Source organism: Tauraco erythrolophus, chromosome 11 (assembly GCF_009769465.1).
Source record: "Tauraco erythrolophus isolate bTauEry1 chromosome 11, bTauEry1.pri, whole genome shotgun sequence".
Classification (NCBI taxonomy): Eukaryota; Metazoa; Chordata; class Aves; order Musophagiformes; family Musophagidae; genus Tauraco; species Tauraco erythrolophus.
This window is the reverse complement of record NC_141475.1, coordinates 26,299,158-26,371,246: the sequence shown is the minus strand read 5'-3', so window position 1 is coordinate 26,371,246 and position 72,089 is coordinate 26,299,158. Positions and strand designations below refer to the sequence as shown.

General features: G+C 39.1%; 1 protein-coding gene across 3 annotated transcripts; it reads right to left on the bottom strand.

Annotated features, from left to right (window-relative positions):
• Positions 1 to 14,375: 14,375 nt before the first annotated feature.
• On the bottom strand, positions 14,376 to 65,521 carry SI (sucrase-isomaltase). 3 transcript variants are annotated; one of them, XM_086618636.1, is made up of 47 exons: positions 65,398 to 65,521; positions 63,897 to 63,970; positions 59,608 to 59,728; positions 59,410 to 59,519; positions 58,562 to 58,713; positions 55,607 to 55,778; positions 54,202 to 54,301; positions 53,489 to 53,601; positions 52,610 to 52,735; positions 51,878 to 52,009; positions 51,589 to 51,708; positions 50,223 to 50,336; positions 48,607 to 48,691; positions 47,888 to 48,005; positions 47,328 to 47,499; positions 46,666 to 46,782; positions 45,971 to 46,125; positions 45,288 to 45,372; positions 43,958 to 44,014; positions 43,183 to 43,307; positions 42,713 to 42,801; positions 40,774 to 40,823; positions 39,275 to 39,445; positions 38,218 to 38,367; positions 36,380 to 36,589; positions 35,391 to 35,545; positions 33,959 to 34,127; positions 33,087 to 33,183; positions 32,866 to 32,978; positions 32,639 to 32,764; positions 31,697 to 31,825; positions 31,482 to 31,592; positions 31,136 to 31,198; positions 30,738 to 30,872; positions 30,157 to 30,241; positions 28,731 to 28,869; positions 24,744 to 24,877; positions 23,697 to 23,731; positions 23,489 to 23,605; positions 22,079 to 22,227; positions 21,018 to 21,102; positions 20,850 to 20,906; positions 20,074 to 20,198; positions 19,709 to 19,797; positions 18,183 to 18,232; positions 15,616 to 15,786; positions 14,376 to 14,438 (listed from the first exon to the last, which is right to left on the bottom strand). In XM_086618636.1, exons 1-47 carry the CDS (start codon positions 65,519 to 65,521, stop codon positions 14,376 to 14,378), a joined length of 5,439 nt encoding a protein of 1,812 aa, XP_086474762.1. The 3 variants fall into 3 exon arrangements, with proteins under 3 accessions (XP_086474762.1, XP_086474763.1, XP_086474764.1); XM_086618637.1 differs by having other exon boundaries at positions 36,380 to 36,586; XM_086618638.1 differs by lacking the exon at positions 31,136 to 31,198 and having other exon boundaries at positions 36,380 to 36,586.
• Positions 65,522 to 72,089: the final 6,568 nt, after the last annotated feature.

The window sequence follows — 72,089 nt, the reverse complement described above, 5'->3', positions numbered from 1 at the left end:
TGCTCTCTGAGGTGTTGTTTCTGCACAACAACAACAACAACAACGAGAATATTATGATTCATTACCCAATATGTAAAGGAACTTTGACTCAATCTGTGTTGGAAATATATAGACTCAAAGTTTGACATTTTCAATGTGTAGTCATTAAAAAAAAAAAGTTTCTTTTGGTTTTGCTCCCTCTTTATTTAAGGAAAAAATAATTTGCTTTTTGACCCATCTATGTACCTGTATTCTCATAAATATGCTTTATGGTATAGTGGAAAGTATATTCCCTATCTAACCTCTGTTAGTCATAAATAAAAATATCTCATCGGAATTATCTAGCAGTGGGTAGAGAATTCCAGCTTTTGTTCTTCTTTTGCAGGGAAATATTGAGTAGAAGTATGAATTACCTCTCCACAACTGTAATGGAAGACTCGATAAGAAATTCATTAAAATGCATTATGAGAGCCAAAAAGCCTGACCCAAAATTCTTCTCATAAGATATTAATGAATGGTTCTATTTTCTAGGTACTGAGAGAGTATTTAAATAATCGCTCTGGTCATGCATGTGGCGCTGCCAGTGAATGCTGGCGCTGGCTGATGGCAATGTTCATTTTTTTTGAAAGTCATAAAAGCATAACAATGTCTGAAGAAACATCAAACCTGCGAGTTTGTTGGAAGTCAGTACAACAGGGCATAAGATACATCCCATAAGGGGAATGCTGATCTGAGAAATGTTTTCAGTGTACAGATGAGAAACAACAAACTTTGAGAAACAGTCAGAGTAGTCCACTGCTGGAAAAGACACATGCATCTTCTGGGTTTTTTTTGGGGGGTTTTTTTTCAATGTAATTCCAGAGATTTCAGTCAACTCCTACCTGGACCCTATGAGAAAATCCAAGTCCAAAAATTGCTGAGAAACTGCAGTGATATTTTTACTGATCCCAGGAAAGACATGCATTTAACTGGTCTTGTATTCACACCAGGGAAATTTAACTTGCTGAGGCTTTGGGGAATCACTTTTGGTGCATGTTTGCTGGCTTTTCCCACTAACTTTTCTGAACTCTGCAGCGCCGTGCCCGAGCAGTGCCGTGCCCTGGGGCTCTGCCTCCAGCTCTGCCGGTGCAGGGAAGCAAAAGAAAACTATTTCCCCATATTCAGTCATTTACCATGGCAACAGGTATATAATGTCATGTCAGCGTAGTTGTGTGATACTTGTGTGGAGTAATAATGCTGATATATTTGTGTATCGGTGTCAGATATGTGTGTGTCTATGTATTTAGATGCAGAGTATTTTTAAATTATTTGCAAATTATTTTTTTAATGGAACCATCAAAGCAAAATAAAATGCACTGAGACTTAGATTGTCTCATTAGTTTGAACTATGCAAATGTTTGTTTTCTCTCCTGGACATAATATCCAGCGCTATAAATTATTCTAATATGTTGAATGTCTCTGTGCTGTGGTTTATTTTGAGGTGAGTTAGTTATCCGTGGGCAGAGGATCCACACCAGAATCATCTCCATCTTTACTGCTTTGGCTGCCTCCTGCCACAAAGAGCCATACGTGATGCTCCGTGGCCGCCTCCTGATGCTCATCATGGCGAGGGGATGCACCAGTGCCTCCAGCTCCTGGGGGCACCTGTCAAATGCATCTGTAAGAGGTGACTCATCGTGCAGGCAGGTCCCTCACCTCCAGGTACCAGCCCACAGCCCTCCCAGCACGTGGTTGTGATGTAAACATCCAGGAGATCCACCTTATCAACGTGCTTCTCCTATCCTGCTCCTGGGACATTCACATAGTTGGGACCAAAATCATTAAATAGCCTATTTTTGGTCTTGGAGAATAAAGAAAAAAATCTGAGATATTATTCAAACTCCTGGTTAGAAAATAATATACAGGGACTCGCAGCCTGGTTCACCTTAGCACATAAATTTTGTTTAAAATGAGCCTGGCTAAATCATGTTTACAAGCATATCTGCAGGTGTAAAAATCACTGGGTCAGGTAAAATGTTTCAACTATGAATATTTTTATAACTGCAAATCACCATTCCTCACACTCTCGTGCACTTTTTACAGCCTTCAGTTGTACAGGCAGGTTTTTCTGGCTGAAATGTCACCCAGCACTACCACACTTGAGCAATGTTAGTATACCTGATCCATATTTATTTCTCAGCAGCTTTTTCTCACCATGTAGCACAGTTCTCTCCGCTTTTGGGACGCAGCGTGTTTGAAGACAGTGGTGAGTTTGCTGCAGCACAGCTGGGTTTTCCTTTCCAGCAGATACCCCACACCGTCTCCAGTGAGCGCCCAGACTCACTGATTTTCTGAGACCACTCCCAGTATGGAAGGATTCATGAGTAATTTTTTAATCAGCTTTTTATTTATTTCTATACGCGCACTAGGTAAGAAAATATTTACTCTTCATTTGGGATATGATATTGAAAGAAGTGGGGTGGGATGTGTGATGAAAAAAGGTATTTTAAAAGAAAAAAAAACCCACCTTTGTATGTGCACCAAGCCTGCGAGTGCCATGTGAATTACAAATCACTTAGATCCATATAGTTTAAAACTATTTGGGGAAAAGGGGATTGATAGCTGTTTACTAGTCCATGCATTAATAATACAGAAATTCAATTCTCTGTTCTGAATTCGTTTGGAGACAAGTAATAATGGAGATTTTTACCTGCGTCTGTCCTGAAGCAAGAAATCATTTATTGCAAGCACTTAAAACAAGGTAATTAATAGCTTAGAACATTCTAAGTCATCCACTGCTGATACTAATAAAATTCAGAAAAGTTCAGACCATGTTACAATTTTTAGCATGGTAAGTCTTGATTTATTGTAATTTTTTTAAAAATTATTATTATCTATGTAACTGCATGTTCTTTTGAATGATCCTATTAACTCGAGAGGATTTGATGATACATTTGCAAGTATGTATATTTTGAAATGTAATATTTAGAATTTGCTAACAGAAGCTCTCTCTAAGTGCGAGACACGGGTAAGGCAGGGTTGGTACCTACCTCAAAAGTTAGGTGACCAAGTGGCAAAACGAGTTGCATGTTGCCTTGCTCCAACAGTTCTGTTTGAGCAATTCAAGAGCTGGATTTTTCCCCTCTCTGCAACAGCAGTCTGGAATATCAATATTAGATTCAGGGTTTATGTATGTTTTTCTGCAATAATGACTTTAATTGAAAACTGTACAGATGTCCTCCAGTATTACATCCCACATCTCTTTAGTAGTTATATTTAAAAACAAAAGGACAAACGAAGTGTCTGAAACCATCACTGTGGGGGGAAAAAAAAAGTTATTTCACCAAAGAGAATTCCATTTTGATTTATAGGGTGCAGCTACGCAAGAGTGACGGGAGAAATGGGACAAGGATAACAAGAAGGAGGTGGTTATCCAAGAGTTCAAAGGTAGGTAGCTGATCAAAGGTTAAATACAAGAAAAGGAATTATTCTATTCAAGTTAAAGATAGGGACACTGTAACCTAAATAGATGTTTAGCTTCAATTAAAGCTCTTGGAAAAGACTTTTGTGCTGTGGGTAAGTTCTCAAAGTCAGGCAAACTTTTTTCTGTTGCTTGAAACATTATATGGGAAAAGAGTGAGCGATTAGGCTATCAGTGAAAGATGAGATATCTCAATTTTCATTTGAAAATGTTTCTAGTTATAAAAGGTAGAGGGCAGAACCGATTAGATTCATTTAAAATTGCAGTGTGTAGAGGCGGCATGAAATACTCTGTTTCCTAAAGTTGGAGATGGAATAGGTAGAACCCATAAAAGCATTTTCTCAAGACCGATAGCAGCGCAGAGCGAACAGAAGGCAGAGGCTGGCGGTGGAAATGAGAAAAGGAGGAGCTGCAGCAGAGATTAGTTCAATTGTGAGAGGTATTTCATTAAAGGAATCAGATGGAAACTTGTAGAGGAAGCAAGAGCTGCCTGGTATGAAAAATACAGAACACGCTTCCCGAGCATCACTGCCTGCTGCAACGGAAAATGGATCCGGGAATATTGGATAGCAAGAAATTCATCTGAGAGCTTGTATGTGCAGTGCAGAAAATTCTATTTTCTTTTCATTCATTATTTAATACGGGGGAAATGTGTGATTTTGACACATCAGAAAACCCTTTGACTGGCGCTCTGCTCTAAGGAAGCATCCAGCTGCCTCTGGCAGCCCCAGGACGGGGCTGACCGCCGTGTCCAACTGCTGTTTCAGTCTCTCGGTCTCTGCAGAGGTGGGGGGAGCTGGGGGACCCCACGGCTGTGGGGATGAGGGATGGGGAGTGGGGCTGGGAGGGAGCACTGGGAATTGGAAAGAAGAGTTAGCAGGGGTGAGAGGGCACAGGAGGAGGAGAGGGGAAAGCTCATCCATCGCTTGCCAGCGAAGGGTCTCCAGTTAGAGCCACCCGTGGATTGCTTTCCTTTTTTAAGAAAATAAATCATCAGTGGGCGACAGAAAAATACCTAACTCTGCAGCCCCAAGTTGTGGCTTTGAGGAATTCAGAATCTGCTGCTGTCCAGAGCCAACAACCAGCAACCGTTCTTAAGCCAAGAGGCAGAAGAAAACAGGAGAGAGTGTGCAGATGTGCACCCTGTCCTGTACCACAGACACAGGGCACAAGAAATGGCAAAAAAACGTGTGGATCAAAAGCAGTTTCTGAACTTGCTGCAAGTTGCTAGAGAATCATTTTAGTGAGAATTACTGTTTCTCCTAGGATTTGCAAAGTGTCATAACGTTATTACCCAAGGACATATTATTTAGTGGTATTAATACACCTCCTCCTGGAGCATTTTCTTCTGCCTGTTCTAATCCAAACATCCCAGCACAAATGATAAGATACAGGTGTCGGGATGTTGCAAGGAAATGTATAGATCAAATAGGAGACAGCAGAGAGGAGAAAAGAGATGTTGCAGCTGTTGTTTTAAATGAGTGTACTGAGTTGTGCAGTCTTTTTAGAGGAGGCAGAAAGTGTCATTACAGATAACATTAAATATGTATCTGACAGTATAAAAATTGTTGAGAAGTGTTGTTTATTTTCTCATGGATCTATTAAAAATGTGCTGTGAATGGAAGTGATTTAAATCACTTTAAGAATCACCATCAAATCTGTTAGCAAAAGCGATTTCAATGTGATGTAAAAGTGTGACTTAGCAGTTCGGTGGCAAGGTCACGCTGTTACCTATTGCGTGGAAGAAGCATACAAAGGAAAATTAAGTTGCACTCCAGTTAAAATGATTTATGGAAGGCTGGAAACACAAAAGGGTAAGGAAGATGCCCCCATTGGGTCACGAGGTTCAGCCAAGACCCCCTTGCTTTCTAAACTCCATCTCAAAGAGCAGTCTGGGTGCTGCTGGATGCAGACCTGGTCCTGGACTTGGTCAACAGTTTATATCTAATGAAAGACAAGGAATAAGGGGTAGTTTGTTGCAGGTTGAGATTTACACAACTTTGAGGTAATAGCAGTATAGGATTTATTATTATTAGGTAAATCACAAGATTAGATTGTATGGTATTTAATCACACTTGATCAGCAGTTAGTTATTATTATAATAATTTATAATCAAAGAGCAACCTTAGATAAAGATTTGAAAATGACAAGGTTCACACAAAACTTACGATAGAGATTCTATCAGACACACACACGAGTAGAGAGAGGTTCTCAAATCAAATCACAGACACAAACACAGAGGTTTTCAAATCACACACACAAATACAGAGGTTAACCTATGATCTCCACGAAATCTAGTCGTAGTGAGCTACTCACACTTTCCTTCATCGCTATCTACGTGGGGGACAATCTGTGAACTCTTCTTCCTCGTCGGCATCCATCTGGCTGATGGTCTGTCAACCTCACAAAACCTACTTTGTGAAATCTGCCCGGAGAGGTGTCCCAGCTCAGGGGGAGGTGCTGAGTCACAACCCACTGTGGTTCAGGAGAGCTCAAAGGGTCTCACGTAGGATCGCTCTGTATAGGATCACGAGATGATGGCCTTTGGTCTGCACGCTTTCTTTTGGTTTGGCCACAGCTTGTGTTAGGTGATTCTGGTGTCTCAGCGATCATACCATTCCAGTATTTTCCAGACTGTGCAGTTCTGATACCTGCCAGATTGGGCTACGATCCAGGCAGCAGGAGTTTGGGGTACAGTCAGGGTCCCAGCTCACTGCACTTGTAGCCAAAACAAGAAGACAATGTTGGCTTGCTTCAAGATCGCAGAGTGGCCCAGGGGGCTGCACCACCACAAAATAATAGCCAATAGAATTATATATATTAGTGAAAGCAATAACATAATGAATGAAACAAAATGGTTGGGCTTGAGAAAGAGCCCAGCTCTCTCAAATTTCCATTTGCTGGCTGCATGTCAAACATTACTGTCACTAGTCACAGCGTGTTACTCTCCATCACATCCATATTCATGAGAAAATAGCAAGCCAGGAAATTTCTGCAATTTTTAGGTAGCAGCTCTTCTGGATTCAAAATAAGAAGATTGTACTCTTTGGTCAAAGACTTTTATCCAAATATTAAAACCGGATATTAACCGGGAGGTTATTTATTTAAACATCTGTTTTAATGTGAATTGAACAATCCTCGTGACACCTTGTATAGGAACAATCCCCAAATACAGGGAACTGGAAGGATGTTGCATCAACTCCTGTATATGTCTAATTCCAGCTCCTGTGGCTGTGTCCTGACAAGCCCTAGGTTTGGATATTTGGATCTACATAGAAGAGGAACATTTTCTGTGTCACACAGCAGATCCTCCAGCTCAACTCTTCCCATGCCAGCAAAGAAAGCCGCGGACCTGGAGGGACTCATCTCGATGAGATTCTTTGCTCTCCTCCATCCCCATGGTATTTTTAAGAGACAATTTATGGCAAATAATGTTTTTAACAAATACTTCTTGGCCATCCTGCATGAATGTCACTTTTATTTGCCTTTCCTGCACCGAGTGCTCAATGCAAATTGCTTCAATTTTTAAAAATAGCTGGAACATATTAGTATCAGCTGCTTTATGGCCTGACCCTGAATATAGGGTTTATATCAGTGGCAGTAAATGGTGCACTATATCCGCCTGAAAGGTCTCATGAGATTATTAAAAGGGAACCACTGGTCAGAGAACATTTCTAAATTGCTTATTACATAATTATTATAATGTGTGTAATGCCTCATATGCATTAAAAATTTAACTGAAAAGACTCTGAATTTGAGAATAACCATATAATTTAAAAAACTCCTTATTTTACGTAATATAATTTAAACTATTAATAACTTGATGAATATATATAGTGCATGTGTAAGTGTATATACTTACATATGCACTTATGAATTACATACATGTAAGATATACCCAATATGTATTTAAACAGTTAACATTTCCACATATGATAATTTGAAGTGTTATGTCTGATTGGATTCATTTTTATCAACTTCAATTCACCACCATTCAGAACTTCATAACATTTACTATCACAATATATTCATATTCCTAATGGCAGTGAAAACATCATCAAGCTTGACTTAATCCTCAGAACAATATGAGATTAGTATTTTCAGCAAATGTGAAGAGGAAGGAACAAACTCTTCATTACTGGTGTAGCTTCTTACCAAAGTTTCCTGGTTTAGCTAGCGAAAACCCCAAACGTTCATGAGCTGGGAGTACAAAAAACCTTGTATTTTTTTATAAAATAGAATTAAAGTGTTTCTCTTAGTGCCTGTCACTGGAGTTGGGAGAAGCTTTAAAACATATAACCATGCTAATTTGCTCACCACCTCAAGATAAATAAAATGTAAGGAAGGAGGAAAGAACTCCTCATCCCAAAGGGGAGGTAGAGGTGAGCTCCTTGTCCCACAGCAGTGAAGACATTTGAAAGCTTCAGCCCCCTCCACGCTGCCTGGAGTGGTGAAACACCACTCTCTTTTCACCAACCAGACCACGCTCCCGCCGTGTTGCCAGATGTTGCCATCCAGCTGTTACTTCCAGGCTCCAAGGAAAAATCCAATTAACTGTGCATGTGTGGCAGCTTCATTAGAACAAGCACAGCCAAGTGTGACACCGTTTTGTCTTTTACATTAGCGGAATTGTAATTTTGGGGCCATCAATGTCTCTTTAGCACAACGATATCTGTTCCTGTTCAACAGAGATTCTCCACCCCGGACAGCCCATCCACTCACTTGTACCTAAGAGAAGTCCTTCAGAGTAAGTGCATGTGTCATTTGGAAGCTCTTTGGAGTCACACTGAGGGCAAACGTGAGCTGATTCTTTATAATTTCCTTCCCACATCAATTAGTGGCCTTTTTCCTGTAAGTTGGCATAAGTGGGCACTTCTTTTTAGCAGTGAAAGAGCTGTTTTCAGACCGCAGTAGTTTCATGGAGGAAGATCTAAGCTAAGGGAGGAGATCTTGTATCAAAGAGCTCGCTGCTGATATCCTTCAGCCACCACATGAGACAGGAGGAAGGACAATCACACAGCAATGCAAGCATCCTGACTACTTTTTAGTCCATGAGAACCAGAAATATTTATAAAATCCACTATTTAGGTAGCATATGCTGTAACAAAGCTATCACCAAAATCTTTAGCTTCTGTCATCTTCCCAGATAGCAGTAATATCAGGTGTGATACTGCAGGAATTAACCCCGCAGCCTGGAGACCCGGGTTCTGACCCAAAAGCATCCTGGAAACACTGGTGTGTCATCATTTCTGTGGGTTTTTGAGTCAGGATCTGTTTAAGGTAAGTGCCCCACTGGTTATTACCGGGTGTTCTTCTGAAAATGCCCTCCGGTGACTTATCTGGCAAGGATGTAATTTACAGAGCTGTCACCTCGATAGTGCTCATCGCGTTACGGTTGCTGGAAAGCAAGCCCCCAGCTGTTTCCAGGCTCGTGCTTCCTGTGTTCTGTCATTGAAGAATTCTTGGATTCTTCCTCTTCCCAGGCATCAGAAAGATAATTAGAGCTGAATACTACACATTGCTACAGCCACGTAACCATATTTCAAATACAAAGATAAACTCCTTCATCGCGCTGGAGGCTGCAGAGAGGTCTGCTGAATCATAGAACAGCATAGGCTGGAAGGGACCTCAGAGATCATCTAATCCAGCCTCCCTGCCATGGGCAGGGACACCTCTCAACTAGATCAGGCTACTCAAGGCTCAGTCCAACCTGGCCTTGAACACCTCCAGGGAGGGCGTAACTGCTGTACTCACCGTTTGAGAAACAGGAAGGAAAAGGGAGTGCAATGAAGTCCCAGTTTTGCAGTTTCTCTGCTTTCTCTCTCTTTAAGACCAAAAGCTGAACGTTCTTGGCAGGGGGCACAAAGGCCAAGTGGAAATTCACCAAAAAACTCCACCTTGACCTTAAAACCCAAATGTGCTGCGCTTTGCCAAAGCGCGTTCTCCTTCGGGTTGGCTGCTTGGACAAGGGCAAACGCAGCTGATGAGTTGATAATAACTGGCTGTGAAGTGCTTCTGTACTGCGAGGTACTGAAGGTCGTGCCTCCTGTCATTGGGAGTGTAATTTCCTCTGGATTTGCGGTGGCGTTACGGACCCGGCTTCCATCGCTCCCGTTGCTTGCTGGCTGGCTGGTGGCCTCGTGCTCCCGCTGATTTGGGGAGCTGGAGCTCAGCTCAGGCTGTACAGCACCTTCCCTGGTGCAGCGATAAATAACTGCAACATCAAGCCTTCGTTGTGGGGATCAAGAAATATTTGATTTTCTTTACAGCAGTCGGGGTTATCTGCTAGTACCTGAAAAGCAGTCTTCTGGAGAGGGGTTCATGGGGCATTTTCCCTGTATCTGCTGCGCTCTTGCAGCGATGACACTCACCGTTGCCTACGGTGCAGCAGTATGTCAGCCAAAGCTGGAGGGATCTGCACAGATCTGCACAACCACCGTTGGCTTTTACGCGCAGTCGCCGTTTGTTGCTGAGTTTTCCAAGTCCTTTGCATGCCGAGGTTAGAGCAACAGGGATGCCAAAGTTTTTGTTTGATTACAGCTCCTAATTACACAGCTAGGAGAGACAGTTTCATAAAGTTCATTAACCTGTTACTTGACCTTGATTTAATCTCCAGGCTGTGTTCTTGGTCTGCAGTAATGGATTCAAAGGCTGTTTCTGCTCTCATAAATGGAGAGAGCAAAATGCCTATGCCCATGCCAGGGAAAGGAGATAGGTTTAAAAACCCAGACCTATTCTTTGAAGAGTCGATCCAAAGCTCCACAGAAAGAAACTCACTGATTCCCATGAGTTTTGGATCAGTTCTGGGACGAGCTACTTAAACCTTGGACGTTGTTTCAAGTCAAAAAAAGTGCACTCATAAGGTGCTTTTTGCATCTGGCTGCTATCTGGTGGAGTTCCCCTGAAATCTGAACATTATTAGAATTTTTAAAAAGTCTTGGTAAAGAGGAACCCTACTTACTAATGACGAAATAAAACACATTTATATACGTGTGTGTGTGTAGATATATATGCATAGATTATGTTTATGTATGTATATATCATGGATAAATAGATGTGTACTTCTGTACACACATGTATGTGCACATATATAATGATATATATATAATATCTATATAAATTCTCATACATATTTATACATACCTATTTATAATATATACTCTCTCTGTGTCTCTTTCTCTCAGGCAGATTTCAGCTGTACGTATGACCTAAAGAACGCTGCTGAAAATGGTTGGGATTAAACTTCCAGTTTGTTTAGGAATTAAAAATGTAAGACGTCTCCTTAGGAAGTGAGCTTTCCTTTTGTTCATCCATCTGTACAACGATGCAAATGCAAAATGGATACTGGCTCAGTGCAAGGAGCTATGTTATCCAGTATGCTGCCACTGGATCATCGCACCAGGACTTGTGCAGGGCAGTGTTTTCGATACACCCTCCTGATTTCCAGCAGTCTATTGGGTCTTTGGCACTATTTAGCTGCCTGCCAGGGCTAACCCACAACAATATGCTATTTATAATGTAATTAACTCTGTTATTTTGATACTAGGAAAAAAGTTAGCCAGAAAATTTAATATACCCAACAAATTTATGACTTTTTGCAAGTACTTGGTTTTTTTATTTATTTATTTTTTTAAGAATGCTCAGGCCAGGACAGCAGTCAATAAAGTTCAGAAAAAGGATATTGAAAGTAGAACTTTATGGCTTTCAGGGAAGATATTGTGCCTTCAATTTCTGGTGCAACGGGAAGCAGGATGGCGTCAAACCTCTGGGTGCTGTTCTGCTATCTTACAAGTAATTTTTTTAAGGGCTAGGAAGTCAAACTACACAGAGAGTGATAGTCCAAGAACCCCATCCTCAACACAAGCAGTGTATTTGTTGCTGCTGACTTCGTTCTGTTGAAGATTATCCCACTACTCAGCACAGCTCATGGACTTTAATGGGGACTTCCTGCAGTGGGAAATGTTTCACAACACGTCTATGTATCTGACCCAAAGCATTTGCATGAAGAGCTACAATCAACCTGAAAAAAGATGCCTCCCGAGTTCAGCATATGGCTTCTTCAGTCTCTAGCTAAGGACCGTGATGCTGCACAAATATTTCTGAGGTGAGCTGTGGGCTCTGCTGGGCTGCATCTGCTTGTACCAACTGCAGGAGGGGATGTAGGATGGAAGAGACACAGCGGGGAGCACCTCCCTAAAGTGCCCAACACATGTTTGAAGCTGTGATTTCTCAGTCTGTTCGAGTTCCTCATGAATTATTATCTTGGGGACTCAGTGAAGAAAGCCTTCCCCTGTAGCTGAAGCGCAGGTGGTTCAGCTGATGTGCTGAGCCTCTCAACGCTGAGAAAATGGAACAATGTCTTTCCCCAAAGAAAACTTATGAGAAAAATGATGAAAATAAGCTCTTGGAAGCCTTTGGCTGTACCTAGTGTTTCACATGTCAGTCGGGTGGGGGCAAAGTGGTAGGACATAATGTGACAGGGAATGGGTCGAAGGCTCGGTAACCTGCACCTCCCCTCTCCACAGCGGTGGGACATGTCCTTACATCTGCTTACCTACACAGCTGCTCCTCGCCAGCTCTGGGGAAGCAGTGTAGTTTCTTCCTTCAGACAAAAATATTTCTCAGAGTGGTAACTTTAGTCCTACATGATCATCTTCTCTGGATTGACAATGTCCTTATTACTTTACGGGGAAGTTTCAGTAAATTCAGCCCTGTAATTACACTGATCCGCCTATGAGGTGGTGGCTGTTTAGCTGTTTTACTACAAAATTTTAAAGCAGAGAGGAATTAAATGAATCGTGAGCACAGTCACTAGAGATTACTACTGCCTCTGACAGCAGTTTATTCCCTTCAAATTTAATTGTAAACATGCTTTACCAATCTGTTTAGGTCGTATGCTGCACTCCTGGGATACAAAGAGTCTTCAACGTGAGTTACTATTATAGTAAACATACAACAACATTTCCTTCAGTGAAATAAACACTCAGAGACCAACATTAGCTAACCTTGAAACTTCAGGTTTAATTTTACAACTTTAGATCAAAACACCAGGGAACACAAAATACCTGGCTAAAGTCATGCAAAAAAAAAAACCCTTTAAAATTACTTTTGCAAGTACCTTAGTATTTTATAGATCAACAACTTGAAACACCGTTTCATGCTAAATTAGTAATCTGAAAACATGTGTTTTTACTTGTCTGGTCTTAAATAATTCTCCATAGTAGTGACTTACACAGGCATAATTAAATTAAGATGAAAGTTAAATATAGGCAGAATTACAGTCCCAAATCCATGCAGGTAACACCAACTGTATCTTTTTTTACAATATTTGGCATGCATGAAGTCAGCCAGAAATTCTGCTCTGAGAAAACGTGGAATTTCACATTCAGTTCTGGGTTTTGAAAGATGAAATTACACTGAATTTCCGTACTGTTTAAAACACAGATTTTTGCATCCTATGGAGACCTTGTAGTTAGCCTTCAGCAATACTGAAATGTGACTGGTTTATACACATAGTAGCTTAAGATGAACTGACTGTACTAGTATGTTTTTATTGTTAAAATTATTCTAAGATGACGAAGAGGCACTTTGAAAAATGAAAAATGAAAAGATAGTTTTAAAACTTAGTTTGCAGGACAACTGAGTGATCAGGTGCAGTCAGCATGGGTTTATGCAAGGCAGGTCCTGCCTGAACAACCTGATCTCCTTCTATGACAAGGTGACCTGCTTAGTGGATGAGGGAAAGGCAGTGGATGTTGTCTACCTAGACTTTAGTAAAGCCTTGGACACTGTTTCCCAGAACATTCTCCTGGAGAAACTGGCTGCTCATGGCTTGGACAGGCGTACGCTTCGCTGGGTAGAAAACTGGCTGGGTGGCCGGGCCCAAAGAGTGGTGGTGAATGGAGTTCAATCCAGTTGGTGGCCGGTCACAAGTGATGTTCCCCAGGGCTCAGTATCGAGGCCAGTTCTGTTTAATAACTTTATCAATGATCCAGACAAGGGGGTCGAGTGCACCCTCAGTCAGTCTGCAAATGACCCCAAGTTGTGTGGGAGTGCTGATCTGCCTGGGGGTAGGAAGGCTCTACAAAGGGATCTGGACAGGTTGGATCAATGGGCTGAGGCCAATTGTATGAGGTTCAGCAAGGCTGAGTGTCGGGTCACAGCAACCCCATGCAACATTACAGGCTTGGGGAAGAGTGGCTGGAAAGCTGCCCAGTGGAAAAGGACCTGGTAGTGTTTTTTGACAGCCATATGAGCCAGCTGTGTGCCCAGGTGGCCAAGAAGGCCAATAGTGTTCTGGCTTCTATCAGAAACAGTGTGGCCAGCAGGACCAGAGAAGCGATAGTCCTTCTGCACTGAGCACTGGTGAGGTCAAAACCTCAAATAGTGTGTTCAGTTTTGGGCCCCTCACTACAAGACAGACATGGAGGTGATGGAGTGTGTCCAAAGAAGGGCAACAAAGGTGGTGAAGGGTCTAGAGCACAAACGAGAGAACTGGGGTTGTTCAGCCTGGAGGAGACTGAGGGGAGGCCTTATCGCTCTCTACAACTGCCTGAAAGGAGGTTGTAGCGAGGTGAGGGTTGGTCTCTTCTCCCAAGTAACCAGCAACAGGACAAGAAGAAATTGCATCCAGTTGTACCAGGGGAGGTCAAGATTCAGTATTAGAAAAAATTTCTTCACTGAAAGGGTTGTCAAGCTTGGAACATTGGAACAGGCTGCCCAGGGAAGCAGTTGAGTCACCATCCCTGCAGATATTTAAAAGATGTGTAGATGTGGTGCTTAGGGACATGGTTTAGTGGTGCACTTGGCAGTGCTAGGTTAACAGTTGGACTTGATGACCTTAAAGGCCTTTTCCAACCTAAATGATTCTATGATTCTATGATTCCAAAACAATGAGAAAATTCAGCGGTATGGACAATGCTGTTTTCAGGCATTTTTAGCTCCATTGCAAGGTGTAGTCGCTGCCTAGTTCAAGTTCAAGATTGGTGATTGTCAGGGCCTGTGAAAAAAAACAGACAAAATGAACAATTAGAAAATCTGCCCTGAAGATCCACTGCTTTGTCTCTGTTCAATAGAGAATACAGTGGCTTCTCATTCTGTTAGGTTACAAGAATTATTCCTCTTCCTTTTGTGTTTGTATGACTGTAAATATAGTTTAACCAGCATAGATTTGGGATTTCTGATCACGAGACTGTCATCTCGTCCCTTCATTCAGAGGCTCTTTTAGAACTGAGCCATCAAAAAAATCAACAGCAGAATGAAACACTTCATTTTTTTTTACATTTTTAACTCATCTTTTTGGTTATGTGCAAAACTTACATAATTCTGGCTTTCATGAAAGAGAGAAAGATCTAAGACTTTACAGAACACTGAATTTCAAAGGAAGGGTAGTAAGATCCCAGTAACAGAAGAGGTTAGGCAGTCTCCCTCTTCCAGAAAACTGGCAAGGCTGGATGCCTCAGCAGTTCTGTTCATAGTTGAAAGATGCTCCATAGGAGTGCCATCTTGAATGGCAATACAGTTATACACATTTATTTCAGATGCCGTTAGGACTGCTTGACTTGATTGTCCAGGGAACTGGGAGCAGGGAAGTGCCCTGGACAGAACAGTCCATGCAGAGAGAAACCCTGGTGCTCTGAGGTTGGTGGGAGGTATGCCAATGACTTTACAAGAAGGGGGATTTGAGTTGTACGTGTAGGAACCCTGATCTGCAATGCCTACAGCCAAACTCTGACATGACAGAATAAGAAATGGTGGTAGGCAGACAGGGCTGGGAAATGAAAATGTTGTCAGACAAGACTGACAACAATGGGATCATGTGGAGGCTATGAAAATACTTGTAGTTGCTTTTTCTTCCTTCAAACCTTACGGGTTGCAAGCAAGCTATTACAAAGAGTGGAAACCAAGCACAAACCAAAATCCACCACTTTCCCACCATCAAAAGTGGTTGGGGTTCCTCAACAGTAATTTCCATGCTTAAAAGCTCTACCACACTTACTGCACAATATTTACTATAAATTAAACAGTGTATTACATGATCATTGCCTGATGGTAGTTGATGTATCTTGCTGGAATGCATTTTAAATATGGTACTACAGCTGGGAGCTCAATCTCCAAAGGTCTAAGAGCACATACGCAGTTATGAAGGTGGCATTACCCTGCCAATGGCATCTCACCTCCGTGGTGGCGTTGTACACCACTTCGTGTGCTGACGTGATTGTGTTGCCATTCTGCAATACGACCACCTCTGTAACTGTGGTGTTCAGCCCCAGGACTTTAATTTCAGTAAACATTAAGTTGTTCGGATCACTGTAACCGTTATACGAAACCGTGATATCTAGAACATTCTGAAAGGGAAAGGAAAAAAAAAAAAAATCAGAGATCGTCATTAGACTGGTACAAATCCACTTGAGCTTTTTACTTGCTTTCCTCTGTTCCTATTTCTTTTAGTTCATTATTTTTTAAATACTTGTATGTTGTTATTTATTTTCCACATGTTGAAGGCTTCAGTTTCCTTCACGTTGTTAATCTGGCTGGATCCTGGGCTCTGCTGTGTCTTTAGTTGCCACTCAGCTGATAGATGTAAGGAGTGAAGCAACAACATGCTTTTAACCCCTGGCATGGACAGCAAGTGCTGCATGGACAAACATCTCCTTCACTGTCACAGCCTTGGCTACAAGCTTCTATGAGACCTGATTCAGGCTCTGCTCTTCCTGCTTTATGCCCTCCCAGAACAGCTCGTCCACCCTCATCATCTCCCTCAGCACTCACAGGTCCCCCTCTCATTCCAGTTGCTGTGATTTGAAGTAGATTATGGGAACTTGGTTTCTTTAGGATATACCCAGGTCCAGTAGGTCTGCAGAGAGTGAATGCCATGTTAAGCAGCCCAGAGATGGTACCTGCTGGTTCACAGCCCAAGTGTGATCCCATGTAAATGTGCTGTGATATAATTCTGCGTATTTAGTGCTTAGAGGGTATTGCTTTTAGTGTGTTTCATTGTTGGTTGATTCAAGACCTCTTTAATCAGGCTTTTCTTTACCAATTTTTTTGTAAGAGCAGGAAAAGTTGCATTTATTTCATAATCTTCTTGCAACTGCAAATACTGAATATTAGCAAAACAAATTTCTTTTCCTAACCAATAAACATCCAATTATTTGACAAAGATAGAATTAAATGAGAAGAAAGAACAGTGTGGATAAAATTAGAAGACATTCTGGCAGCCTGGAAAACTAATGAAACAACAAAGTACGTTTTCTATTACAATAGAAAAAAAATCTTTTAAACCAAAAGTCCATACAATTATAGTCTAATTTAATTCCAGATATTCAGCTGGTTGCAATAAAAATTCAAACCTGACATCCTAGAAATGCCACTGCTTAAAATAAACACTCCTGTTCGTTGGCTTTGTTACCCAGGAATGCACGCCAGGTTTTCTGTGTTGAAGAATAAAGAGAAAAAGCATTCCTGAGCTGAGGCAGCGCCTCGGCACCAGTTGCTGTGCAAAGCTGGGATTATGCTACTTTCTCTGCTCTCCCATTAGGCTGCCTCTCACAGGCTTTGCGCTGTGGCATGGCCAAGGCAGCAGAACCCACCATCTTCTATGGGATGCTGAAACGTTTCTATAGAATAAGTGGAAGAGAGGTGGTGGATGCTCCATCCCTGGAGACGTTCAAGGCCAGGTTGGATGAGGCCCTGAGCAACCTGATCTAGTTGGAGATATCCCTGTTCCTTGCAGGGGGGTTGGACTAGATGACCATTGAAGGTCCCTTCCAGCCCTAACCATTCTATGATTCTATGATTCTATGAATGGGGTCAATGCACACATCCCAGGATGCCTGGAGAACTGAGACTCGGATTTGTAATGTAACCACAAACAGATCTCTGGTTTGTCATCAATGGGAGGGCATGAGTAGGACTCTTGAATGGGGCAGGTCCTGTCCCCACTCGTTGCAGTTTTAGAAAGTGAAAGTGGTTTCTTCTGTGGTTGCCAATGACGCTGTATTCTGCTTGCTCCCTGTACTAAGATTTGGTTTTTTTTAATAGAAAATAATTGCACACAATAAATAAATTCCACAGTGAATAGGGGCAAATGTACTACGAACACAGATGCCTTTCTTTTGGCCCTATGAACTTTTCTTTCTTTTGTCTTGAAGCAACAACGTAGCTTGAACAGTGAGGTAGAGAACAGCAAGGAGGACCCTGAACTTCCAAAATGGGTTAGGAACAATTTATTTTAGATGCCCATTGTTGAGAAGAAACCCAAAGTCGCTGCTGGGCAGAGGTATTTCTCTGTAGCTGTAAGCCAGGGTCACAGCCTTTTGTTCTTAAAGCCTCCTGCCTGCAGCTTCCAGTTCTCACCAGCAAGGGCTGATTCTCCTGGCGTAGCTGTTCTGAGCCATCTACATGCTCCAGATGTTTTGCATTTATATGTGCTTTCACTTTATATTAGTCACTTATGAAATAAATTTGCACTTTCAGAATTATAGCAGAAATTACAATGCCATAAATGTACACCCTATGTAATGATACACTATAATTGGTAACTTCAGAATCATTCTTAAACTTTTTCTTAACACTATTTAATCATATTTCTTGTAGTCTATTCGATGGTGAGCAAAACTTAATCTTAGGGTAGGATACCCAGACATTATAAAATCCTAAATTAAAATACCTATAGTTAAAAAGATAATAATAATAATCACCTAAAGTGATCATTCAAAAAATGTGAGGTAATGTTAATTACCTGATCAGCAGTAAATGTTGTTAGCAGATATACACCATCTTCATATGCGTCTGTTAAAAAAAAAAAAAAAAAAATATATTCACTATTCACCTTGTCTAACACATATTCAACATTTCAGCTCAAGAATTGTGTCCATATACTATACGCAATGTATATGGTATGTCGGTCTATACATAAGTAAAGTTCTGTAATCCCAGAAGACGTGTTCTTTTAGACTTAAAATACTTTCTTATACGACTGAGTGCTATTTAAATTAGGCCAAAATAAGAACATTTTAGAGGTAAAATACAAAAGGAGGCAATAAAACAGCATTAGAAGATCAAGGGTGTGAAGACCAGCAAGAGAAAAATGTTTTTCAGTTGAAGAAGGCATGGGAGTCATTTCCCACATCCAGCTCTAGTTACTGTCCAATTACACAAACATGATAGACGATGCTTCTTTGAAATCCCCATTGTATGTTTTATCAAGCCCATTATTCAGCACAAAATGAACTCAAACTAGTGCCGATAATCATGGGCATTGCAGGTTCTTGCCTTTCTGCACTACCAACACCAAATCACTGGCATCCTGGTGAGATGCACCTTCTGATCTATGGTAATCTGATTTATCATCAGACTTCTATAAACATAGTCATCATTTCTGAATTCTAGTGCTAACAGGCAGTGGTGTAAGTGAAGCACCTCAGAAAACACTAACAGCATCCTGCAAACTTCCCCACACGTCATTATGCAAAATAACACCATTTTCTGCAGTACTTGCAGTCCTCTCGGGTGATGCCTTAATGTTATTACAAGGGTAGTACATTCTGGATGGAAAGGATAAATGACATTTAAGTGTCTCTTATCTGAAGATGATTTAAATTTAGTAATTTTTAGGAAATTAGTTAAAGCTTCCCACATAATCTATGGTTATGGTTCCCATTGGTTTGAGGACAAATCTTTGTTATCCATGTTGCCTTAGGTCCACAGAACAATTTCCTTTATACAACATATTAATTCTATCAATCATAGCATTATGTGGTTTAAATCAGGAAAAATCATTTTACTATAATGCTAATCTGAAGGTTTCATTTCAGTTTTGTCTCCAAAGGCATGTTCAGATACAGCCTCTAGAGATGTGATTGCTTTGGCCAGAGTCCATCCTTTCCATCTGTTCCTGATGCTCCTCCTCAAAACCCCCACTATACACTGAGGACTTCTAAGGCAGAAGCAACCACCAGCACTTGCTTATCAGCAGTTTCTTACGACTTGGAGTCTCCACCTTGACAACTGTGTTGTTGTTAAAAACTGCAGACAGAAAAGCTCATAAGTCAGCTAGAGAGCATCGTTTGATTTTCAAGGACTGCTGTAGTTTGTTTCACCTCTCCCCAGTTCATCTCCTTGGATTTTGTTTTTTGTGTTTTACTTTGGGCTTTGAGTATCTCCAAGGGTGGAGGGTCTGCAGCCTACCTGGGCAACCTGTTGCAGTTTTCGACCAACCTCACACCAAAAAAGAATTTGATGACAGGCAAGATGAAGCATACATACCAATTCGAACTCCATCATCCCAATAAAGTTGTCCTTCTGCATACAGATCATCATTCAAAGCAACAGTGAGTCCCATCGGGTTTAGTCGGCTATGGAAAACAGAAGAATGTCCTCAATTCCCTCAGTTAATCACACTTCATATTTATCAAATGTTAGAATATTTTATGTAATATTGTATGCCACTTGATCTCCCACAGTCATCTTCCTAAGCTCATACGATCGAATTTAGAGATCATTAGGAGGAAACCCAAAAGAAAAAGCAGCCCTACAGCTCCAGTGCTATCATACACGCAGCTTCTCTGAGGACTGGTAGTATTTAGATGTAACTGTGCAAAACTAAATTTTAAATTTTCAGTTAATCTTACCTGTAATAAGTTGTGTTAGCAGGTTCTTGCCAAGCAAGGATGTATCCACCTCGGATATGAAGGTTGATGTGGTCCAAAGGAGCATCTAAAACTGTGTATTGTCCCCTCACGTTAATATCTTGATCCTATTTACAAAAAAATAAGTCGTCTTCTATTGAATTCTTCTCACTTTACAGGTTTTTTTATAATGAAATGATCATTTTTTGCTGGACAGATTAATTAGGAGTTGTCACTGCAGGAGTATCTACGTAGTGTTTTTAAGAGAAGCCCTGAAATTCTGTATCTATAAAAGGCTGGTTTGGCTGTAGAGGACAGTAGCTGAACTCAAGGGGCCAGTCAGGTCAAGCAGAACCTGTGATTGATGAAGTGATTTTTGATGCCTGCTCTTCCTGTTACCAAATCTTTTCATATTTTCTGTGAAAGATGATGCAGCTAAACCTGTTTTATCTTTCTCCATTCCAGTATTCCTTACAAATACATTAGGTATGTCATTTGAAGGTTCAAAAAGTCCATAGAAGGACTTCAAATTAAAAGTATTATTTCACCTTCTAATTTACTCTAACTGGCGTCATGTTGTTATATATTATTATACAAGAATCAAGGATTTTTTTTTCCCAGCTAAGTAGATACTCTATTGCTAAGAAGTGATATTGCAGCAAGTTTGTGAAAGGGAGAGGATTCACACCTCACCACCACTCCCAGCACACCCTGCTGCCATCTGAACAGCTCAGCACTGTGAAGAAGACATGTGACATATAATTTTTAAAATTACTTACTGTGTAGTAATCATACCAGCGGGCATCTGGTAAGTAAGCAGTCACTGATAGAGCACCCTGGAATTAAACATACATGTGTTAAGTACCTTAAATCAAAAAGTGAATGAATTTCAGCTCAAGTGACTTTAATAAGTGCTTAAAAACTTTCATAAGTGCTTAAAAACGTACTTGTGTCATCACAGGGCTAATGAGCAGCGCAGGTCCCCAGAGGAACTGCTCATATACATCCCAGGTTGTTCTGTCGTCCACAAACCTGCATGTTAATAGAATAATGATTGGACATTGGGTGCTGGACTTTTCCAAAGTGTTCCTTCCTGAAGATATTTTTCTCAGAAATTGAATCGACTGTTCCTAGTGTCTGCTATTTCCTCATCTTTATTCTAGTACTGATAATTCATAGATCAGTTAATGTTTGGCAAGAATGCATAAAGATCCCAATGTGAAACTCATTACAGAAATGCAAGCTTTTACTTACTTTTCTTTTTGCCATTTCTTTGCGCTTACTTTTCAGTATATTTACATCACAAAACTCAGGTCTGCTGCGCTTGGCCAATATTAGCAATAATAAGATTAGGTAGTGGACAGACTGGGAACCACTTTCCAATTTGCATCACTTTTTTCTTAGTTGCTTTGAAAAAAGCAAGTCAGTGCATGCGAACAACTTGGTGTTCCTCAGCCAAGACGTGCACATAGGTACTAGACCACATCTAACTCCACGATGACAAGTTAAAGCTTTTACAGGTACTGTTCCACCTGGCAAGGAACAAAGACGTCTTTGTGTGTCTAACATTTTAAAGAAAAATCTGCCATATCAGTTTGGACACACACATAAAAAAAAAAAACATTCTCCCCTGTAAAAATCTCATGATTTGTGCCAGAATTTCCTCTTTTTTGCTTAAAGTTGTTGTTCAGCTCTTTTTGCAACACTTGCTTTGTTGATTCTACATATGCCCAGCGTTTTGTTGCTTGCCCCTCAAGAGGCTAAAGGTGAGGTTTAAAATTCAAATATTACTCCTAGAGAAGCGAATGTTCAATTTTGCACAGTGAAAAATGGAGAACTAGTGCTGTTCAAGTGAGACTTGATATTGAAGGCTCATATTCTCAATCTCATGCTTTATTTTTTTAAATACCCATTGCTGTAACTAAGAAAACTTTATTGTTAGGAGGGTCATAGCTACAGAAGTTTTAGTGAAAATTCTTGCCAAGGACAGCAAAGGAGTCACACTTACTCGTGGAGTACGGGACGGATCACAGTGCTGCCATAGGCATGGGCGTCATACATTAAGGTGTAGAAATAGGGTAACAGGGTGTATCTTATATTCAGCACGTTCCTGGAAATGTCCTCAAATGTTGAGTTCCAGGAAACAGGATCTTGCCGCTGAAGAAGAAGAGACCACTGTTAGTCAAGCTGGATTGTTACATTTCGAAACCCTCCCCCTGCTCCCCGCCCCCAAAAAATGAACATAGCAAGATAAAGCCAAGGAAATTTCTCTTTGAAATTAGAGCACCTTTATTTATTTATTCTTCAATGAAAGAGTAAGTGACACTGAAAACAGGAGGTATCACTGTCAGCCCGAAGAGGGGAACTAAAAAGAGGGAAGGTGAGAAAAACCTGGGAGGCTTTACTGAAAAAATGTTTAATGCAAAGTGTCCCAAAGGTGTGACACATCCCAGTGTACATAATTTATTTTCCCTCTTTTCTGCAGGGCAGCACTCAGGACTTGCAAGAAGAGACCGAAGCACTAATGACTGATGTCAAGGAGCACTTCCAATCTTTATTAAATGCATTGAACAATACCTTGGCAAATTGGGGGAGACTGGAAGCAACATGATAACCCTGAATCTGCATTTTTAAAGGCTTTAAAAGTCCTATCGAAAGGTGTGCCGCTGCAAGATAAAGCACACGGGTTTTGAAAAGGAGACTTTAATCCAGTAGCTATATGCCATATAAATAGCTCTACTCTGCTAGACCTGAAGCTTTAACTGGAATAGAAGTGCTGTTTGCATTTTTTTCATTTTTCCAGTTATCTTGTTTTACAGCTTTCTACAATATAGTCCTTAGCCAGCACAGACCTACATTTAGGCAATTATTTTCCTTTACTCTTAAAAGAAATACAATATCTGATGGTGGCAAATGTGCAAAGCACAGAAATTGCCGCGTCTGACTCCAGAATCTTATTACACTGTTCCATTTTCTCATTTGTTGGGTAATTATGGACAATTAGGGCTGAGAGCACCAAGGTCAGCTTTGCTCCTTTAAGTGCGTTTGCCATGCAAGCGCTCTATTTTAGTCCTGCCGGTGTGGTGCATTTAAATAAAAATGGCACACAGGGAAAAATAGGTAGGAGTTTGATTCAGTCAAAGCAAACTTAGAATATGCTTCCTTCAAGTGGCCCAAATCCCAGTTCAGCCCCTCTGTGGGCATAAAACCTCCAGGGTGAGGGGGAGTTTACAGCAGAGCTGGAATATAAATAAAGACAATTTTTACTTGATAGAGAGCCAAATGTGTTCTTTTCTTGTTCATTTTGCTTGGAATGTACATTTTTGAGGGCGGCCAGCTTGTGCAATGTTCTGGCTGATCTCCACATGTGTTTTGTGAAGGCTCAGGCATTGAGAACTCTTAAAAAATTGAGACTCACCCTTGTTCCTTTCTCATTGTGATTCCTTGAGTAAGGATAAAACGCACCCAGCTGCATCCAGCGAACACACAGCTCATACTCTGAGTCTGAGAAGAAGCCACAGATATCAGCTCCTGTCTGAAAGTTTAAAAATAATCCAATTGGAATACTGTAAACTCATGTACAGCATCAAGATAATTAAATGTAAGGTAATAACTTATTTGCTTACGTAAGATATTCCAAATAGACTGAACTCCATCATACCTGAAAAGAAAAATAATTCAACATTACTAGCTGCTTTTTATTTCCCTTTTTGGTATGCTATTGGTTACACAGATAATATGTACTGCAATGCTGAATGAGAAGAAAAAAAAAAATCAGAAACCCTACAATTTCTCTAATGTGTCTTGTTTTTCTGGTACAGAAAGAGATGGGAGCTGGTTGATCAGGAGCAAACAAAGAAATGAGTGGCAGGACGGTGGCTGGTCCCAAGGGAATAGAAGAGCTCACAGCACCCGATGCAGAAATGAAGAAGTAAAAAAGGAATTGACCATAAATTCTCCTTGCTGAACTGAAGGGCTTATTTCAGCTAAAACCACATGAATACTAGAAGCAAGTAGATGAAGGAAAAGAAATAACTGCTGTAGCGGGTTGACCTTGGCTGGACGCCAGGTGCCCATCAAGCCCCTCTATCACTCTCCTCCTCATCAGGGCAGGGCAGGGAGAAAATAAGATGGAAAAACACCTCGTGGGTCAAGATAAAAGCAGTTTAATAAAGCAAAATCAAAGGCCACATGTGGAAGCAAGGGATAATAAACTATTTTTTCTCTACTTCCCATCAGCAGGTGATGTCCAGCCACTTCCTGGGATGTAGGCCTTCAGTATACATAGCCGTTGCTCCGAAGACAAAACGTCATAATAATGAATGCCCTCTCTCCTCCTTCTATCTTTTAGCTTTTATTGCTGAGCAGACATCATATGGTACGGAATATCCCTTTGGTCACTTTGGGTCAGCTGTCCTGGCTATGCCCTGTCCCAGGATCTTGGCCAACCCCCGCCTACTGGTGAGGGGGGAACGTTGGAGAGACAGCCTTGATGCTGTGCGAGCTCTGCTCAGTAGTAGCCAAAACACTGGTGTGCTATCAACACCTTTCTAGTGACCAATAAAAAGCACAGCACTATGAGGGCTGCTATGGGGAAAACTAACTCCATCTCAGCCACACCCAATACAACTACATGCAGTAAATTGAAGAGAGCTCCTTTTCCTTCTACATACCGATAACAGATTTATACAGCTGGTCCCAAGCTGCAGTGTTGTCACCAAGCCAGTGGCCTGCCCATCTTCCGCTAGTGGGATATGTGGAACGGGTGATAACAATCCCGCGCTCATTGGTGGCGTTCTGTAAAGCTCTGACAGTGACAATAGACAGAAAAACAAATGGCGTGAGAAATATTACGTGAGAATTTATTGCATAAGTTCCTGTTTGAAAACAAAAAAACCCATAAGGGTTTATATTTTTATAGCAAAAGGCAGCATTGTGGTATTCAAACATACACAGAAACTCAGCAGTGCCAGCCAGCCTGTAGCTGGAGAGTGAACTGGCAAAACAAGGAAGTGTTGAACAGATTTCCAGCTCAGGCTAATTACTGTGTGGGAAAATATGACTGTAGCCCAACTTGTACATTTTCTAAGGGCTTCATGATGTGTTCCAGGGCATGTAATTCCTTTCTTGAAGTACTTGAAATAGCAACAGTTGAAAACAATTTAACAAAACTCCTACCAAAGAGATCGTAAGGGGAAAAAATAGAGATGCCAGGAATATTGGACTTGTCAGTACAACTCTAGTTGGCAAAAAGTTATTGGAACAAAAAAATAAGTCATGGATCTGTAGTCACTTCAGAAGCATCAAGATGATATGGATATCAAATGACCTGTCTAGAAGCAAACATATTGAACCAGAAGTTTTCTGCTTGGGACAGGCCTTGTAGCTAAAGATTGACTACCAATGTGTGTGATTACCTTGGCATTAGCTGACCTCTAGGTCGGATCACATTTGACTTCCTCACTACCACAAGAGATTTTGCCCAGAGGTTGGTAACCTTTTGAGGATGATGGGACTCATTTGTCTTTCCCAAATTAGAAGCAAAAACCCACAGCGGGGGAAAAATACCAGTGCTTGGGTTTGAGGGATAGAAGGAAACAGCGAGCACCAGGCAAGGACTGTCACGGACTTTTCAGGATGCTCGGGCACTAAAGCCCAATGGCCTTGCTCAGGATCATTCCTGTTGGAGGGGAGACTGCAGCTTGCTGATGACTTAGGAGAAGAGCTCCTGAGGCTCCCGAGGTGTGGGTGTGAATGAGCTGAATGGAGAACTGATTCACTAATTAACACCATTACCTCAAATAATTAAAACCAATAAATAAATAAAAATTCTTAAATAAAGCCTTGGCCATTGCCATGAAGGACCTGAAAAGGCAACACAGTAATCTTTAGGGGAAAAAAACAAAATTAAATCTCTGAGTTCAGGGGAATTTATGCTTCCTAGTTGCTCCACCAAGGATACAAGCACATGTACTGTTGCTCTACGCCATGTGACTGGCACGGATGCATCACTGCTCCACTTTCTTAGCACAATCCCTTTGCAGCCATGCACACATACTGTGTGTCATTACAGAAAAATAATAAACCACAATACTAGTGAGAAAGCTACACCGGTGAAATCGCAACGCTCTCCAATACTAGCTGCACAATAGGTGCCTAAACAGCTGCTTCGAAAAGAAACTATTTATTCCTAATTTTTCTAGAGGATTTGCAGCTTTAGTGACACTATAATTACAGCCAAAATACACAAGTCACTTAAATTACTGTAGTAATTAAACTAATGTGCTGTAATTATTTCTTCCAAGACAAAAAATAAGTTTTCTAGTATCTTCTATTTCTTTGTAACGTACTACCAAATATTTTCAGCCCCTGCTGAGTTTACTTTAGTTCAGTGATGCTTTGCAAATTGCAGCTCAAATTTCAAATGTAAAGGAAGCGTATGTCGAGCATAGAACTGCTCAAGGATCAGCGTGGCCCATGTGTTCTGCTGAGTTGAGATGTCAGCTCGCTGCTCTAAGACTGAGCCAAGGCTGTGTCCATGAAATGCAATTACTCGTGTCACAAAGCCCAAATTTACCTCCAAACAGTTACTGTATTCTCCAGTGAGTGTTCTGCCTTTCACTTCTATGCAAAAGCTTCATTATGAAACAATAGTGTGAAGCCAACATCCCTCTGTCTAATGGATGGAGAACTGAAAGGACATCAAGTTTCATAAAAAACTGCTGTTCACTGTAATGTTACAGGCTTTTGTGAGTTTTGTGTGCAAGAGATCTTCTTGTTTACATGGTTTAGTATTAGAGTAAATAACTACTACAACGTGTCTTCAGTTGCACAATTACTCCTTCAGTTAGTACTGAAGAATAAATTTGGAACTGAGAGACATACATTTTTTGTAAACAATGTGTTCTGTAAATCTCAAGTGCAAGAACATCTGTACAAGCTGTGTAATTTATTGTAGTCGTTTCTGTTACGGTACCTCTCAAAACAGAAGGAAATATTTCCCTACATTTCAGTTCATTCTTAATGCACAGGAACGACGGTAATCTTCCTCTTACTGTTCAGTGATTGTCTGCTTACAATTCCCAAATCCCGTGTGATTTGGCTGACAGCAGAGCCGTCAGACATCCCTTCCTGTCCCGTCAGCAGTTTTGCTCCTGCCTGGACTGGCAGCGCTGCAATGGCACGCTGCCAAATGTGACATCCACTCGGTCACAAATTCAAGCAGCCTTGGTATTTTCTTTCTTGATGGTAATATCAAAGTTACCAAGGTCTTTAAGGTCCTTAAGACCTGTAAAGAAACATTGTTCCTTGCTTACTCCTTGAGTTGGAAATGATACTCCTTGAACTGGAAACGAAACAGCACAGATATATTATCGTTGGATCAGATGTTATCTAAAGCAGGCTGGGCTGCTCTTCAGTAAGGAACAGATAACAACATTTGCCTTGGAACTGATAAAATAAATTCCTAAAAGTAAAGCCTTTTGCACACAGTTTGCATTTTAAAAGTCACTGTTTCCCCTTTTCACTACTACTCCATTTGTTTTAAATGGAGGACATAATAGAGCACTTCTTCAATTAGCATTGTTGAGAAATTATATTCATTTTCCCTCATTAGATGCAGCGTGTAAGGCAAAACCAATATCAACGTGAGGAATAAACCAGGCTGTGCTAGCAAAATCTAGAAACAAAAAGTATTTTGTATTTTAATTACAGTAATTATGTGAGACTCTCATTCAGTAATCACTGTTCCCAACAGCTGAGCAAAATGTTCAGACCTGTTCTCCATTCTGCCTTGTGAATGAATACCTGAGCGGTGCCTTTTGATTGACTGCTCTCGTTTACAACGCAGAGCATCACCCCGGGATGGCCTTGGTGGCTTTCTCAGAACAGAAACCTCTGCTGAAAAGTCAACATGTTGTGTTCGAATGCATCAGGACAAAGAAACACTCCATGGTGAGTAATTACACCCAGATTAAACTATATGAGGTACAGCACTATGGCCATCGTATTTCATAACAGGTCAGCAATTAAGCTTGCATAACATAACGTTTACATGGATGAAGTCCTCAGAACTGGTACACCAAGAATAGCTCCCCAGCTAGGTGAGCAATAAGTTTCTTTAGCATCAAACTGTCCTTAAAATGCACCTTGAGAATTGTGGCTGCTCAGGGTCAGTGATTTTAAAGCTGTTAAAGTAAAGACTTTGCCTGCTCATCCTGAGACAGTCAGTGATGCAGCTGCAGGTGTTGACATCCTTAAGCAGGTGGGGTTTCTTTCCTTCTAGCTAGCTCCAATTGCAGAAGGTATTTATTGAAGCGAAACTGTGGAAGCACAGCTTCAACTCAGACCTCCACAGACCCACCTCACCTTCTCCTGCACATCCTTTCCAGCAGCTCAGATTCATACCACCCTGCTTGCACTACGGGCGCGATCACTGCACTGAGCAGTAACGTGATGAAATACTAACTGCCTATAGCACTGCTGCTCAAACTTTTAAACATCAAACTCCACTTCTAACTGAATTGAAGACATTAGAATGAAAAGAAAGATTTCTCAGGCATGTTAAATAGATGAAAGTTTTGGCCGTAAGAATATAGACATAGAATATTTGTTCATAACAGATTTTGGAAACAAAAAGAAAGTATGCAAACTTCACTTACTCTAGGGTAGGTCTTGTTTGTGACCATCCATAAAGACTGTGGACATCATAGTGTCTAACTGGGGTACCATCTGAAAGATATTGCTGACCTTCCATGCATGGAGTTTCGACAATTAATCCCTGTGACCTGTATCCCAAATCTAATGGAAAGGGAAGAAAAATATTTATTTTTAATAATGAACATTCAATAATGATTTGAATTTTCTTAATTTTCATGATCTCCTAGGTGTTCATTGTCTTTTAGACATGTATGCTGTCATTTATTTATTTATGATGATAAAAATATCATTTCCAAAATAGAATATTTCTAATATTCCTATGTATACATCTGGGTCTGTAAGTGTTTGAATAGACCAGTTATGGATGTTCTTACTTAAGAGGCTCAAAGAATAAACAGAGTATAGTTAAATCCAGATGATATTGCAAATCTTTGTAAACAATGTCGTATCACCCATGTAAACAAAAAAATGGGTGTTGCAGGAGGTATGATCTGTGTCTGAATATTAACTTCCTGAGAATTCCTGAGAAATTATTCATAATAACTAAAGACAACAGTAAGCAACAGGAAAATGCTAAACAGTTAATAAATAATTACTTATTAGTACTACTTTATACCAGTACTTAAGTAAAGCCAAGCTACAAAAGCTACGTATTTCAAGTATTTGACTGTACAGATAACTGGTAATCAGAGAAGACACACAGATACTTTCCAGATTTTTAATTAATTGCATTATTCCTCTGAGAAAACTGCAAAACAGAGAACTACATTTTCTACTATGCCTAAATCAAAGCACTTACATACAGAATAGGTATCAAAATCCATATGCAGGCAACCAGCTGAAAATAGCTTTTTTTTTTTAAAATTGCCATGCAGTTACTACTCCCACGGAAATAGATGGGATTGAAGTATGCCCATAATCTCAGAAATAAAGGGCCACTTTCAGTTAGGAGTTGTGGTTTTATATACCTCACTTTGGACACTTGGGTCACTTATACCACGTAAGAAACTACGTAGTAACCAGAATGACCTAAAACTGTTGAAGAGGAGGCTCCGGGGTGACCTTATAGCGGTCTTCCAGTACCTCAAGGGGGCCTACAAGAAAGATGGGGAGAGGCTGTTCAGGAGGGCCTGTTGTGATAGGACAAGGGGTAATGGTTTTAAAATAGAGGGAGGTAGATTCAGATTGGATATTAGGAAAAAATTTTTTACCATGAGAGTTGTAGAACACTGGAACAGATTGCCCAGAGAGGTGGTGGATGCTCCATCCCTGGAGACGTTCAAGGCCAGGTTGGACGAGGCCCTGAGCAACCTGATCTAGTTGGAAATATCCCTGTTCCTTGCAGGGGGGTTGGACTAGATGACCTTCGAAGGTCCCTTCCAGCCCTAACCATTCTATGATTCTATGATAAGAAGCAATCAGACTTACAAGGTACATATGGTGGCATATTTAGGAGATCATTCCTACAACCGCCAATGGCGCCATTCAGAAAAGTCGCTGGTTCATTCATATCCTAAAAACAGAGAGGAAAACCTGATTGTATTTACTTCAAACCTACAAAACGCACTAAATCCCAAATTACAAACAAGCAGCATTGTAGTTTCCTCAGGAGCCCCTGCATCTGCCTTTCCATGTTGTCTTCACACATTCCTACGTGGCAGGGTGCAGGGACAGGGAGCCACAGAGTGTTTCGAGGGAAAAACAGTGAGTCTGGGCTCTGTTTCCCCCGTGCAAACAGTGTCACAGTGGAGGAAGACAGTCACAATATACTGAGGCACTGCAAGTGTACAACGTAGAGCCAACGTGGTGCCTTTTATTGGGGGCTGAGGTTCTGCCTGGTGCTCTGCTTGCTTTCCCTCCAGCCTATTGTTTTATTTTACTTAACGGCAATTTAATACCAGATACCCTCTGAGCTTCCACAACAGGACATACACTGTGAAATGTGACCCTCTCTGCTAGTGTCTGGCAGAGAAAAAAGATCCAGAAATCTAATGCGTTTCTACACTTACGATCCACAGGCCATCAAACTTGACGCTTCTCGAGGAGTTGTTGGGATTGTCGTAGAATTCCAGGATTTCTCTCTTCCACCACGCCACTGTGGCGTTGCGGAAGAAGTCTGGGAAAGCAGCATGTGCTCCATAGAGCTGTAAAGATAGTAGAAAAACAAAACAGAAACAGGATTGAAAGCATCCCACTGTTAAAATGTTGGAACTTGTTTAAAAAATTAAAGAGTTGGAAAAAACCCAAAACTTTTTCACTAATTTTTTTGGCTTTGTTAGGAAGGCTAGACAGTTTCTGCATCTTATTCCTTCCACGAGATTTATCAACTAGTTTGCTGCTATTTTCCTTCATTAATGTGCTGCTCTGTCTATATTTGAGTCCATAACCAAACCGTATCAACACTTACCGCGATTTGGGTTTGCTCAGGCAGTGACTCATTGATTTCTATGTTGGGAAGAAACGGCCAGACCTAATAGGACAAAGGACATTTATGATAATCAAACCACACTGAATATAAACTGAGCATCAGCAACAGACAGATACAACCATTTTTCCCTGACGCTTATGTGAACGACAACACAAACGGAAGACAATCCAGTTTGTTGTATTTATTCAATGTGGGATTTACAGCTAGGCATGAGTGTGGCATTAGCAGAATTTCCCCTTATGGCTAGGCACCAAAATCTAGGTTGAGATGTTGCTCACTTGGATACAGCATGCCTCTACTGTCATCAACTTTTTAAGAACAGTACCTTGGAATATATAATGTCATCGGTATTGGGCCATTTTATGAAGACATCGTCCTCCACGCCTCTTGTGAAAGGAGGGTAATCGTCGGTCTCATTTCCAGAGATGGTTGGGTCCTACAATTAAAAGCACTTTTATGCTCAAAGAACGAGTTTAGAAGTGCTGTTGAATGCATTCTGCAATGATATATTGAAATTTAAAAGCAATATTCCAAACTGACCAGGATAATGATAAATCTCATTCCTTCTTCTTTTATTCTGTTAACCAGAGCTGGTAATCCAGAAAAGCGTGTGCCAATGGTGAAGTCCAGTTGCCTTTCCATATAGTCGATATCTACATATTGGACATCCTGCAGTTCAGAAAAACAACTAATGTAAAACGATTTTTTTTTTCTTTTGTGCCAAATACATATTTATTGAAAATCTGCCAAAATAAGTGAACTACTGACCTTTTGAACTGCAGAATTGGAAGCAGCTGTGACTTGGAGCTAAAACTACTTATATGAATATTACACAACCTATCAGCAAGTCCAATACAAGATAGACCTTTCACTAATGCATCTAGTTTGAGGGTAGAAATTAATACATGATAAAGAAAAAGGTGCTGGATTTGTACATGTGTGTATGCACACAGAAACTGCACATATGTTACCATATCTGTAAGGAAACGGTGAAAACAGGTGGTCTGTACTGAAATAGTGATGTTAATTACATGTAAAATTAAGAGTCACATTCAATGTACAGTATAATTTTGTCAGATCTATGCACTATTCCGACTTTCCCAACAACCTGTGCCAAATCACAGCTGACTTGACACCGTGATATACCATTGAAATGATGCTGCTTCATTTTCTTTCCTGCTTGTTTTTCTGTTGATTACTGCTTTTTCATAGCCACCACGGTGAGAGTCCATACTGACTAAGGCATCTGGGTGCTTCTTTGGTATGAATGATAAGGAAAATAAAGCAGCCTGACGCCTACATTTAACATGGCCCAGAGCACACGGAGACATTCAGCTCTGGCATACAACATAGTCTGCTCTACACTACCATGGTGGTGGGTTTTTTAGTTGGTTTTTTGGTTTTGTGTTTAAATGGTCTTAGTTAATACCCTGAAGCCAAAAGTTCGGGCATGAGCTCAAATATTAATTGTTACCAGCGTACATAGGGAATCTCAGCTGCCTTCATGCTCTCATACAGTTGAGCAACTTCTGAGTCATTCCTGTATCCATAGCGGCACAACTGGAATCCCAAAGACCAGTAGGGTGGCATGACTGGTCGTCCAATCAGCTAAAAATAAGAAAGAATATTTGTGGTGGCTAGGTGAAAAAACCCAAACCAATCAACCAAACAAAAACCAGCATGAGTTTGTAATGGAGTAAGAATCCTACCTCAGTGTACTCCTGAACAACAAGTTCTGGTGTTGGGCCCAAAACCATGTAGAAGTCGAGAATTCCTCCAATGGTGCGATAAGTCAGGGCAGGAGTCGGCTGGAATGTCACATCTGGAAACGGGGGAAGTGAAATGAGAAAAAGATGCCTGGGTTCACCACTATTGCAAAACACTGACCATAAAAATAAAATACATTGAGAAAATAAAGTGGTTTTCTTACCCATTGCATTGGTGTTAAGAAAGAGAACTCCATGGGCATTGCCGTCTTCTTCAAGAGCCATGTGAAATGGCTGATGACCATAGGAATTCATCTTGTACTGCAAACAAAATAAAATACATTCTACTGGGGAAACATCGCAAGCATTCACTTAGTTACATTTATTAATAAATTTAATAAAATAGAAGGCACAATTAGAGTCAGTTCAGACTGACCAGGCAGGAGGAAAAACAAAGGTATTACTGTCTTTAAAATTTGCAAATGAGAGTGAGTCCCCAGGACAAAACTTTCCCTTCTTTTCAATGGTAGCGGGTGTCTGTATGATCAGGAGAGGCTGGTGACATTCTGCTATCTTTCATTTACTCAAAAATACATTAAAACCTGAACTGGAAATTAGAGCTATAATTAACCACCACTATTTCATTGGTCACTCCCTGCAAATTGCAAATGTTGAGCTGTCTCATAGGAGATAACACAAGCGTACACACAGAAATAAAATTTCTGATTTACCTCCCTAAATACTAACTTAATCCCAAAGTAGTGGAAGTTGTCCTGACTCATGTCTAGCTTTCAAAATAATTAGCTGAGAAGAATGAAAAAAAGGAGGAATGTGCTGTTATTTCTAAGCCATTTGTTATCTTCCAACATCTGACTCAGGACCTGAGCTCCACGCATTGGTCTTGCTGGTCACAAAGAATAGGTTTAGAGAAGACCATTGCCATTGAGACACCATCCAAATTATAAGCCGTGATAAACATGATCAAAGTCCGTAAGTGTGTCCAGTACCAGCGGACATCCACTGGACTTTAAAGTCCTGCCAGACACCTCTGCATTTTAGGCTCATTGGTCCAAAAGTCACATTTTCTTCTACTTACAGCAGGAGCCTGGTCCCTTGTGAACATTCCCCAGGTGTGCCAGCTCATGTTGCGCCGAAACATGGTGTGCTCAGTTTCTCCAAATCCATAGATATACTGGGATGCCAAGAGGGTAGAAATCTGAATGAACATGTCGCTGAACGTGAAGGTGGGCAGCTTTGAATCCCAGCTAAAATGGAAAGAGGAAAATAAAAACAAGAATATGGTGTTTTCAGTGCCGTGTTTAGCTGGTAGAACCTTTTTTTAGGCTACTTTTTTTGTCTGAACATCTCACTCGTCAGTAAAGGTTGAATAAAACTCTTGTGGTTATCAAGAAAAAGCACATGAAATGGGGATGTCTAAGAATTTGATACATGGTTTAGAGACACAAAGTCCTCTGTGTCTTTCAGAGACACATACTATGCACAGGAATAATGCACAGCAAGTTGCAACATATTTTAGCAATTTAAGGAGAAAATGTGTTTCAGGAGAGTAAGACTGTATTTTCCTCCGGGATTGATCCTTGGTGCCCCATGGAATATAGTAAATAAGGTGCTTTTTACAGTTCACTGGACTTTTTGTGTGTGTTACACTGAAACTGTATTCACAGGTTTCATTTGTTGCAAATCAGCATCTTTACAGTCGGAAACCAAACTGCAACTTAATGGTGCTCTGCCAAAGACTGACATCATTCCAGGAGGCTAAACTGAAATTGGAATGAGTGCTTTGATTGGCAAACAGGAACTCAGCTTGCAATTCAGTTTCGATTAATTTTAAAAAATGACATAACTATGGTTTTTTTGAATAAAAAATGTAACATGTGCAACTGCTAACGTCATTGTTCTCTGTTTTCTAGTTCTGATAAGCTTAATCAGAGAAAGAAATGAAGCTCCTGTCAAACTTATTAGTTATGATGTTACCAAAATTGATCTATAAATTAGCTGATACACTGCTTTCTTCTGTTGTTTGTTTTTTTTCCCTAACCATTCCCCAAAACCAAACCAAATAATCAATCCTTAATGATCACTGCTGTGGTCACCTGGGCAAAATTTTAGAAAGTGTAGAAAATTCTTGTGCCTCCCAGAGACTTGGGAGCTACATGAGAAGTGGCCTTTGGACTTGTCTACGTTCCACACTTCAACATGTTGTAGACTTTTAACAAGTGATAGATTGTGAAGTGACAAGGGAAAAAACTTAGACAATTATAAGAAAAAATAAGACACTGCTCAGGGCACCTTCTCTACCCTCCCCCTGGTCAACGATCTCATACAATACAATAGTGAAGCCATCTCTGCTGGAGCAGCATCTGGCATTGGGCAGACAGAGCCATTTCATGGCGAGGATGCAAACACCAGTCTTAAGGTATTTAAAACATAGTACAGAAGAAAACGGCTTTGCTTGAAAAGTGCTGACAAAACAAGTGAAATAATAAAATAAAATCACTATGGCTTACATGACTGTTCCCGTGCTTTTGCGCCGGATCTGTATACCAAACGGTATTTTGTAAACTGTTACTTCGTAGAGTCGATCACTCTCCGTGGTTGTTGGGGAGCTCGGGAGATTTAGTGGCACCGGGACCTCATATCGTGAGTTTGCATAATCATAAATCTATGAAGGAAAAATCAATTCATTTCAATGAATGAGTTTTTTTTGAAATCTTACCTATAGTGATAGAAATCTGAGTTAGTTAAAACGAAAACACTTGCTGAGATTATTATATTCTTTCAATACATATTCTTTAACCAATTCTCTCACAGTATTTGGTTGGGGAAAAAAAAAAACAACCAACCATGAGGATTTATTTTGGAATGACTTGCCTAATCATTTCTACATGTGAATTTAATTATACACCTATATTTAAAATATGGGGGTGTGTATATATACATGGTAAATACCTTTCTGATACATTTTTTAGCCAACTTTAAGAGATTCTTTTTAAAGTTTTCTGTATTCTGAAAGCTAACATAGGTTAGTTTTTGATGCCTGACCATTTTAAGGCATCACACTTATTTCAGTGTTATTAAATGCACAGTAATAAATTATAGTCTAAACAATATTGTGTTAAAAATTTTAGAATAGATGTAGAATGATTAATGCAAAGATAAACTGTGCAGTCATGATAGCGCTTATAGATAGATTTACCTATATACTAATAAAATGTCTTTAGTTCCAGAGTTTCTGGTTGACATCATACATACACATTGACACTATACTGATTCATGCAATTTCATCGTCTGAGTGCAGAATTACAGGACAAAAAAAAAAGATGTGAGCTAAAGCAATAACAGCTACCTGGTTAGAAGGAGAAAAAATATTTAAGCAAGGGTGATACTGTCTGTATAATACAAAATTGACTATAAGAAGCCCTTTTAATTTCCATAAATGAGACTACTTTTAACAATGGGACATTACACACTCATAGAAATTCAGGAACGATATTACCTTAAATTGCAGCATGTTGTTGAGATGATAGATCACCTCCAAGCGTAGTGTACTAATTGGTTGTGTGTAATTCCCATTAAGTGCCGTGACGTTGGAACTTAAGGTGAGGTTGGCTACCAAACCTGACGAGGTGTATTCGACTTCTTCTATAGTGTAAGGATTGTCAGAGTCAAAATAGCAGGATGGAATTTCCAGGTCTGATTCTACCTCCTGCAAAGAGAAATAAGTTACAGGTTAGCGAGCTGCACTGGCCTGCTGTGTTTTTTGGTAGTTATTAGGAATCCAAAGCTCCCATTTTTATCAGATATCTGCCAAATGTAGAATCTGGGGAAAAATTTCTTTCAACTAATGAACAATAAAGAATACAGGACCTACTAAATCAGATAATGATCAAACAACACAGTCAAGACTATACAAATCTTTCGGTCAGGAAACTGAATCCTCGCACAGTGGAGGTGGATTTAATTTCCCTATATCTGTGATCTTCAACTCAATCCCACAACATATCTTAGTCTTGGCCTGTTGAAATTCCTAAAGCTGCCTCCCTTTTAATCCCATTACTCTCTGGCCTCTGGCTCACACGAGGGGACGTACCCAAAGCTTGTTAGATATTCAGGCAGCATCAGATGAAACATCAGATGAGACCTTTCCATTGGCTTTATTCACACAAATTATCCTTAAAATATCCACTGAGAATTACATCCTATTTATCTAAGATCTCCTGACAGGAAGATCAAAATTACTGTCCGTTTCTAGCTACAGTTGAGTATAAACACTCGAACTAGGTATTCTGAGGTTAGATGAGCTGATGGAGGTTAATGCATTAGCCTTCCACCTCTGGATACTTACCATCAGTCCTGTCTAGTTGTTCAAATGAAACTCCGACTGCTCCACGCATCTTAATTGCTAATGAATATTTATTCATCTGTCGTCACCAAACTCAAAAGGCCTTTCTATTTGAGCAAGTGTTCAAAACATTCCCAGTCCATAACAGGACCAGAGTATGAGTTCACAGGAAAAGCCGTTTCCAAATATCCAAAATTATAAAAAGTATTCCTAACAGTGCAACAAAATCAGGGGAGCCCATCAACCACTTTGGATGTTGCTGGTTCAAGAGTAGCTAACAGAGAATTTTGATCTTCATGCCTAGAATATATGTCTAAGTTGTAAAGTTCAAATTTACAGGTGCATGGAGTAATTTAATTGGAGAGATCCTTCAAAGTTCAAAAGTTCAATCCTGCCAAGGCACACTGCTCCCATATATTTACAGCCATGGCATATTCACAAAAGAAACTATGTGGTAAAGAACTGCATTTTGGGGATTATGATTCGGAAATATCTCCTCAACATGGATATAATCAACTAAATCTACATAAGAATCAAAATTTCACAGGAGTTCAAGGATTTCTTCTCAAACTGAGAGCCAGAGGAATCAGTTCAACTTAAAATGTGCGCTTCAATGACCATGAAAGTGAGACAAAGGGGATATAAGCCTTGCAGGCTATGGTGCCAGTGAAGCAGAAGAGGTAGCTAAAGATGCTGATCTCAAGTGTATTCTATTTTTTCATAAGTCTAACATTATTTCTCTCCATCTTTCAAAAAATACCACATTTTTCCTCAATTTCTGATGTACTTTAGAAGAACTTACACAGTTGCCAACTACCTTTAGTGAATAAATAAAATCTGCCAGTATAGGCCAGTTGATGTCTCTGCCTCCATTTTATTTAAATTTGACAGATCTACCAGACTACTTTTCCCGCTGTAACAACTATAAAGAAAAAGCTATGATTCTGGAAAGGTTTCTGTCTCATTAGTTTAGAGAAATAATTTTTGCTTACATCCCAGACACAGCCAAGTTCTTCACAATCTTCCTGTGTTCCATTGGCAATGGGATAACAATTAAACCTTGAATCATAGTTCGGTTGTTGAGTCCATTCTAATGTGTAAGAACTTCCCAGTTCAAGCTCAAGTCCTGTTATAAGATTAACCTATAAATATTAAACAATAAATAGTTATTAAGTCCCACATCAAATCCATCTTTCCTTTCAACAGCAGAGATGCCAGTCCATAGGAACAATACATTTTGCTACATGACAATTCACAAAAAAACATTTGATATGGTCTCACTTTTACAAATACACACAACTGGTATTCTTGCAGATAAAATACGAAAAATTCAGACTATAAAAAAATTGAGTCAACCCCACAGCTTCCTTGGAAGTGGATATCAATAAAGTTAAGGGCACAACTTCTTCACATTTTGAAATGTGAATGCAAGAGGGAAGGGAAAGTTAAAATATTCTTATTTTGATTCAGCAACTGAGATAACACTACAGGTGATTCAGGTGTTTGTAATAATTAAAGACAGTATAAAATGCAAATTCAAAACAATGTCAACACCATCCTTAGTCTGAGAAAGCACTTTCCAGAACACTTCCCACTAGCAGCAGTTTGCTTGCTTTGCATATAAATGCACTGTGTTGCTGTTTTCCTGTATTCATCCTGGGAAAAACTCTATATGAAGTGATAAAGGAAGTTTAAACAGTGCGCTTGATTTTGTTTAAAAAAAAAAAAAATCAATGCACAAATAGTCATCAAAACCATAAATATTTTGTATCCTCTTCCAATATCAAACAAAATCACAAAGCTATTCCTCCTCTTAGAAATTAAATTTTGCTACATGAATAACTGCATAACTAAACTTTCTGTTCCACTGAGGGTCTGAGAGCAAAACTTAGACGTACTTTCTACCCAGCTGAGTTGAATGCAATTTTACTTTTGTTCTGTAACAAAATACAGGATGTATTAGTACTGAGTACTGTCCTTAGAATATGTAAAATAAAGGTGATGCAATTTTACAGATGTTTACTTCTCATTTTTCTGTTATTATTTTACCTTTGCTAGAGGGTAATAGGTGATATTATATGAAGTAGTTTGCACGACGCTGTCCTGAGATACGGTAACGGACGTTATTTCCTCCTCTAATCCCAGTATCTTGATTTCTTCAAATCTCACGTTATTTGGATCAGTATAATTGCTGGTTACAGCATTAATTTGCAGAACATTCTGAAAAATAACATAGTGATCACATTCTTATAAAAAAAAACTGTGAAAAACACTCCTGATTTTAAAATTTTTTCTAATTAGATCTTCATACTGTAGCATAAAGTAAGCCAGTATCTTTTTCCTGACATATTAATTATTGCCCTGCTTATTGTTCTCACAATAATGCTTTTTTAACATACATATAATATGTTTCCTAGCTGTGTTTCAGCTTCCTTTTTTTGCTTTTTTTCTGAAATAAGAAAAGGCTGGCACGTCTCTGTGACAGGGCAGCTAACCTCTAGTCAACTGTGAGCTCACCAGGATCTAAAAAGTGAAAGTTCATATTCAGTTTTCCTGATATAAAAATATCCGTTCCTATTCAATTTCATTAATTATTACTCAATTAAGTGTCCAAAGAGTGGAACTGCATCATGGCTGTCACACATTTAAATCTATAACTTTCTTATTATTCTCCACGTGAAAGTTTGTGTTAATTTTTAATTCAACATCATTGCATTCATCTCATGAATTGGCTAAAAGAGTTTCAAAGTCCAACATTAACTGAGATTTCTAATCTACAAATGATCACCTGTGATTAAAAAAAATAATTAAGACGTGTCCTTCCACCTTCTATTCCTTTGCTTCCACTCTCATGTTTCTATTCATTCACTCACAGATGTTGCCCTGCTGTTTCACCACGGCAAGGGAAAGAATACCTTTAGCAGATATTATTATTATGGAAAAAATAAGTAATCATATTACTTGGAATCCTTGCCATATGGTATCTCTAGTCAATATTGACTAGAAACACTATCTGGACTTCACTCTGCCATAAATTAACCCTGCCAAGGCAGTTTCAGTTTAAAGAATTACAAAATTAAAACAGTCATGAAGTAGACTCCGTGGGTTCAGACAAGGCGTAAGCCATCCTCTCCCTCTTTGGAAACTTTCAGCTAAATTTTTAACAGTGCATAAATATTTTTTTTTTCAGATTTCCAATACTTTGAATATCACAAGCACTATGTTCACCCCCTTTCTGACTCTGTTTTAACTGCCACTGATGCTTTACACTTCTCTTGCTCAATAAATATGGCAGCTGAGTTTCTTAGGTGGAAGAAAACAGGACTTCTTTAGATTCTTACGTTAACTGGGAGAAGAAAAGACAAAGCAAATTTTCATCCCAGTTAAATTGCAGTAATCTGAACATAACTCTGCTTTGACTTTGTCCAATATTTTGCTTCTCAGCAAGTCTTTTCAGAGAATAAGGAGGGAGAATAGAATGCCCTTTAAAGATACTATTGATTAAAAATCAAAAATGGAAATAAGCTCATTTAAAATAATATACTTACACTGGAAACTGAAAACTCATAGTAAATGTAGGCGTTACTCTCAATTGTGCCTAAAAGGTAAAGAAAGGTAAAGTTACACTTGCAGTGCAGAAAGGAACAGCATCAGAAACAGGACTGTGCCTCTGCCAGAGACCAACAAATTGTTAATTAGCATCATTACTGCCTTCAGAGGCCACACTGAGCAACTCAAATATTTACTAATGTTTCTTAGAGCAACTGAAATTTCTCTTCTGTTTTCCTTAGACTAGTCTCCCAGGAGATCTAATTTTCCAAATATTCATTCAAATCAGCTTTTCTAAAATGTACTATTTTTTTTATTTTACTGTTATTCCTTCTTAGCTTCTCTTAAATGTAGATGTATGGTTCAAAGTTAATCCTTCAAAATACCCTAAATAAGCACAATAATATTGATAATCTATGCCACGGAACCATAAGAGAGGAAGTAACAGGCCACAGAGAAAAGGGAATGCAAAACTGGAGTCAATCTGGCATTTTTTTTTCTATATATGAAAAGTAAAATACTGCCATTGCAAGCAAATTGTAAACAGATTTCCTGAAAAGTTTGAGGCAGGAAATAACATCATAAAATGCTTTATTGTTTTATTTCTCAACAGAAGTGAGCACAATAATAGCTTCCTTATTTCAGACCTTGACAAAGGAGTACATCTAGCTGTCATATCAGCAACCACCCAAGGCCTTCAATATTTATGGCAGCAATAATCAGCCAAATCACAGCTTTATTTCTTAAAAACATCAAACTTCCACAAAATTTTGAAAAAGAAGAGGCTTGAAAGTCTTTCTGGGAGGTCTGATTGGTACAGTTCACATAACAAAAGGGAGTTGTACAGGTCGAATGCAGAATCACAGAATGGCTTGGATTAGAAGGGACCCAAAAGATCATCTGGTTCCATAACGCAGAGGACATGGTAGCTGTGCAAACAGGAAAGTGGGGGATGCAGTTTGGAGCCCCAAGAGCTGCTGCTTTCATGGAAATGTCAGAGTCCTGGGCCATGCACGCATAGCTCAACACCTTGTATATAAAACACCTCCATGAATCACCACGTGGAAGATCTCTGCCTAATTTTCAGAATGATAAATTAAACATGCACATGATTTTGTAGCATTACTTATTTTTTACCTCAATGGTAATTTTACTCCAACTACACTTTTATCTGTACATTCTTACTGCTGCAGTGTTTTCTATTTTCTAACCTACATTTTATTCCAGTGTAGCTAAGGAAAGCTCTGACACTTTTGCCACTGACAGCAGTCTATGGATACATTAGGACATGAATTAGAAAAGACTGGGTCTACTTGAAGTGCAACAGTATTAACTGGCATACATCACAAATCAAAGCCCCTAGCTCTGAATGTTAGGGTTCGTTGCAAATAAAACAATCAAATTTGTGAAATACAAGTACTTAAATAATTTTAAAACAAGTGTGAGTGATTTGTGAAAGTTCTTCAAAACATTGTTTCAGAATAACTCTTTGAACTGTTTCCTGACTTTTTAAAGAAGTATCTAATAAAGGACAAAGGCTGCAAAAGCAGCCAGAAGGATTTAAGTATTCCAAACTCTTTTAGTTTAATGGAAGCAGCATGCCTAACTAAATCCTCAGAAATCTCACAGAAAATCTTGCAGTTCAAGATACTTCATTTTTTCAATATTTCCTACATCTCAAGATTAAAAGGAAACAATGTCTAATTTTTGCAAAGTTCTTCCATTGCTCTAGATAAACTTGGCTTTTCTTAGATAGCATGTATTCCAAAACCAGGTTCAACCTTAAATTAGAGGTTTGTTACAACAATGTGATGTGCTATTGCTCCATGAAAGTAATGTTTGCAAAGTTCTTGCTCCATGAAATCAGCAGGAAGATTGAAACTTTTAAGTATGAGTTTCTTGTAAATCATACTTATTTCACTATTGGTAACTGCTCACCTGTAGAGTCTCCATCATCCCAGAACAAGTTCCCAGAAGCTGTATAGTTGTCATCCAGGGCAATTATAAGTCCCATTGGATTCCTGCGGCTGTGGAAACAGAGGCAGTCGGTCTTCCATGTGTATCAAAGATCCCAACAGTCTTAATACATCCTTCCTGTTCATGTTAAGAATTTGATCCTCAACCGGCTTGCAACACTTTGAGAATTGCCTTATATTAGTCCTTGGCTGCCTTTCATTTTCAGGTAAACAGATTAAAACACCTGGCAAGTTTACACAATGCTACGCAAATAAACCCGTAATTAATCACTGAACCTGTGATTTCAGGAGTCACAGAAGTGAGGTCTGGCTCACAGCTACTCCCATATTTCAGGGTGAAAATGCTAAACGCAATGGGCTGCTACTGATTTGAAAATCCTCAGCCCAGTCTTGAAAAAAAGCCACATGAAAGCATTTGGTTTCAAATCATACCTTGAAACTGTTGTGTTAGATGGCTCTTGAGTAGGGTAAATGTAGCCTCCTCGCAAATGAAGTCCCATTCTGTCTTCTGGAAGGTACACACTGGTCCATTGTTTTCTTGACGAGATTTTTGCCCCCTTATTAACAGAGATATAAGAGAGAACGTGTATGTTGCATTACTCACTGCTGTGAACTTTTTCTTAAGTTCTGAGTTTCATCTTAATGCTTACTTTAGAAAAGCCTTAAGTTCTATGAATATTCATGTGCCAATGGGCACATAAGCATAAAACACTTGCATCTCAATATGATCTAATGTCTTAAATCAACTCAGAAATCAACATCCCTCAATATTTAGTTTTGGCTCAGTCAATGCAGAGAACAAGTCCTGCTGGGACTCTGACATGAATATGGAAACCTGATATGAAGTGTCTTTTTTCACCCATCAAAAGATCACCACAGCAGTGGGAAACTTATTTGCAGAAATGAGATTAGTAAACAATAATTGCAGACTCTGGTGTACTAGAATTAGAATTATTCTGTTTTCTTTTATTTCAAGCCTGTTCTTTGTTTCCACTCAATCTGTCTCCTGTGCTATATTCCACACCTCTGTGTCTTTTCTAGAGGCGTTGATTAGTGCACTTATCCCACCACCCTTAATCCTTTGTCTCACCATTTCCTCCCTGTAGGCTTTACTTCAGATCTATGTCATCAAAGCAGGGCTGACAATCTTCTTTTAGCATACAGTCATTTAAAAAATCTCCCCATAGTGTCCTCTGCATTTACTTACCGTATCATAGTCATACCATACTGCATCAGGAATATATATTTCAATTACATCCACACCCTGAAAGGTGAACAAAGAAATGACTTTCATATTTGAAGGCAACTTACTCTACTAAACCAAAGTTTCTAATAAAAACTAAAGTTTTGAGAAAATCATTGACACTTCTCCTCTTCACTGTTTTCTTTAATTTTTTTTTTTTATGATGATGTCCAGAAAGGCAGACTGTAAGCTAAGAACAATTTCTGCAAAGCTACTGGGAGACAAAAGAATCACTGCTCTACAATGCAGCAGCTCATTGTATGCAAACCAAAGTCATGAGGCTTCAAATCCAGTGGCTCAGATCATATCCACAACTATTTCTATATCTTCTTTATTTTAACATTTTTCTAGGCTGGCATCTTTCAGATTCTTACTTTCATTTTATGTATTTAACAAATGTTTTCTGTTTCTCCTTGTCATATGTGTTACTGGCATTAACAATCATCACTATTTACAAGATTCTGCCGGACAGTAAGTCACAAAGTGTTTTGTTGTTGCATCAAGACAAGCTGAAATGCAGCAAGAGAAGGTGAAGGCAATGCAGGGATGATACAAAGTTGAGGTCAATCAGAATATCAGAGCAGATGACTTGGACTCCCTAGAGGGCAGGGAAATAGGAGTGGGATTTAATAGCACAAAGTGCAAGATTTTCCATTTCAGCAGTGATAGAAATAAGCTGTGGGCTTTCACTGGAAGCAATAAATGAAGGAAGAGAAAAAAAAAAAAAAAAGAAAAAATAAGCAAAACCTAGGCTAGGTAGAAATACATCGAGTCAGAAGTCAGTAACATGGTGTACCCATGAAAAAATAAACATCACCTAAGGATGTAGCAAAAAACATGTTTGCACTGGAGACAGAGCTGTGTTAATGTTAATAAACAAAGCCCTCTGCAATTGCTTTGCCAATAGAATTCACAGGTCTGGTCAAGACAGAAGAGTTCGGACTAGAACAGGACCTGAGCAAGTTTCCCAGGATCCTCAGGGAAATAGCAGAGCCTATTTTTGCAGTTCAGCATAAAAAAGGAGGGAGAGTGTGAGTTCAGCAGGAAATACAAATGTAGTAGAGGAGCTGTAACCTTTAAGCTGAATAACAGAATTGGCACAAGACGGAACAGCAAAGGCTCAGAACTGGAATATGGTTTCTAATCAGAGCAATAAAGGAGTGACAGGAATAGCATAACTTGGGGATTTTATGCTGCCGTCCCTTGTCGGAGAAAAGAGCTGGAGCTGGTGACTCCAAGTGTCCCTGTGGCCCATGAAGTAGTTACGAGATAGATACCAAACAATCAAACCTACCTCTTCAAGTACAGGGGAAATAAGCAGCCCAGGACCCCACAGGAACTGCTCATCGATACTCCATGTCTCTTCATCAGAGTAGAACCTGGGCAAATGGGAAGGATATAGCAGTAACTGCTTTTTTATGAACTATACCACCATCAGCAATCCCAATATTTCAGGGTACTGATTGTCTAGAATCATGACTGAGGACTGTCAGATCAAAATTGCCTTTTTTAAAAAATTATTTTTTATTTTCTTTTTAATCTCAGGCAATCTGAAGATGAGAAGGTAAGTTCTTACTAGTTTAGTTAGTATTGTCTACCCATGTGTGAAAGTGTAGGTGCCTGTGTATTCTTGACACAGGTTATTCCAGAGCTTCCAGGCAAGGAAACATATATTCTAATATATATATATATATATATGATGGTGGAGAATAATTTGTTTAGCTGATAATAACATCTCACAGCAACTCACAAGAGTGACTGACAATAATATATGCCTATATGCAGAAATTACAGATGGTTTCTGATTACTCTTCTGATTACTCCAAAATGGATTTCATCAATTGAGAAGTTGTCTATATATATTCCAAAGTGCATTTTCGCAGACCATAATTGCTTAGAAAATCCCTAACAACATTTAATGTGTCTGATTATTTTACTCCTCCTAAAATTATCACAAAGGTTGATGAGTAAACTTACTCATGCAAAAGTGGACGTGCAACTGTGTCTCCTTGAGTATGAGCTTTATAAAACAGTGTATACAGGTAAGGCAGCAAAGTGTAGCGAATGTTCAAGTAATACTTGGAGCTTTCCACCAAGACTGAATCAGATCCAAACACAGCCGGATCCTGAGGCTGAAAACAAATATCAGACGATTATTTTTTTCATCATGAGAAAACACTGCCCAATAGGTGACAAGTGGCTGCTGTGTCAGAGAGGCAGCAATGCAATGGTGCACATCTGCACTGTGTTTGCTTTCCGGGTAGTGTGACTTGAGGTCCTGCTCCTCCAGGCTCCCCATGCTTTGCACTGCATGTCCCTCCTTGTCCATCTGGATTGAGGGTGGATCGGGGTTTCAACCTGGCTCGCAGTCAGGTGTATGCTAAAGGGCCAGTCCGAAGGATCACACACCGTTGAGTGCTTGCTCTTGGTGGTAGGCACAACCAAGAGTCATGAAACTGTTGCCAAATTAGGGTAGTTTCAAGCACCTGCAATTAACCCTCATGAAGCTGAACCTCTCAGATCTAGGATTTCATAAAGAGAGCTTGAGATTCTTCCTTTTTCAAAGTGTTCAGCTACATAATCACCAATGATAGTAACGATTACCAGTGATACTATTAAAGGGAACGTGGTAGTGTAACACAAAGCATTTTATAAGAAAAAGCGTAACTTACTGTATATCCTTCACCATTGTGATTCCTGGAAAATGGGTAAAATGCTCCTACTTGCATCCATCGTCTGCAAAGTTCTTCTGTGGTGTCGTCAAAGAAACCACAAATATCTGCTCCAATCTTTAAATAAAAACAGAATACGTTGGATGTGCGGTACGCTGCACCTCTGATCTCTGCACAAAACTTCTAGTTTTCAGAGAGACATTGATTCAACCTTAATTACCAGCCAGAGTGACCGAGTCATTCCACATATTCGTACCATTCTTCTTTCAAATTCATCTATTAAGTTGAGTACCATCTAACACTGCCCATTGTTCTATTTCTCCCAAACCTTTACCTTCCTGTTTGGTGCTAATATGGATCACTAGTGTTTATAAATTACTAGAAGTGACAGGTAGCTTAGGATATATCAGATAATATGTTTGTTACCCACATTTATCTCACCATACACACACACACAGCCACAATAAGCAAAATAAGTTGCCTAAATCGAAAATCAATAATTGTAAAGAAATGTTAAAACCAGATTCCTAAAGGGAATTAATTTGGAGCTGAAAATATAAGATGGTTATCTAGATAGCATTTGATTAGATAATCTGTTATCATAGAGGTAGAGTTACTCTTATCCATATGTTTTGAAAGGATGCCAAAAACTAATGTCATACATATGGAATTCCAAAGAGGTTAAACTCCAGAATTCCAGGTATTGCCCATTTTATGTGATCCCATGTTGCTGCATTATCTCCCAGCCAGTGTCCTGTGTGCTTTCCTGATCCAGCAAAAGTAGACCTCGAAATAAGGAAGCTTCGTTGTCCAGGAAACACTTCTTCGATGACTCTTAAAATGAAACAAAATTAGAATTATGCAAAGGAAGAAAGACAACTTGGACATCAATAATTTTATATAAGGCAGATTTATGCTGATTGATTTACAATAATTATTCATCCCAGAGATGTGGACTCCATTACTCTTAACCAGGTGTCTTTTAGTAAAGTTCAAGATATTAATTTTAACTAATCATTCTATACAGCTTTGACAACCAATGTGTGGCTTTTACTACCAACTTTAGTTAGTAGATTTTGCCTGAGCTGCATTGGCTTAAATATAATACAGTATTTCCAGGAATTCGGTTTCTTCAGAAGTGAAATCTCTTGCTGGTTTGGAAAATGCAGGCTATGTACTGTTCTGAAACCTTTTTGTAAAGATTTTAGAATGCATTCCTTACTTCTGTGTTGATATGGCCATGGAATATCCATAAAGATTGTGGACATCATATTGGTTCCCCCAATTCTGCACTGCGTCCATACAAAGCGTCTTGGAATACAGGATCTGATCAAGAATACCTTCAATAAAGGAATAAAAATATCCCTTTTAAGGTACATTTTTATTAGGAATATTTCCAACCTTTTCTTGAATGCACATTCGTGACATTCAAGCCCTTTTTTCCCTTTAATGTTTGCCAGTATTACTACTACAAAAACAAAATGCCACTCTTGGCTTCTGGTTTGATTCATCTTTTCTTTGTAACCTTTTCAGCTCTTGAGCTTTGCACTCATTCAAGGAATAACTGCTCTAAATTTTATGCTCTAAATTTCTGAATTGTTGTCTGACAACATGTTAGTCATGGTTACTTAGACCTACTACTTAATACAAACCATTTTAGTTCTGCATACAACTACTAATAGTGAAAGAAGATCATTACGTTATCAGACATAATTAAGGAAATGATAATATTCAGTAATAATTTGAACAGGGAAAAAAGTCAGTTATATAAACCGCGCCTTCGAATAGGGCAAAAGTATACCAGTATTTTCTCTTAATAGCAATGTTCAAACCCCACTCATAAGAACTACACTAAAATCACTTTGCATCCTTGTAGCCAATTGCACAGAAATTCATAAACTTGTTGATATTTTGCTTTCTGGTTGAAGTAGATGGACTTACTGGGAGTGAAAGGAGGATAGTTTAAGTCATTCTGCTCACAACCACTGCTTGAGCCGTCAACGAAGTTGGATACTTCATTCATATCCTGAAAAGATACGATGCAGAATTTAATAAAGTTTCCTCAAGTACATTTTCCTAACAAAGTCTTATGTTCTATTCTCTCATCCTTTAAGGAATAATTACTTAGAACTAGTACCATATGATTAGGCAAGAATGATATAACTTGGTCCATGCTTGTATTAATATAGGTCTCTGTTGGACAGACTTCTATATGCAGGTGAGCATCATGTCACAAGAACTGCACCTCATCCCTCCACAGAAAAAAATTGCAAGAGGTGCTCATGTATACATTGTCCTACCTATGACCAACTCCACACATTTCTCAAGGGAATGTCTTTGGTATAGAGCGTGTGTTTGGAGAGAAATGCAGAACCAGCAAATGTACATTGTGACATTCTGTCAAAATACACGAGGCGACTAAATATTCTTAAGCATCTCCTTTGTAATATTTTCCCAGCCATTACACTTTCAAACTTCCCTGTCTCCTTCCATGAATGTTTTCTTTAGCAGTGCTGTACGTGTATTTCTATGTGCATCCCTGAACGTACGGCCGGAAAAGTACACGTAGAAGAAAAGAGCAAATTCATCATGGAGGCACTGTAGTCTGGTGACCAGTTTACTTCAATCAAATTATTTGCTCTCTGTAAGAGAGCTGTGCAGTTTTAAACTGTATTGATTGATGTGATGGAACTACAGAGTCAGCAAAAATAAGTGAGGAAAATCTCATTCTATCACGTAGCAGCTGTATTTTGTCATACAGGTTAATTTAAAATTGTTCCATCTTTTTAAAATGCATGGCAAAATATTCAATAGATTCTTGTTTTTTTACAAAATATTTATTTTTAAGTAAAAGGAAGCAGGAAAAACACAAAAAGAAAAAAGGGAAGAAGGCACTGAGACATGGACTGAGAAGTTTAACTACAGATTTCCTTCAGGCACCCACTTTTAGAAGCTTTATTACAAGATATTCCGTTAAAAAAAATCTAATCTGATCAGTCAAAATGGTTCTTAAGCTCATCAGATTTCCCTGAACTGCACCTAAAATCCACTGTGTCAGACTATTTTAGTCCTTTTGTGGGAGAACCTGTCTACGGAGCCTGATTTTTCCAAATCCTTATCTAGAATACCAATTGTAGATTCACTGATCTGGAATTCCATGAGCTAGTTGGAGCATAGATACACAGGTTATATGTATCACACCCCGTATTCAGGACCTGTTTAGGACATGTTCACGTTCACATCTCCAAATATTGCCATTCTGAGAGCAGGAGTGTGATGGCATTTGCCTTTAGCAATGGTTCATCAATTGAAGCATTTTAAAGCATCACTGATCATACAAAACCCAGCACACTGATCATTTAGATGTCACGATTACTGATTCTAATTAAAATTTAAAATTCAAATTTGAATTGCAAATTCAATACACATCCTGCACTGATCTCAAGTTAGCAATAGTAAACATCCCTTTCAAATTCAATGCAAATTGAATTTGATAAACATCTCTCCTTGCTTGTTTTTAAAAATAAAAATGAAAATGAAAGTTCTGAATTACTTACAATCCAGATCCCATCATATGGCACTACATCATAAAAGAGTCTGCATTCTTCCACCCACCAGCTAGTGCAGTCTGGGTTGGTGAAGTCTGGGAACACGGTTTCTCCTGGCCACACCTGTAATATTAAAAGCATAATAATTAATTAAACTTTTAATGATATTAAAAAGAATTCATAGAATCATAGAACAGCCCAGGTTGGAAATGACCTTGAAGCATCATCTAGTCCCACCTTTCATGAGAAGGAGAACCCAGATGAGATTATTTAATACCCTGTCCAATTGCATCTTGAAAATCTCTAGTGATGGGGATTCTACCACGTTCCCGGGAAGGGTGTTCTAGTGATTGATTGCTCTCACTATAAAAAATTTCTGATGCAACTTGTACCCCTTACTCTTGTATTCTTCATGTGGCTTCTTGTGAAGAAAGAACCTCTGTCCTCTTTGTAGCTGCCCCTTAAGTACTGGAATACCATGATGAAGCCCCCCCACCTTGAGCCTTCTCTTCTCTAGGGAGAAAAGGCCTAAATCCTCCAGTCTTTCCTAATAGAGCAGGTTCTCCAGCCCTTTGATCATCTTCATGGCCCTTCTTTCCATCCTCTCCAGTCTGTCTGCATCTTTTTCGTGTTGTGGGGACCAGAACTGAACACAGCACTCCAGGTGCACCCTGACAAGTGTTGAGTAGAGTGGGATGATACATCTCCATCTCTGCTAGCAATGCCCCTGTGGATGAAGCCCAGGATCCGATTTGCCTTCATTGCTGCAGTAGCAAACTCCTGACTCATGTTCAGCCTGTTGTCCACCACAACCCCTATAGTTAGCCATCCAGGGCAGTGCTAATATAGTGCTCCAATGAAGACAAAAGTCTTCTAAAAAGAAGTCAGACTGTTATAGCTTGCGTGCAGAGAGAAGGCAGAAAGAGTATGAGTTTCTTAACCTCAGAGTTTTCAATTGCTTTTTTTTTTAAGTCATACAAGGAAGATGTGCAATAGAAAAAATTCTCAATGTAAGTTAAAATTACAAATTAAAAGGATAACATGGGAGCTGGCTCTTCAGTCACCACTGAAAATAAATAGGAACTGGTGGTGAATGTTCCTGGTTGGTGAATGTCCCTGGTTGGTGAATGTCACTGGCTGGTGAATTGTCCCTTCAAGCTACCTTAGTTTTCCTTTTTGTTTAAGGTGAAAAATTGCAAAAAATAGTCAAGAGAGTTTGAGAAGTGTCAGATCCTAAATGAGACTTGATAAACTGGCAAATCATTTTACTGAAAGAAGCAACTTAGAAAACGAGAGTTTAAAATGAGCCCCCTGACCTAAATTAAACTGTAACAGTGAAAACAGACCAAGTTCAAATTCATAAAAATGTGATTACCTGCCCAATTAATGCTGTTTCTCCATCTGATGCATTAACCCAGACTTTTCCGCTCTCTCCTCTGACATAGCTTTCATATGCACTACCATCAGACAGATTTTGTGTGCTAATAGCAGGATCCTAAAAAAAATTAGAAAACAAAAAATAAGAAGAAACCAGGATACACTCCATCTATTATAGACTACTAAAAAGTTAGGCAATAAATGTACTAAAAGAATAAGCAAAGAATATTAATAAACAGTTATAATGATAGCATTTACAAGTGAAGAAGAAATAGTTAAATGCTTACCAATATGATAATATATTTTTGTTCATAGTCATGCATATAAGCTGCAAAATTAGGGAGATCTTGAAAATTCACTGTGTCATAAGTAAAATCTTTCCTTTCCTCCATATAGTCAATATCAGTGACCTGAGCATCCTGAAAGAGAAGGGAGATCAGCTTTAACAGGAGAAGTGATATGTAAAGATTTTGTGTATTAGTCCAACACAACTTCTTCTGACAATTCCTGTTTGTCCTGTAGGGAATTTGCTGTTAGGACTTTACTGCAGCTTGGCAGAAAGTATGTTATGAGGATCACTTGCAGACTATATGCATCTCATCTCATACTTACAGCCCTAATTAACGGTAGAGACACATCTTTTGTGCCTAAAAAGACCTGCATTTAGCATTAACAAAATTTAAACGAATGTGCATATTGGCATCCTTTCTTATAGCCCCTGGACGTGTGGCAATTTCGTTGTAGTTGCCTGACTTCAAGAGCTATCCCTTAAAATCCAAACATTTCTTCCTCAATTTTTAGTTTAATTTTAGGGTATTATTGTTCTATTTCAGCCATCAGCTAATGTAATCTGAAATCTAATTTTAAAACTTAATTGTACTTAACCTTTAGCTGTCAATTAAGAATAATATATGGTTCCATAATTGTCCACAGGACAATTGAAAAAGAAAATAATCATGGATTAGGTAGAGATGAGAAGATAAGTGGATGTAGTTGGAAAGTATAACTCCCATACTTACATAAGGGAGTCCAATCGCCCTGTTCCTCTCCACAACTGTCTTCACTTGATCCAGAGACCCATAATTATAGCGGCTGAGCTGGAAGCCCAGGCTCCAGTAGGAAGGCAACTTTGGCAGTCCCACGAGCTGCAAATTGAGAGCAAAAATCTCAGCACCGTCAGTGGGCACTGTGTGTGTCACCTCGGGGCCCATTTCCCTAGATCCATAGACCTCAAATGTATTTGAATAATATACACTAAGCTTAAGTATGTGAAATGAGCAGCCCACTCCCAAATACAATTTTTTTTTTATTTGAAGAAACACAAATATTTTGGGAAAATGCCCATTCTTTAAGGTGTCACTGACATAAAATCATGACATACCTGTAAGCACACCATCTACCCTAGAATATTGCCATATGAACAGGAATTTGGCCTTATAACAAGAGTGAGCTCCACCAAGGAAGCATACGTCACTCCATGTAGACCATGCCTAGCTCCAATGACAACTGTGTAAAGCAGTCAGGCCATACAGACTGATGAATTTAGCAGTTACAAAATTCTTGAGCCTGGAGCTGCTGCATGGTCTCTGCTCGAGTAACCCCAGTAAAAATAGTGCTTAAGTTTCAGCAGCCCATAACAGACCAGCTAAAATCATCTGCACCCCAGCATAACCACAGCCAGCTATTGCTAATGACAGCAGTCACGTTAGGAACATACTAACAGCTATTTTTAGTTAAATATATACTGAGTCATATTTTGAGTTAATAGATAACATAGTGAGGACATACTGTCATATAGAGCAGAAAAAAAAAAACCAAAAACAAAACCAACCAAAAAGCCCACTCCACCAAAAAATCCCAAACACTATTAAATGTATAGTCTTTCTGGCTAAAGGTACCGTCAGATACTCCTGGACTACTTGCTCTGGAGTGTCCCCCAAGAAGATATAGAAATCAAGGATCCCACCAATGGTTCTGTAGGTCACTGCTGGAGCAGGCTGCACCGCGAACTCTGCAGGACAAGAGTGCACAAAACCAATTCTGAATATCAGCTAATTCTAAAACAATTTTGTAATTGTCTTATTTATGATTACAAAATTTATTTCAGAAAAAAAACCCCACGAAACAAAAATACCTAAGAAATCCAAACCCATTAATTAAACTTGCAACGAAGGGGAAATGTATTCAGCTGACTCTTTTAAATGTCCATATTTCCATTCCTTTACATCCTACAGAGAATAGAATCAGAAGAAATCCAAAGGCTCAACCTTTTATCTTTAAATATTTCGTACAACTTTCCAGCCTGGAGAGATGTGAAGAGCTCTGTAAAGCATACATATATGTATGCTTATCTAAATAGGCTACAGGGCATTTACTTTCAAGTATTGCTCACTCCTAATTTAGGCTTCGATTCCAGTGTCCTGCACATCTGCACAGATCTGCGCAGCTTTGGATATGTTTCTGACCCTCAGGTTTCCGTGGCAATCTTCGTGTTAACGATCTACTTACTGCTTACATCGCATAAAACACTACAGTTTTGACCCCAATACAACAAATCATTTCAAAAGACATTTAACTACAATGTTCAGAGTTACAGAGAAAGATTTCTTACCCATGGCATTGCTATTCATTAGGAAGACACCAAAGGAGGCTCCAGTGCTGTCTTCCAAACACAGGAAGAAAGTTTGAACTCCATATAAGTTAGTTATTTCCTTAAAGGATAAAAAGGAAAAGTAGGCTGATTAAAACCTAATAACAGTATCTGCTTCGGACGTTTCAAAATATATCACAGGTAGAACTTCAAACTTCTCCAAATATAGCAAACAACAAAAATAAAAATTCGACACTTTTCTACAGTTCTGTTTTCTCTTTCCTGGCATTCTTCTCCTTTATGAGGACATTGTCAATTAAAACAAAAGTTTCCCCAAATATACAGATACCATAAGCAAGCAGATATGATAAAACTTTGGGCAAGTCTGTATATATTGCTGTACTATTTCTGAGAAATACAGGTGCATATCTAGCAAAATATAGAACTTGAAAGGTGCTTTCATCACCTTTCACCATAGATTAGATTTTACATCTAATCTATGTTTGTTTTATTAATCCTGCAAGGCAATCATTTTTGTGTCTCATCTATGGATACAGGAGTGCCTTGCTTCTTTTTTATTTCCTTTCTTATATTTTTTCCCTGTTATTAGCAACAAAAACCTTAGAAATGATAACAATTGTTTTCACAGTTGTGCTTCTTCCTCTGCAAAAGAAAATTCAGAACAAATTAACGAGAAACAGAACTTGAGCAGTTTGAAATTAGCCTAACTTGATAGTGCTCACTGTTAGTTAATGAGTCAACACTCAATAGAGCCGTTCAGGTAAGAACTATCTCAACTAGAGAAGATAGTCAGAAGGTGTCTCAAAATAAGGTGTACAAATTCCACATAATTAATTACATGCAGTGGTCTCACCCTCTACTTTCTGTTAGTATAGCTCCTATTCCAGCAATACACTGGTGCTCTCTCAAAGGAAAGCATTTGGATTTTGCTTTATGAAACTGAGGTAATAATGACAAATAACATTACAATATATACAGGTAACTACTGACAGACATATTTTATCTTGCAAAGAGACAGCTGTTCCAGAGAACTTTTCCATCAGTTGCTGAGCTACAAGGATGTTTACTGAAGAAGCGTGTGTCATCTGTACTGAATGCTGCACACAGCAATGCATTAGGACATATTGTTATTTATTTTGTTTATCAGTAGAAACTCAAGACTCTCTTATATTAATGTTTATCAACTGGTTTTTAACTGCACGTCAGCACAAAAATAAAAATATTTATAAAAATCTGTTCCTCAGGGAACCTTCATCAGTGCCATCTAGCTTTTAGTAATAACATGCAGTGCCTGAAAAGTCTCTGGGGAAGAACTCCATGGATATTATTCATGCGTCTACTGCAAAATAGCCTCGGATCCCAGAAGTCATCTGCAAAGAATGAGCGTAATAAAACCAGTCCTTACATCAGAGGGAGGAGTATCCCTGCTGAACATGGGCCAGGTTTTCCAGTTAACATCATGCTGGTACTGCTTGTGCACGTGCTCTCCCACACCATAAATGTTGCTGCTGGGTAGTTTGATTGAGAGCTGTAAAAACTGGTCAGCATACTGCAGGGGTCCTATGGTAGTGTTGAACCTGATGGAACAATTTAAAAGAAAAAAAAAATATTTCAACAAGAATTGTTGCAATAATCATTTTAACTCCTTTAGTTAGAGCCAGATAGCAGGTTCAGGTCTCCATCCAGAGACCTCAAGGAGAAGGAGGTGGAACAGTGTGGGGCTGGAGCAGAGAGACCCTGGCACAGACAAGGAGGTGACCACTCATGGTAATGGGGCAGATGGAAAATTTCTGTTTGTGGAGACAGAAACAAAAATAATCCACTTCATCAGATTTTGCAAGTCAATTGCAACATTTGCTTGCCAGTAGAAATGAACGTGACCAGCTCTTGAGTCTGAGCTATTGCAGCTGTAACAGTGAATCGGACTCTACACTCTCTTGGTCAGAAGAGCTTTGAGTTATGTCTCTGCTCATGGTCTCCTAGGGGGCATCTTAGGCATTCTCATTCCTGATGGATGGAGGGGACCATCTGTAGGGATCATCTACAGCCAAGTGTGTGCCCACAAAACAACCAAAATGTGGTCTTTTTCTATCCTGTGACAAGAATACTGGGATCTTGGTCATGTTTATCCTAGCAATGCAATGAAATCTCTCCCTAGGAAGCCAAGTGCACAGGAATGGTTGAACCACTTTGTATATCCTAAGCAACACCAAATATCAGCCTGGGTAAAGATCCCCCACAACTCAGGGAATCAATCAAAACATTACATTTCGTTGGTTTTGAACTTAATGGTGTTCATTTGCCTCTTTCGTTTTTCTAAGATTTGGAAAATTTCCAATTGGAAACTGTCTCAAAATTGACCCCTACCAGGAATTAGTTAGAGTTTCCATCAGTCATCACTTTTTAGATGAAATTACCATAAATAGAACGTAATTGTGAGCTAAACCAAAATTAAAGCAGAGAACATTTGGAATGAAGCTGATCCTCAGATTTGAACATTATCTTCAGCATCATTAAACCAAGAGCTTACAGGGATCTGTGGAAACACAGTCTTTCCTCGAAAGCAGAGAAAATGACTTACTTTGAGACAGCAAACTACCTCAATGTGGATTAACATCAGACACAATTTCAAAGGAATATGCTTTTATCTACTCACTTGATGTAATTTTAATTAGAAACTCTTTTTACAGCTGGATTTTTGTGTTATATTTGTGACATTTAACAGCCATGATATTCATCTAGAGGACAGTAATGTAACTTTCCCTTGGCTTTATGCAAACACAGCCACGTTATTTTAAGGGACTTTATCACTTCAGATCTTTAGTGCACTATAACTACATTTATCATCATGGTATGTCATTATCAGTAAATTCTTTAACGCATAAGTAGGTCCTTGAACTATTAAATAAATACACAGTGGATAAGTGATTGCAAACACTGCACAAACGAGCAACAAAACCAGAGGAGTCTGGGCTTGCTACAATTTTAATCTGTTCAGTTATCTTTTTTTTTTTTTTTTACGTTAAAAATACGAACACTTGAGAGAGGTTTTATAGGTCAAATCCTCATCTGATGTATTTCTGTCCAGTTTTAATGATTCCAAGGGCTATCTTGCCCATCTGCTCACAAACTGCATTGAAACAAGCTCTTTTTGGAGTGGAAATTTTGTATTTCCAATGGAACTACGGCAATTTTTCAGGTTGTCATGCAAATGATGATGGTAATTGGTCTGGTAGAACTCTCTTTCTAGGGGCTCAAGCGTAACAAATGACGATGGAAGGTTGTAGGTTTTGTAACTATCTGGCTAATTAGGATTTTCGTAATGAACTGCAATAATACATTGATCCCACTCTTCCTTTTCCAAAGAGGCCTCTCTTTTGTTTGGTAGTTGAAGAGTTGGGGGAAAGCACTCATCTTGTGAGAGCAAATTTATCACAGATTTATCTCTGAGGGGCTGCTCTTATCACATGCCAACAACAGCATCATTGTAATTTTTTTCTTTAGAGACAGAAAACGCAACCACTTTTATCAAATTAAACAAAAGCCTAAGGAAAATACAGACAATCTCCCAGAGCACTGCTTCAACATGGTTCTATTGGACTAGATTTCTTATTCCCCCTCCATATACCTGTTTAATCAGTCATGCACTACTGAATACCAAGTCCATCTTTTGTGCTCTCTATAATTGCAAATCAATCATTGTAGAGGATTTTAAGCAAGAAAACAACATTAATAAAAGCACAAAAGTAATAACTAATTAATTAATCTTGAAGCGTTGATAATCCAACTGGCCTAGCACTCTGACAGGTAATCATTCTTGGACTGATTTAATAAGCATGTTCATCCTGACACTTCACCCTTCTAATAGGTCTTAAAGCCATGCTGTTAGGCTTGTAGGCTTTATTCATTTATTTATTTATTTATTTTTGAACCTAATTGGGATGAAAGCCCATTTGACTAGTCTGTCAAATATTGTATTTACATTACATGACCAGCCTATCAGAGTCTTCTCATGTAATTTGAAGTTCTTGCAAGAAGTCCTTCAGATAAGAAAAATTCCCCGAAGTGATAGAACAAAGTAGCTGTAAAAATTTCCCTGCTATGAAGGGAAAGTGAACCGTGAGTCAGACCTAAAACCTTTCAGACAGAGCTCACTGTATCACAGAATTTATTTCCCAAGTCCTTGCAAAAGTCATTGAAGAACATTCCTCAACCAAAAGAAGAGAAAAAGTGGATTACATGTCCAAGAGGGCACCTCACACACGGCATCTTGGACATGTATTGCTTGTGTGGCAACATAGGCTTTCAGAGAACACCAATAACATCCGTGTCGTTCAGAAAAAGCACCAGCGTTACTTACAGCACTCTACCATTGCTCACTCTGGTCACCAAGATGCCAAAGGGGTTCTGCGTCACTTCGACGCTGTAGTTTAAATTGGAGGCTGCAGATCCAGTGAAATCTTGCACATGCTCATGAGGGACTTCATATCTTTCCGTTTGAGGATCAGTGATCTGCACAGATTTACACAACAGAAGTGTTGGGCCTTTAAAAATTAGTATCTAATTCAAACATTTTCCAGCATTAACACATAGTTCTGACTTAGGATAGTCCCATCTCTATCCCAGTTTCCTCTTCTGTCTTCGTTATTATTCACTTCCAAATTTCATCACTCATTTTCAGGCATTTCCCTCATAATACTTGACCCTGTGTTTCCCTGGCTTAGCAGGAACCCACCACAAGAGGAAAGTCTCCCACAGAAGAAGCCCTGCTCAACCCCAGAACCCATCAATTCCCCACGTTCATGGCAAGAACTATTGAGTTTTCCACAGAAAACAAAAATAATTGGAAGAGCTAATGTTGTCTGTCAAAATGATTGAGAGATATGGCCAGGTCATAAATAAAAAGTCACTACATTTATCCCAAAACTTCTCCTATGATGAGGAAAAGAGGTGGATTACATAAAAGCTGAGCTTTTCAAAGATCTCAGTAATTTTGCATGCAGAAATCTCACGGTGCTAAACCCTCGTTAACCTGACGCATTGCAACAGCAGAGAGGACAAAGAAAGGAGGAACTGAGCACTTCAGTGGGAGTCATGAGAGGGAATCAGAGGGATTAATCCAGCCCTCTTAACCTCCCTGCACAGCACAGCCAGCCTAGAGTCTTGCACAGAATGTGAGCATGAAAACAACACAGAAAAAAAATTAACCTTGAATCGGAAGCGATTTGATGTCTGATACTCTCCTGTGAGGAGGAGAGTGCTGATATCGTCTCCAAAGAGGGAAGGTGATGACAGTCTTGTTAATGTAGCCTGAAATCCTTGAGAAAAAAACACATGTAGCAATGTTATTGTGTTGAATCGAACACCAGTTTGTGCATAAATTGAGGAGCTCAGTCCCCAGCTTACCTGCTTGGGTTGATCTTGTTGACCCAGACACTCTGTACCCGTAGTTTGAAGGGAAAGAACACCAGGGCACACTGACATTACTTTGGGGACTCCAGCAGCAGCCACGCAGGTTGCAGGTGCTCTGATTCAAGGACATGAGGGGTACAAATTAAACAGTTAAAATGCACAGGAAATGTATTTTACCCCAAACACCAGGAACTTTAATAATATCTGCAGTCAGATCAACTCCTCTCTGAAAATCTGTCAGGTGAATTCAATGGCACAGAATACACTAAGAAAGGATTTTTTTTCTCAATTCAGAGTAGAAACATGTTTGTTAGACATTCATTCTTTCTTAAAACCACAAGATCCACAGATGAAATGAACATTGAAAAAGAATTATTGAAACATTTGAGCTGTGACAGATGCAGTATAGACTGATCAAAAGTCATGCACTGGAGAGGAGTAAGAGTTATAATTGGCTTAATAGCTAGTAAACATCTGGTTGTTAAACATCTACATACACATAATTGATCATCATGTATCAAATGTACATTTTAATGTGATTTTTCAATATCAGAAATGTTCAGATTGCTTCTGCAGAACCTCAAATTGAGAGAAATCAACTTTTGTTTTGAAAAAAACACAAGCAAATAAATCTATTGTTTAAAGCATATACCTCAGTGTAGTGGCACCAACCTTTATACCACATTTCAGTAGACCAATAAACTGCCTTTGCTTTGCTGTTAGAAATTAACTTATTCACGTGCTGTTTGCATGAGTTTCATGTTTGGAGATAAGATTTAGGTAATACATCACTAAGTTTCCACACATTTTCTCACATTAACAACTCAACTCACTACTTAGGGCAAAGGACAATAATAATACAATAAGCTTCACTGAAGGCAAAGGGCAGTATCCATAAGCGATCTTGGATATCCAAATCCAACATGCAGATCTTTAAGACCTTTTCCTTCACCTGCCCACTAACAGAATCTGTTTCTGCCTTCACCTGATTGTGCTCAAATGTCTTTGGTGTTTGTGCCATGCTTATTTAAAATATCCTGCAGTTCGAAACAGGTGGAGATGGTCCAAAACCTCTATTGCTGCTGTCCTTGGTGGCATTTGGTTTTGGTTTATAGAGCCCAGCCTGGTTAATGCAGATGAAATGATTTTCTCAGCCTCTGAAGAGAGCAAAGATAAGCCAGCTCCAGCCCAGAAATCATGCAAGTGCTGAAGCAAAGCGCAGAGGGAGCTCACAGAGCTGTTGGCTTGGGAAGTCTTGGTACGTTTATTAGCTAGTGATTGCACAGAGCACAGAAATCTTGCAAAACCACCCCAGATAAAACCCAGATTTACCAAACAGATAAATGTTTGTCCCTCTGTCAGGGACTCATCACATCAGAAAACATGTACACTTTCATTTTCATTAGGTTCCAAGCAAAAATCACAGAGGAGAGATATAGTGACTCATTTTCCCTACAAATCAATGCACTTTTTAAGGCTGTGAAAAACTCAGGCTCACTTTCCACCTTCCCAATTCCCACCATAAGATCTCCCTATTTCTCATTTCATGAACTATTTCAGAGCAAATGAGAAGCACCAAAGCCCTTCAAGACTGCAGAGATCACAGCTTTGCTCTCTTACTTCATTTCCTTCATACATTGGGGAATATCCTAAATACATTCAGAACAGAGTTGTTACCTGCATCCTCTTATCCCTTCCTAGACGAGTGACTATCCAATGCAATGCAGAACAGCTTGAACAACAGATTTTTCTAAAGCCTGGCAGTTCAGCTATCTGCATTCCCAACTTCATAAGCATGCTTTTCTTTCTCCCCAGCTACTTCTCCTGAATATTTGTTAGCAGTTATTTTACAGTCCAGTGATATTCTTCTAGCTAGATCTTATTCTAGTGGATTTGTAAACTATAGCTCTGTATTTTTGTGGCATATTGAGCTTGCTGCATAAAGTATTAAATACAGAAGTGAAAGATTGGTTATGCCTGACACAGGGAAGAGAGCAAAGTTCATCCAAAGACACTGGAGAGGTGTTATAAAAGCTATCATTTAGTGAAAATAAAGATATGAGCTAATCACAGCCTTTGAGCTATAAAAACAGCACGATAGATACCAGTACCCAATAAAGCCAAAGAAAAAGTCAAAGCTTAATCAGAAATAATCAAGAATACAAGGAAACAGTTTATGCTGGGTTACAGTATGAGATGGTTTCTGAACACTGAACTAAGCACCAAGGATTAAAAGAAAAGCTTGTCTATGTGCTGAACTAAAATGTTTCCCTTATGTACACCCAAACAAACCTCTGTCAGCAGGATATTTTGGGGAAAACCCATGCAAACCAAGCAAAACCAACAACACACTCTTCCCTAAGCTTTCAGAGATATCAGTCTAATAGTGGACTACAATAGCTCTGCTCATGATAGTTTGTTTTTTACTGGTGTGTTCTTCTTGTCTAATCAAACTTCATGACCATTTTCCACAACAGTGAATAGTTAATAAATTTCTACTTTCTTTAAGCATGTCTGTCTTTGTCAACCCTGTGATCAGTTAATAAATATCTTCTTGCTTTCCATGCTTCTGTCCTCTGCAATCCTACTCATTTTCCGGCTCCATCTACGACACCTTCAGTGAACAAAGAAATCGAGACAGACACTGTCCTGCTATATGAGCTTAGCATATATGAGCTGCTGTTTTTTTCTGAAAACCAGTAATGGAAACCACTACAGAAGAGTTACATTATTCTGAGCAGGTACATGTAGTTTTACAGCTCTGCTGGTTGCCTAAAGAAGGACAACCGAAATGCTTCCAGGAGAAAATTTATACAGGAATGAATGGACACACTGGGGTGGGACTCTGACCTGTGTCACCTAACAGCTTTCGTTAGGGCACAGGTTGAAGTGTTCAAGGTTATCTTTATTCCTGTGAAATCTGCTGCGTGGTCTTCACTAAGGAAAGAATAGATTCAGGAATCATTTATTTTACCTCTAACTCCAGAGCAGGTATGTCAATGTTCAAATCTGCATCTGTCTCTACTTTTCTGCTGGTATCTATAATTTGATTATCTTTAATTTTTTTTTTTTAATCAGTGATGGTAAAAAGCAAGGGCAGACTTACAATAAGGCTTGCAGTTGCAACCAGAGCAAAACTATTTCCCTCACTGTATGATGGCTTAATGTAGGGTGACTGGTTCAAAGGTAGTAATTAAAGATTAAAGTGATCTGCATGACTGCTCCTACCATGGTGTGCTTGCTCCTAGGGGGATGAAGGAACAGAAAGACTAGAGGAACAGGCTGTGATTTGAGCCTTTACTAACCTGTTCACCTGCAGGACTTTATTGAGCTATATAGCATAACAAAACCCATGGCATGACAGAAGCTTTAACAACTGTCATTTCTGGAATTAGACTGGGAATTTCCTCAGAGATTGAGACAGCTGGTTAGTAATTTTTTATACCTCTGCGAATGACATAAGCATCACACATCATAGTATATTCACAATTTTTTCTCCTAAGCTGCCCCCCAAACCAAAGAAAGATGCCAGGCATCCACCAGCTTCCATCCCAAAATGGAAGGAAGGGGAAAATGACAACATCCATCATAAAGATGAAAAATAATAATGATCATAAAAATAATAATAATAATAATAATAGCTTTTCAAGACCAACCACTACAAAAAATGTTCTGAATGTAAGAGCACTGAAGAATTAAGATAACAATTTTTCACTGGAAATCTTAACTTGTCAATTCTTAAGCTTAAAGGTCATTTCTAAACTCTGTGCTCTCCCAGATTTGAGACATCACAACCAAGAAAGGAAGACACTGAGATTAAAATTGTTCTGAAAGGAAACTCTAACCACGTCTCCTATATTGGGAAAGTCTTGTGCATCTGGGTGAAGTGCATCTTCACCTGCTATTTCTGAACTATTATAAATGCTAGTACTCAACCATCAGACAGAAAGAAACTGTTCAGACAAAGCTGTTAAAAGCAAAGAGTGACTTTTTGTAACTGCTTGATGTTAGACTAATTCTCTTTCCACCTGTCCCAAAACCAAACTTCTGGGGAGTATTTTGGCAGTGGTCTTCAGCCTTTGACAGAAAACTGCTACAGTGGATAGAAAATTCAGACCTTCTGTGAACAAGCTGAAATGGGTTATACAGCAGTTACACTTCCTTCAAAGTGTTCAGGTAATCACAGATTAAAAGATCAAGAAAACAACTGATGTAGTAGAGACAAGTGAAATTTTTGTCATTAAGAATGAGGCTTTATGATTTTTTCTAGAATGTTTTCAGACCTGTGTTGCTAATTGATCCGGGATGCAGTCAATTCTCTCTGCTAGTGCTATGTTCGGACATTCTGGTGTAAAATCTGTTATGGAAATAAATTAATGTGTTATTACCAGGATTTCCAAAATGTATACTCTAATCATTAATACAGATTCAAATAAGTGTGAACTATTGGTAGTGTGATCTATCTTACCTTTGAAAAATTACTCACAACTATCTCAGATTAAGGGTTTTTTTAAAGTTTTTGAATATATGTGCGACATTGATAATTTTATTTCTTAAAGTATAAAGTAATCCAGCTTTCAGTAAGTCCTGTAGCTCAATATGCATAGTTCCTTGTGAAAACACATGCCAAACTATAATTGGAAGGACTTTCCTTTTTCTTAAACATTACTGTGCTGCTGGTCTCACAGGTGCTCCTTCCGCTGAAATCCTGTTCTTCCACAGGAGCCGGAGTTAGAGCATCAGGCAAAAGCACCTTAATGCTCCATTAAGCTGCTCCATTAGATTTCAGGTTTGTCAGCCTGAGTTTAAGGTGACCTCTTGGCAACTTTAGCAGTAAAAAGGTACATGACTGTTGTTTTCTTTTTTACTTTACGTATTTTGAAACACTGAATATGATTGGAATGAGAACTACAAAGCGTAGAAATGTTGTCTCAGGCTGAGATGCACACAAATACATGGACTTGCCTGTTTGCATTATCTGCAGTATACTCACTGAATCCTGTGATGGAAACCAGCAGAAAATATGCAGATATTAGTCTGCACAGGCAGTTTTACTAAAAGACCAAAATGTTTGTTTTGTACAAGCAATTGTTTTTATTTTACTGTCATTTTCATGTCCAAGATTTTTGCTTCAATTCCCTGTGCAAATGAGATCACTCACACAAAATGGAACCGTGTGTAAAACAGGATGCTCTATATCACACCCCTGTAAGACAAGTGGTTTCTTATGTGCCAATATATCAGGAGGAAACACTATACGTTTCACACTATTTAGCTGCTCCCACATAGTCTCCCTGATCCCTTTTCTTTTTCTCAGTGCTGTATTTTTTATATCCAAATATTTTGAAATCATATCAGTTCTATGTCTATAAAACAAGTCCAGCCTTGGGAAGAAAGGATAAAAGTTTTTTCGTTACAATCAATTCTGAGTCATGATATTTATTATGTTCATGACTGATAACTCTACTCAAGTTATCTGTAGGAAGGATCAACCGTGATCCACCTTTGGGTAATGATAAGAACACAGCAGCAACACTGAGAGTCAGTACTTTACAGTGTCTCTTTTTTTTTTTTTTTACAATGCCTTTTTTTTCTCTTAATCACTTGAATGATGTTCACGTGAATGTCCGTGTTCTTGAAAATTCTGAATCAAACAGCGACAAAAAATATCTCAAGGGTTAGTTCCTGAAGCTCTGTAGCATTTAGAACAGTCTCAGCAAGCAGAGATGAGCAGTTCCCACTCAGGGATCTGCTGCTCCTACAGCAGCAATGGGATGTACTTACCTGTAGTTATGACTCCGGATTGTCCTGTTGCTAAAAGCCCGATGAGGACAAAGGCTACGATTGCCACCAGGCAGAAAAGGGCAATCAGAGTGATTTCCAGACCACTGAACTTCCTCTTGCCCATCTAGACCCAGAGAAACACCGTTGGTATAAGGAAAACAGAAGTAAGAGCTTTGAAAACTCTATAAATTACGTTATTAATTTAATAAATAAGAAAAATTTATAAATTATTCAGGTTTAAAACATGTCTCCTAATCCCAGGGCTTAAATAAAACACTCCTTAAGGACTGCGTACAATAAATTTCTTGTTCAGGGTAAATCACACAGTGCAGGTTACTGCATCATTACACTAACGGGCAATCACTGAGAAATGCATTTTGTTCCCTGCAAACCACTTTACACACAAAGAACAATCCTCTCCTGCAATTAACTACGGAGTTTCTTACATGTTACTGAAATTCCTGAAATGGAGAACAAACCAAATCCCCTTCCCCCCCTTTTTTTTTTCTATTTTTTTACTTAAAAATATATTTCTTTCCTTCTTTAGAACAAACACAAACTATGTCCTGTTTTATAAAACAGGATATTGATTTGTTAAAAACATACTTGATAAAAACCACTAATGAGGTCTGATAGCATGCTTGAGACAATTGGGAATAGCAAGATACAGATAACAGCGTAAGTTACTTCTATGTAAAGTGGAAGAATATATCAGCAATGGCTTTAAACTGAAAGAAGGTAGATTTAGATTGGATATAAGTAGGAAACTTTTTACATTGAGGGTGGCGAGGCAGTGCAACAGGTTGCCCAGAGAAGCTGTGGCTGCCTCATCCCTGGAAGTGTTCAAGGTCAGGTTGGATGAGGCTTTAGGCAAACTGGAGTAGTGGAAGGTGTCCCTGTCCATGACAGGGGGGGATTGGAATGAGATGAGCTTTGAGGTCCCTTCCAACCCAAACCGTTCTATGGTTCCATGATCATGCCTATTAGCCCATGGGATTTCACAGGGGCTGCTGTTCGTGAAAACAGAAGAAACTGCCACGAGAAGTACACTGGTTGCTGCTGAAATCACAACTGAAATGAGGGGAAGGATGGAGGTGCAGTCAGTGACTTAAAAAACTGTGTAAAAGTCATGTTTTTCCCAGTATTGCTGTTCTGCGAGGCGCAGCGGAGCAAGGCGTGCTGTGCCGGGGAGGCTGTGCTGGCTGCAGGGCCAGAACAGCGCCTTACCATTAACGTTGAGCTGCACACCAGCAACAAAACTAATTAAAACTAATCTCCAGCATCCAGATCAATATACATCGGCAGCAGCCTCTGCATTTTACACTTGGTGAAGAACATTTAACCTTATAAAACAGTCTTAAATACAAAGAAGTTAGTTATTTTAGTCAAAATAAGAAAGTTTGGGCACATATATGTATCACTCTGGCATATCAAAACACTTGCACATGTTTTAGTGATGGCCCAAAGGAATGAAAAATACTTTAGAAGAAGCTTTTGTTTGTGTGAAATAACAGTTTAACTCTGTTGTGTAGTCTTGACTCTCATTTCTTCTAAGTATAACTTATCACCCTGCCTGCACCACTCTTCATGGAAATCCCACAGCCACAGGAATGAATAAAGTGTAAAAGCAATACTGGTCCATCAATGGTCTCCAGGAGAGCAAAGCTGGTAGTTGGATAACTAACTGCTTTTCATTACAGTGATTAATAAAAAAGCTTTTATAAAAAGCATAAAGTTATTCTTATTTTCTCCATTAATATAAAAATTTATAGCCATTTTTTATATAATGATTACTGTTTCTCCCCTAGGGAATATTGTATTTAATGTCTGCAACTACACTGTATGTTGAAAAGCATATATGTTAAGGCCTGTCCCTTATAGCGAGGAAATTATTCTCCATCAGTTCTTCTCCTGAGTTCCCTTTAACATTGCCTGAATACATGTCGACTAGGAGTCCCAAAAAGTAACGTTCATTCTTCTGAAAACTAGAATTTTATTAAAGTTCTTGTCATTAAGCCCTAGCCCCTCCTTTTCCCCTCCAACTATAACGTTGCATTTCAGTTCTTTCCTTCTCATGGTCTTCCCCAAGACGTGACACTTCGGAAATAAGGCTTTATAATTTATAAACATAAGTTGTGCTCAGCAGTGAGCTAGAGGTCTCCAGAAACTTGGACGAAATAGAAGAAATTACTTACCTTAAAGCCCCTCTGCTTCCTTCATCTGCTGCTCTTGATTGCAAAGCTCAACATCAAAACCGATGCTTTATCCTTTGCTCTTATCAGTTCATTGCACTGTTTACTAACCCATCTACCAATGGCAGGTACATACATCATGACAGGCAAATTGCAGAAACTCTTTGGACTAAACATAGCTCCTATGATTATTGCAACCAAGGAACAGCTAGTTAATTTTGGTTCAATATGACACATCAGTTTCTGCAAATGGGAGAAAAGCAGCAATAAAATGTCAATAAGCTAATTCACGTTTCATGACTAAACAGTTTTTATTATCTTCTTTTTCCATATCTTTCTTACTAGAACCTTCATGGAACCTTCATTTTCTTTGTCTGTCATTTCTGCTTTAAGCACCACAAGAAATCATTAAATGTTCCCAAACGAGGAAAAGAGCTACTAAAATAGTTGCAGGAGAGAAACGAATTTATGACCATTAAAACTTTTTTTAGGAACGAACCATAAAGTATTAATTTTAATATGAATATAAACAGATTTCATGGGATACTAGCAATAAATGTCAAAAGCATTTTGCCAGAAGAAAAAGATGAAAGACTAACATTGAAAAGAGTTTATAGGGGAGAAATTTCAATCATAACCTTAATATGAAACCTTCATATGCAACTGGGTTTTGTCTTTTTCTCACAACAGCTAGAATCTTATCGTTAAATCTTTATTTTCCAAAGGAAAGCTTTCAATTCATACTATTAAAGTATTTACAAGTTATTTTTCAGTAATGTAGAAATGGCTGAGAAGTGCCGTTAGGTTTGGGTTTTTTATGTTTTCATAAATTTATTCGATTTCCTGAACATCTCACCTCCCACTGTGAAGTACAGAAATGACGTGCCCTCTCTGAGCACAAAGGGAATAGTCCTCTTTCCTTAGTCAGCACTTAAAAGAAAGAAAATCAATCATACATATAGAGCACTGGGGCTCTCCTGTAACCATCCATCTCCACACAAATCAATGCCACCACTCTCAATGAGAGTTTTTGAACTGCAGACTGTTATTTAGCTATCTCACCATCTCCATTTCATTGTAACATCATACATGTCCACATGTGTGCAAGCAAGCTCTGGAAATGCCATTCTAACATCCCTCTCAATATTGCTAATACACTATTTCATGAGTGCACACAGAGAAATAATGGTTTCACACGGATTACGAAGGTATCAATGATTTGGGAGGCCTGGGCTTTGTTTGATGTATATCTTTTTTTTCAGGGTTTACACTTTCATTCTGACTGTTCCAGGAAAGTACTCAGTTCAGGAAAGCATATGGCCATGTGTTTCATTTACACATGTCTGCAATCACCCTGCCATCAATATAACCATTTGCTTAAGTGCTTTCCTGAATTCACTGTGCTACAAACTTCTATTATCGATCACCTAGCGAACATTTTCTATGCAACTTGAGAGCCTAAAAGCACCGAACAAAAAGGTCTCACAAGAGGGTTAACCAGCAGGTTTCCTAGCTTAGTTATATTTTGATTAGTCTACAAAGGATATTGACATCAGGGCTTCCAGGTCACGACATGATATTGAACTCCAAGAAGCAGGAATGGGGAAGGCTCTTCAGTTGGGGACACTGAGAGACCATAAAGACAAGCAAAAACTCTATTAAATCAGGACCTGAAACAGCATGGTTCTCTGCTGTGTCCTGTTTTGGTTTCCAGGAATTAAGAGCTGATTCATTTCTGACAGCTGGTAAGCAGAATTGCTGGAACCCAGGAGTATAGCTAGACTGTAGAGAATAGTGTAGGAAAACAAGCTAGGAAATTAGGTAGTTAAAAATGTAGTCAGTTAAAAAGTGACATTTATCTCTTACGTTTTAACAGGTTCATTTTTAACTAAATCACACACAGCTTGAAAAACTTGTTAGCTGGTCATAGCTCCCTGGTTGTATTCATTCAGACAGTTGTGCTAATAATTGAGTTTTCATCTAAGGGACCATGTTAGAAAAAAGAAATAGCTTATGCTTTTTCTACGGTTTCACGAGATTTGTTTTTTCACTGTTTCGGAATCATTTACTTTAATTTACAGTTTGGAGCATTTAACTGCCTCAAGGAGCGGCTTGCAGATTAGCAGCTCAGCCAGGAATGTAATCATTAACCATCATGGAAGGACTTCTATCCCAGATCCAACGGGAACACACTCCTGTACTCCGCACACGCCGTGTTTGCACGGCTGAAACCACTCTGCAATCAGGGTTCAGCAAGTTGGGAGCTCTGCAGTGCAGGTCATATGGTCATATTCAAGGAAGGAAGAAGGCTGAGCAGTTTTTAGGGGCAGCAATGAGGAACCCTGTGCTCAAAGACTCATGCCTCAAGCCTGGGGAAAAGAAGCTGTCTTGATTTGCTTCCTGCACGTGACAAGGCAGCTGCCAAGCGAGGTCTCCCCTGTCTTTGAAATACTACATGCAGCCCTTGTTCCATCAGAAGAAGGAGATACCAGCCCTTATCACCGTTATCACCCTTCTGTGTACCGAAGCGCAAGTGACTTTTCCGTGCAAAGAGCCATAGGTCTGTGCTCCACTCCCAGATCAGCTACTTATTAGCTTACTGTTAGCTGCCAATCATCATGACCTCATCGTCCACTTGCTTCATGATTTTTCCATATGGGTAATGAAGATGAAAACAGTTCTGTGAATGCTTCTAAAGCCTTTAGATGAAGGGCACTATATGAAAGCAGAATAATGGGCTTACCAAGAAGTTAACAACCTGAGAAAAAAACAGAGATGGGAAAGCTTCAGTGAGAGCTGCGAGAAGATTCATAGAATCATAGAATGGTTTGGGTTGGAAGGGACCTCAAAGATCATTTTGTTCCAACCACCCTGCCATGGGCAGGGACACCCTCCTGACTACACTGACAACACTACACCAGGTTGCCCAAAGCCTCATCCAACCTGGCCTTGAACACTTCCAGGGATGGGGCAGCCACAACTTCTCTGGGCAACCTGTTCCAGTGCCTCACCACCCTCTGAGTGAAAAATTTCTTCCTTATATCCAATCTAAATCTGCCCTCTTTCAGTTTAAAGCCATTGCCCCTTGTCCTATCACTACACACCCTAGTAAAAAGTCCCTCTCCAGCTTTTCTGTAGCCTCTTTAAGTACTGGAAGGCTGCAATAAGATCACCCCGGAGCCTTCTCTTCTCCAGGCTGAACAGCCCCAACTCTCTCAGCCTGTCCTCATAGCAGAGGTGCTCCAGCCCTCGGATTATCTTCGTGGCCCAAAGATTAAATTGTTAAAGATTCTGCTTTAACATAGTTCACATCTGAATAGATTTGCATTACTCTGGTATGACCAGAATCTTGCAGGGCATCAACGAAACATATATATCACCTCACAATTCAAGATCAGATACTGTGAGCTTGGTTTCAGACAAAAGTAGTGTTCATTTTGTAACAATTGACACCCAAAAGATTTTGATTTTGTTTACTAACCAGATACAGAAATAGTGTCAATTGAACAATTTCATTGCCATGGAAAAGTGGAACATGTTTGAAGTTAATTTTCAAAGTATGTGTAGTTTTCCTGAAAGAAATGTAATTAGGCATTGTATAAACTCTATCAGACTTCCATATGACTAAACCATGGGCTTTTATCCGCATTCAAAAAACACTTTTGAGCCAACAAAGTATGGCAGAGGTAATGAACATGGTCTAAAATTGAATTGCAGTGTTATATATGAATTTTTATTAGGTCAAAATAATTGAATCAATTGAATTGATTTGAGATCAGTACAAGCTATGATAGTCATTGCAAAGACAAGAATTCCAACTGAACATAGAGAAATTTTGCAGCTCTTAGTGCAAATGAGGAAGTTACTTGTGAATCTCTAAAATACAGTAATAATTGCTGAAAGTCTCACTGCAGTTAGTGCAGTGCATGTTTCTCAGGTGTTTGTGATTCAGTTAAGATTAGAAATCAGAGAAAAAATGTTGTAACAAAGCTTCTAAAAAACTCCTAAACCTCTAATTCTTTTTTTTTTTTTTTTGTAGCTAGTGAACACAAAAAGAAGGAACTGAGAAGAAATCTGATGTAGAAGGAAAAAGTGTCATAATGGTTTGAACCACAATCATGAATATAAATCACTTGATTATGTCTGTGAATTAATAACTGCTGTTCTTCAGGATATAAATGGTAGGTCTTAGTAGAGCCAAATATTATGTAATGCTGCTATTTATTATTTATCTTTTCAGCTGAGAAAAAAATTATGAGACTGCTTGAAAAATGTATATTTTCTACTTGGCCATTCATGGTTCAAGATGTGGAAATATCAAAACGTGTTTGACAGTGTTACTTGATCAAAATCTATTATCTGCTTCTTTATTTTTTAAGCTGTAATGAGATAACATTAGGGATATTAAAAAATGTAAAGGGACCTGCAAGCAAGTGATTTGAACCTGTCATTTGTAGCTGTCAATGTTAACTTTAGGATTGACTTCACTGCCTATGAACA

Excerpts from the sequence above, each read along its gene's own strand:
- SI (XM_086618636.1), bottom strand. The coding sequence starts at position 65,521 with ATGGGCAAGAGGAAGTTCAGTGGTCTGGAAATCACTCTGATTGCCCTT. Across the intron at positions 48,692-50,222 it reads CATATGATGGGATCTGGATT|GATATGAATGAAGTATCCAA; the intron begins GTAAGTAATTCA and ends GTATCTTTTCAG. Across the intron at positions 38,368-39,274 it reads CCTATTACCCTCTAGCAAAG|GTTAATCTTATAACAGGACT; the intron begins GTAAAATAATAA and ends TAATATTTATAG.